General features: G+C 37.6%; 1 long non-coding RNA gene across 1 annotated transcript; it reads right to left on the reverse strand.

The window, feature by feature from the left end:
* Positions 1–28,104: 28,104 nt before the first annotated feature.
* LOC113987959 lies at positions 28,105–40,113 on the reverse strand. The gene is made up of 4 exons (XR_003540731.2): positions 39,615–40,113; positions 38,068–38,141; positions 29,142–29,207; positions 28,105–28,258 (listed from the first exon to the last, which is right to left on the reverse strand). It is a non-coding gene; the product is annotated as an uncharacterized LOC113987959 (long non-coding RNA).
* Positions 40,114–72,089: the final 31,976 nt, after the last annotated feature.

Here is a 72,089-nt window from a genome sequence, read left to right on the forward strand (position 1 = left end):
AAGCAGAAGTTGTCACTATTTGTGTTACGAGAAGTAGAAGAGAATCCCAGAGTGCCCATACAGATTCAGCTGTCCCTGGTAGCTGGTACCACTATTCCTTCTTTATAGACAGAAAATTCCATGTGCAAGAGCTAACTTCATTAGCAGCTGCAGAACAGGAACATGTTTCTGTCCACTGGGCTCCCATTACTACAATATCCAAGTACTTCATAAATAAGAAGAAACACATTTTCCAAAAAACTGTAAATCTGGGAAGTATTACCTTCTTTTTAAAAAAAAATAAAAAGCAGTCAACTGGAGTTCAAAGTGATTAAGCACCTGTATTTCTGAGGTATTGACTATTTTCCATTCACATCAGCTTCACCCTGAGTTTTTGTTCCTTTACAGTTCTTCAGGATAGATCCTATCACAAGTTATCGTAGATTCTTGTGAAGGTCTGTAGCAGAGTTTGAATGATAAGCCAGATTTACAGAGTTCTAGTTGAATGATTTCATAGAAGAGAATTTGTCACTATGCAGAGAATAAAAATATACTTTGACATTATTTGCAGGAAGAACCACATGTGTTACCTTGAAACACCACATCTAATGGCACATGGGTGAGTGAAAAGTTATATTGAAGTATGGGTAATTATTGTTCAAATTTTTGTCCTTCAGATTACTAAAAATAAAAAAATTAATTTGCTGACACTTACCATATTTTGGTTTACTTAGGGAAAAAAAAGAAGGGAGCTGAACTCTGCTTTCAGCCAAGTGCCTAAATCTCTATCAATTGCAGAAACTGTGTACCAGGGCCAGAGTTTAACTGTACGGCTATTTTCCTCTGTCAATGCAAATGTATCAACATCTATGAGATACTGGTTTTGTATTTCAGAGATTTTGATCATAAAAAATGGGAAACTCTCTGTTTTATTTCATATTCAGGTGATAATCTGCATCTAATTTTATTACATTTAAAATAAACTTAAGAAATTGTCCTTCAAAGCATAAGCTTGGATGAAAATTAAATGCAAATAAAGTCTGTATTGATTTATGGTGTGCGCAGTTTTCCTGGGGCTTTAGTAATATTTTTATTCAAGCAAGTATCCCATGTCATAGAGGAGTCTAGGTACTTTTAACACAGCTCAATCTCAAACAGAATGAAGTGACAGGAATTTTGCTACTGGTAGTTCTTTTAGCTCTGAACTTATGAGCAACCATAAGACCTTATCATTATGTACCTGATTTAATCAGGTACATACTGAATACATACTGAAAAGACTGAGTACTCACTTTTTCCCCTTAGTTTTTCCTTGATTTCCAAATAACACAGGTAAGAACTGTGAATCCTGAATCCTGAACTATAACTTTACAAAATTGCCACTTCTGGTTGTTTGTTCTGAAAAATTAGAGGTGTGGCCAACAGCGATGTGCTGCTGAGCAGTTGAAGGGGTTGTTAAATCGAATCAAAGGATATTGCTAATTTTAACTACAGGCCTTGCTGTAAGATGGTTAGAATTGCACTCGCTTCAGATGGCAGAAAATATAGGAAACTGTTTAAACAAATCCCTTTGGAAATGTGATAACAGGCTGAATGGTAGCAGAAAGAGCAGTGGGAAACACCTTGTACCAAATACTGTGTTCAAAACTCTAGGTTCTGATTGCTCTTAGATTGCCCTTTTCACACAGTGGGAAGTTATGTTACCAAGGGATATTATAATCTGTTTTTTCAGGAGTTCCTTGAAATTAAGTGAACAGTTTAAAGTTACCATTGAGCCTTCCTTTACAGTCTACTGAAAACACCGGCTTATCTGCCTGCCTTCAATACCCATTCTGGGATGGGTTGAATCACACTGTGGTTATGTCTCTCTGTCTGCTGATTAGAAAGTGAGCCTTGTAGAACTCTTGAAGTGAGAACCCTGACTTTTACTTAGCTAATTTTCAGTAAATTTAATCCCCTCTTGCTTTGATTATACTGATAGCTGCAGGGAAAATGGAAAGGAAAGGGAAAAGGTAGTTCTGATATAAGCAGGATCAAGTCTACTTCCTATAAAGTTAATACTCAGATGCAGCAAGGGCAAAAAAAGTTTATGGAGCACTGCAGCTGAATATGCTAACTGTATTTAGTCCTGGAAGTTTTAATCTTAATTTGTTAAAAGGGTGCTAAGATGATTACAATGGTCATGAAGCTGAGGCGCATGGGAGAATTTCCTTTTCAAGGAAAAGTTTTTTTTTACTACAATCCCATTCACTTCAGTTACATCAGAACATCTGGGGCTATCCGGTTTTCACCAGCTTCAAAATGAAGATAAAAAGTCAATGGGGGCATCACTCTCCAAGAAAATATCCATAAATAAAAAAGTGTAAGAATTGTTAGTGCTAACCTTAAGGAGACACCTCTGTTTCTTTCTTTTGCCTTCTAACATATACCTTTTCCTATAGATTGCAATAATATTTTTTTCCCTACAAACTGAACTATACCTTCCAACTCCAATAGATCCTTACATAAAGCCCACAAATCAACTGTACAACCGAGCATGAATTTGCTCTCTGGTGTTCTCTCCTTTGCTAGAACCTAATCTTTTCTTCCTATTGTATTTGCCCAACTTAAACTGTAGCCTTTTCGGGAGCAATGAGTGTCTTGTTATGCCTTTGCAAAGCATGTGGGGATTATACTAACTACACAATTCTGCATTCTGAGTTCAAAAACATGTTGATGAGTATGTGGTTTTTTAATGAAGCATGAAACATTAGTTCTAAGCAATGTCATTCAGGAAATTAAGACAAAATTGCCATTTAATTAATTTGGTACAAAGATCGAAGTCTCCACAAAAAAAAATATTACCTGCAGTTGTCTGTTAGAAGTGGAAATGGTTGGATTACAGAAGAGAAACACTGGACCCAAATATTTTCTTGTTCTCTTTCCAGCCTTCTGGGATTTTGGCAGTATGAGACTTCAAAGGGATAAGTGGCTTATATAATCAAAGATAAGTATACAAAGGAAGGACTGTGAAATGCCCAATGCTCTCCTTAAGAATGCATTATGATCAAGTGAAATCAAGGAACAAAATTAAAAGGAATAAATATGGCCAGCAAGAAACCTTAGATAAATAATAATAATGCAGTTAGGAGAGAAGAATTAGACATAATTGCTGTATTAATGCGTTGCTAATGAAGCTGGAATATAAGCAGGTGGGAGAGATCTATTTGTCGCCCATTGGCTCCTGCAAACTGGAGATAGTAATATGGGAAAACACTGAAGACGAGGAAAATTTAATGAAAGTAGACTGACCTGCCAAATCAGCAATAATATAATCTTTTTCATATAAGAAAGTGTAGGTAATGTGACATTACCCTGACATTAATAAAAGTATTACAGTAATCATCGTATAAGAGCACACCTGCATATTTAAGTGACGGTGCTTTTTTTTGGTTGATTGGTTGGTTGGTTGGTTTGGTTTGGTTGTTTGTTTTAGTTAAGAATGTTTTCCTGGATAAGGAGCTTGAGAAAAAATAATGGCAATCAGTACTCTGAGAATGACAGAATTATTATTTTGCTTCTGCAACATATTAAAAAAAATCAGTTCATGGATACATGTATAAACCTTCAGTAAGAGCTAAGAAATGGACCAAGGAATTTGACCAAAAATAGTGTGGGTAGACTGTTTTCTTTTTTGTTATGATTGAAACTAGCTTTTTCCCCTCTCTCCCTCTTTGTTTCCTTGTCCTCTTCTTTCTAAAAAAATCTTTTTCCCATGGCTGCTAAGCATGTGGTTAAAGAGGAGAAAAATCATATTCACTAACTGATTTTCATTTAGTGCACCGGGAGCCTTAAGCCACTTTGTGTGCAGATTTCCAGTTTCAATTAGAATGGGTTTGCAGACATCAGATGATGTGAAAAATTATCTCATTTGAATCACATGAAACCAAACCACTAAGACACTGCTGATGAGGAAAACAGTGGTCTCATCTTTCCTGTGGTGTGCCATCTCTATTAGACTTTGTAAACTGCGGCACTTTGAAATCTTTAACCAGCCATTACTAATAAGCATATGTTAATTGTAGCAGAGATCATAAGCAGGTCAATTAGGAGGCAAAGACTGGAACAGAATGAAACATTCAGCTGGAGGGAGAATTCAGGGCAGGTGTCGGCCAGCATGCGCTGCCCTGGCAGGAGCTCTAAGCATCTTGGGTAGAGCTCATTTAACGTTTTGATTTGCTGAATTTGCATTTCAGATTTCCATTCCTAATAGACAATATAGTCAGTCTTTGTTAATGAGGACTCTGATTACATGTGCCATTATAATTGGGAATTAGCAGGCCAGCCTTGTTTTGGAGATTAAATCCAAAGTAAATTGGATTAAAGACAATGCTATTGAAATCCCTTTCTTTTTTGTTTTCTCGAGCCAAAGGTGAGGAAGACTCCATTTGTTTTGTACATATGGCACTTACCTTGATTAGCGGATCTTGTGGTTTGCTTATACTTTTTGAACATAGCATCTATTAGTGGTTCCAATATTAAAAGCAAGTATGAAATTGCTATGATTACTTTAACAATCCTGACAAATGGCCTAGCTTTATTGTTGTGCGCTGATGAATAGAATGCCAGTAGAGAATTAAGAGCATTCTGAAGTATTATTTTCTTATTATAAAGTAGATGTCTCTCAATGTTCATCTAGCAAGGGTATTATTATTAGTACAAGGTATATCCTTGTACTAACCACCAACTAACTTTTTGTGCATGAGTTTATCCCACCTTCATTTACACCAGTTTGACTCCATTGTTTTCAGATGAGTTACTCCACTCTTAAAATGACGAGATTAATGTGTTATATAGTTCCATAAGTAGATATTTAGGTATGTTTTCAGTAAATTCAGAAACAGGCAAGCAGGGTAGATTATTTCTTTCTGTTTGATCTCAGGTATTAGCAAAGAGCCAGACAAGTTCTGTCATTGTCTAGATTTTAGGTATGATACCTTCTCAGTAGCTGCAGTCATATCCAGTTGTAGCTCATCTTTCATGAATATTATTCCGTGGCTCATTCATATAAGTAAAATACAGTTCAAATTCCTTCAAAATTCCCAAGTAATTAGTTTTATAAGCTAGTTATACTCCAGCGTTTTTCATTTATAAGTTTGCAGAGCAAACTTTTTCTTGCAAGTGAAAACGGACAGTAAGTTTGCCCTGCAATTGCAGGAAAAACAGTCCAACAATTAGAAGACAGCATATTTCTTGCCATTACATTTTGTGTCTGACAAGAAGAAGCAGCTCTTCATGTATAGGTCGTCAGAAGTAGAAAGCAAAAAGCAAAAAATACTACCATCAAAGTAAATCAAGCAAATCAGCAATGCTCATGCTCTTTCAGGAAACTAAAGAATGTCAATCCAATGGTTTTGGGGTTTCATATCTGCTGAACTCATAAATCCCTTAAAATATCTTTCTGTCTGTTATGTCCTTTGTACAAGCTCCTAATTGAGTTAATCAGGTGTTGTATTTGCCCTGGTAACTCAACAAGTATTTGGACATGCATGCATTAAATATCAACATTGTATTAGTCCATGATGAATTTTTGAGCATTCTCATTGCCTTTCTGATGCTTCTTAGTAATCAGACTATAAAACGAGCATATCAAAACAAAATATGAAGAACTAGCTACTTTTTTTTCCCTTGCCTATTTTTTTTTTTATAATTTACTTCTAAGTTTGCAGAAAATTGGGGTACATTAGTTATTCAAGGATTCAAGAAAACCAGATCTGCTGGAATCTGAGTATAGAAGGCATTTCCAGGCTGTGGCCTGTGAACTGTCCAGCATACATCTTTTGGCAGCCTAAGTTTCAGAGCAGAATAAAATACTGAAGTTTAAACATCTTCTGTCTTTTCTATGCATGAGTTATTTAGATGTGGCAAATCATAGTGATGCACAAATAATCAGCTTCTATACGTGTCATACACTCTGAACATACTTACTTAGCATTTACAGCACTTCACACATCACATAACTATTCTTCTTACAACCTTGTCTGATTTTTGAGTACCATGGATTTTATGGAAATACATTCTCCATCACTTCTGTTTGTCTGAAGGAGAGAGAGGAAAAGTGAAGCTGCACAAGAAAATTTGTCCAAGGAAATACCAGTCATAAAAGTGACCCTGTGATGGTTATGGTTGGTGCTGGCATCACGGTGTAACTACCCCTGCACTGCCAGTGTCAGTCACCCACACTGTGCTTCAACTGCTAAGTCCTTTTCTCTCAGTGCTACCATGAAGATAGACTTAGCCATTAAACTGATGACAAGTAAAAGACTGGAAAAATTAAAGCAGTTTGTTTATGTTTGGCCATACATATCATGAGCACATATTTATGTTTGAATATGACTATGTGTGCACGTTTTCATGTGTAAAGACAAAACATGCAATGAAAGAGTAGAGATTTTTAAAGAAAGGTTTAAAAATGAGCCTTGGAGACATGTAATTTTTGTAATACTTTGCTTGGAATTTATAAGACATGACTTGGAAGTCGAAATGTTGGCATTGTGGCAGAAGGAGCCTATAATATAGTCCTCCTTGAAAAGAGTGATTATGTAGGACAACTCTCTGGAAAACAAAGGAATTGTGACAGGACAAAAAAAGCCTCACATATGGTAGAAAGCCAAGACTGCAGCAAAACCTATAGCAAGAGCTAAGCACATATTAATTATTATTGCACAGCAACTTTAAAAAGACTTGTGTAATTATCCTCAAACTCTTCCTCAAACTCTTCCTGATTTTTTTTTTTCTCTAGGTAGGAGCTCTGTCAGGAAGTTCAGCAAATGGCAGATGATTCAACAACATTTCACAGTGGAAGAGCCTTTAAACCTTAACTATGAGAGACCTACTGTTAGAAGATAGCTATTATTTATCATCCCTATTGTCTTGTGTTTGCAAGGACCTTTTTAGCTAAATAGTCCTCAACAACATAGGGACACACAGGTTCCTATCCCAAATAATTTGCAAGTTAAGGTATGAATGTTGCTAAAAGTATGATACTCATCATTCTGCTGAGAAAAGCACCTGCATTACTGTCCTTATAGGTCCTAACTGAGCATGTGTATGTAAGCACTTGCTAGCATTTATAAAGGATACAACTTTCAAATGGAATCTCAATATTTAATTAGAGGCAAACAGTATGAACATAAGGTTTGCTTTTTTGCTATTGAACATACTGAGAAACACTCTGCTATTACATAAGCCAATTCTCTTCAAGAGCTTCTCCTTTTGTTCGCTGGGTTTCTTTATCTTTTGGGTTAGATGTGCATGGATGTGATAAGAGTATAAGTGTGACATGATCTGGTGGTGGGCTCCAAGGTCTAGAAGAAAAGAGAAAAAAATAAGTAAAGGCAAGATAATGGAAACAGGCCAAATGCAGAAGGGACACTAGGAGAAAGTTGCAAGAATATTGAGATCAAGGATATCCCTGAATGGCTGATATTGGTGTGTGCAGGGGGTACTTCTCCATAGTGATGTTACTGCCTGTACTGGTTTTGCCTGGGATAGAGTTAATCCTGCTATAGGATGTGAAGGTGGAGGAACAGGGAAAGAAATTGGGAAAGGCTGTTAGACCTCACAGTTCCCTGGGTTCTATATTGACACCAGAGACATCTAGGGCTGTCTGTGACCCAGTTCCTTTTAAAAAGTCAGAAATGTCAATACTGTTAAGACAATGCCCCACAGTGATTTGGTTCCTGCTTGAAGAGCGAGAGAGCTGCACTCAGAGTTTCTTCCTCTCGGGGCATTGCATTGACCCATGAAATCTGATTAGTAGGCCTTGATGAAGGCCTGATGAATATCTGGTAGTACTCAAGATACTTGAAAGCCCAAAAAATGGGAACATCTGCCTGTCTGCCTATCTCATAGTACTAATTAATAAGAAGGATCTTAGAATTCATATTTAGAAGAATAAAGCATTTGTGTTCTGGACAATCCATTGTGCACTGTATATTGCTGTACAATTTAAAGACATATATTTATTTTTAATATGTTTAATATTTGCCGTTTATTTCACAAAGTGCAAGTTTGGTCACAGTTACCAAGCTCTTCCTGAACAAAGTCCTGAAAGGAAATTGATATTCTGGAATTAGTGGGACTGATTCAGTCCTGACATGGGCAGTTCAGTACACCCACTGGTGTTAGTGGTGCTGCCTATAACCTCTCAGGGATGAAGACAGGCCAACAAAAGCATGAATATTACTGCATAAGATCTCCTTTTTTTCAGAGTACCCGAGGGTGTAGATAATTTGGAAAGAAGAGGAACAAAAGAATTAAAAAGGAGGTTATCAGTACAGAAAATTGAACCTCAGTCAGATTCAATCAACCAAGCAATAGGTTTCCTCACCTCTTTTGATATAGATTGGCTACCCCAACACATGAGTCTCTTGAGGCTTCACCATTTAAATTACTAGCCTAGTCTAGCAGGTAATGCACATGCAATGACAAGGTTTTCAGAAGGAAATTTGGATTTGCAGTCCCATCACTCTGGACAAGTTCTACCTGATTTCCAGAGTGTTCCTTGACACTTAGTCCCACTAAGGTGCCACTTCACTGAAAGTTGGCTCAACAGGTTTGACAGCTTCTTTACTTCTGTGGTGATAGCTTGGCAAAGCTCTTTATGGTTCCGGGAGACATGAGCAATAGGATGTATTTGTTGATAAGTGGATAATTGTTTGTATATTGTTTCACACAGGGAAAACATATGTTTCTGATCTCAGGGTATTATCTTGTATTTGTACAGTGTCCCAACCTCTATGTTTTTCCCAGACCAATTTGTCTAAATATAACTATCACTGTAAAGACACTTAGTTATTCGTACATCCTGTTTTTTTGTAAGCTAAGTCAAGTTTCCATAAATTGCAGTACTAGACCAACATGCTTTTTGCCATGCCTTATACATATATATACCTGAAGGTTTTGTCTTATATCCTTCTTTAGCAAGCCCCATCCTAGTTCATCAGTTTATGCTGGTGGTTAAGTATTATTCTTTTCCATAATATTGGATTTCATTCCTTTCACCACCTTAAATTATACAAATCTCAGTCCATGGTAGGTATTCATACAGAACAAATGATTTATCCAAATACACATCACATATATGACTATGTATTTGCATTGATATTCATATACCTCAAAGAAAAATCCTGGTATTTATGTTTACACTCAGAATATTGAAATATACATTTTAATGTTTCAGTATTCCCTTTTATCCTACTGTCACTCTCCTCAACAATAAAATAAAAGATTTCACAGCAAACACCTGCAGGCATGGACTGACAAGCAGCAGCACCAAAAGGCTTTCCAGAGCCAGCTCCTGTTACTATGAACCATTCGTGGAGTGAAAGGCTGAGTGCTAGTAACACTTGCTTTAGGTCTCCTTTGCTGCCCACTCCACTTGGTGCAGGAGAGCCCAGAAATTCCAGGCTGAAGCTCTGGGGACAGGTACAACCGAGGTTCTGTGTCAGGACCCAAATCTTCCCAGAGTCAGCAGATGTTGTATGTTATCTATCCTGATGACTCAGCTTGCTAGTCCTTTGCAAAGGCAATTCAGGCATGATCCTAATGATTCTGTAAGTTCGGGACCTATTGGACAAAGAAATAAAATAAGGAAAAGCTTGAAAACAAGCAGCATAGTGAGAACTGTGCCTATTGCACCTCACTCCCTGTTAAGTCTCCCATGGAAAGTGCATATATAGTTCTGCACTAAGCACACAATACACTGCACTATATTCAAAGCTGTTGCCAGGTTTCCTATTTAAGTATTTTAATCAAAGAATTTGAGGTGGCACTGGAATCAAAGGGATGAATGCATTCTTTTTATTCACATGAAAATAAAAGCATAGCTTTATCACAGGGGAGAAGTTGCAGAATGTGTGTGCACGTGAGTGTGTGTTTGTATATGTGTGTGTATGTGTGTGTGCAGGGGGTAGCAGAGGGTATGACATAGCATATGAAGTCAATAGTGTAGTTGTTATTATTTATACATGAGTAAAGATTACAAATGCAGGCAATAGCTCAGATCTCTCACCCCCTGGATCTGTGAAACCTGTCACTCAGTCTCCTGCGGTGTGTCTTCCTGTCTCCGAGCCATTGGACCACCTGCTGCCATGACTCTCATCTATTGCATCGCCCGAAGGCCTCGATGATAACAGCATTGATTCCAATGTACATCTAATTACTTCTCATAATCTATTCATTTCACAATAGTGTAGTGAAACATCTGTCACATCATAAACTCTTTAGTATCCTTATCAAACCACCAAAACATACTCTGCTGCCAATTGGCAGCTACCTTGCTTTCTCTTCTTATTAATATGATGCAAACATATCTATGGTTTTTTGGTTGCTTTAGATGAATTTCCCTGATGATCAGTGAAAAAGAATTGGGCAAACTGCAATTGTAACATCTACTCACAACTTAGTGAGGTACCATTATGGATGTCGTACAAATATCAGCAAAAATGGCTTTGTTTCTTCCAGACATAAAGGCTCTAAATAGGGTCTTTAACATTTATAGCACAGTAATAGATGGCTCCCTTCCTTGGCTCTGTGTCACTGATTCATTTACTAAAATAAGCATCTCAGGGATTATTACATTTGAGCAGTATAGTGCATGGAAAAGCCTTTTACCTTTATAGTTTTTACTTTACCTGTGGGTAAATAATGCCCACTCTTCCTCTTTCTTCATGTAAGAAGTCAAGAGCAAAGAAACCCATTAGTAACATATTTTTATTATCAAACTATAGAGAATCTATCTATCCCAATAGGATCATGAATATACAGTCACATCTAATAAAGAGGGCTTATTAGTCCACTGAAAGGAACCTTAGATATTCAAGCAATATCACAGAAAATAAGCTCTGCAGTGTGAGGTGTTGGTTTACCATTATATACTGAATTATGATGAACAAAAAACCCCAGGTGAAAGGAGTGATATATTAGCTGCCTATTCCCTTTCATGGTTGATGTTAGCACAAACTGGGGTTTGTTCCTGTTGTTTTAAATCTGCAACAGAAATTAATCTAGTGTTGATTTGATAGCTGTAGAAAGGGGACTCATTTGTGCATCTGCAGAATGGATGTAGCAGAAGAAGCCATTCTGGGAACTTTCTCACAATGTGCTTCAGACCAGCTATTGGAGGACCTACTTTCCATGGCCTTTCAGTAGCTGCTGGGGAAGCTAATTTGGGTTCTCTAACAAAGCTACAGTATGATGCCAATCACTGTAGTTACTTTTATTAACTGAACATCTGGCAGTAAGGAACCAGACTGCCATCATCAATTCAGGCCACATTTTGTTAGTTCCTGACCTTGCTGGGAATCACAAGGGTGACCTAAAGGTAAAGGAGTCCATATCTCATTAGGAAGCCCCAGGACAGCCAGTTCTCTTTTATCCATTTGTCAATATATAATGCAATCCAATATATGATGCAGACAGAATATTTATCTGCCTCTATGTTCATCAGTTGTGCATTTTCTGGTTTGGAATAGATAAAATTTGTATATATTTACTTAAAGTGCATGTTTTTACATCCAAAGTCACTACTCTGTCACGATAGGAAGCATATAGAGATTTTAATGTTCTTGACATACCTTGCAATATGCATATGTCCAATGCCTAAATCACTTAAAAGTGAATGTTTGACCTATTCAGTCCTTGATGCTGTCTTATAGGAGGGCCAGGACTTTTGCATTTGTGAGCATTCCTCTTCATTAGGGGGAAAGGAAAAAGCATCTAAAGAACATTTCAGAAAAGTTCAGTGCTCACAGACCATGACAATGCTAGGTCCAGGCTGATCTCCTGATACTCCATTCCAAGTACCAAAACTTCTTGTATTATGGCTATTGAAGAATTCTATTTACGCCTTTTTCTACCTCACTTATATGGAGCTACAGTACATGTACCAAAATGGTGCAGCCTTACCTGGACAGAGAGAGGATTATGTATTCATTCAGCAGTGTAGAGTACAGCCACTGAGACTAATGACGCCTTTGGATTAGGTTGTTCTGTGTGTCTCCTCCACTGGTCACATTTGCTGTTTATGGTTCTCCTGATGTGGTTTCACCATAGGCCAAAATTGCCATATGGACTGACTAGAGAACATGAGCCTGAAAAGAGAATGTTACCACTTTCTCAGTTATATTACATCTGTGTAAGGAAACTTCCTTGGCTTCTTAGGGACCTAGTCATTTATATGCCAGGTGGACAAAGAGCTAATATAAAAGAATTTAAATCTGAAAACAATAGTATAATGTTTTCCCAAAACCCATTATATTTGGAATATTCATGAATTCTTGGCAAGATAATGCTTGTTAGACCAAGAGAATAAAAAATTAAGAATAAAGTAAGACTGAACTATAGTTTTGAGATTTGAAAGAATAATTTTCAAAAGGTGGAGAGTTAATTTACTTTTAATTTTTGAGATTTTCTCCATAAGCCTTATTGCTACGGTTGAATTTTTTTCTTTTGAAATATAAACTGAATTGTCATGTTGTCATATGAATGTAGGACACTAGGATTTTTAAAGAGTTTCAGGAAAATAGCAGTTAAATCACTACTAAAAGACATAATATCAGGTTTATTGAAAATATTTTCCCCATTACATCATCTAAATTAGGGATTGCAGTTACTAGTCAAAGACTATAGCAATAGCATAGACCATTAACAAGAACTGGAAATTTGAAGTGGGAAGCTTGCAAATGAACTATTTCTCCCAAAAAGTTTAAAAAAATGAAATGTACAGGGAGTTAAAATTAGCATCTGTGGGATCATGGCAAGAATCTACAACCAGTGCTGCACTTGAGAACTAAGTGGATGAAAGATACTTTCGGTCAATATCTGTATTGGAAGGGGGGATTGGGGAAAAGCAAAGCAAAGCAAAGCAAACCATAACACATTGGATACAAGCAATATTTAATTTTCCAGTTGCAGATGGGAAAAAATTCATCAATTAATTTGGATTAAACTTAAAAATTTTGTTCAGCATAAACAAATGAGTCTTTTAGGATATACACTGGAACTGGAGAGGATATAAATATTTCCTTGTTTGTTTTAAATTGAAGGTGAATTTTTAAGTAAAATGAAAAATTTCAAAACAAAAAGATAAAATATTTGTTTTCAAAGTATCAAAATAACATTTTTAAAGATTATCAAAATGTAAGCCTTATTACTCATCTGAAACCATAAACTTGACCCAGATTTTTGAATATTTCAAGTTCTTCCCAAAGGGAATTTTTCAACAAATTCACTGTCCATCAAAAGCAAGTAGATAAGTAAATGAATAGAAATGGTTTGGTGTTATTTCAATATAAAAATTTGAATTAGGGAGATATAGAGGCTATGTATCAGAAAAGCTAGTTAGCAAATATGTCTTACCTCAAAATAGCATGGCGACTTAGTCTTGGATAAGGTTCAAATTCCCACCCAGCTGCTCACTCACTACCCGTAGCTCCCCAGAAGGGCAAAGTGAGAAAACAGGATGAAAAAGATTGTGGGTTCAGATAAATGCAGGTAGAACAGTTACCAACCACCATCATGGGCAAAACAGGCTTGATTTGGGGAAAACTAATCTACAGCCATTTAAAATAGATCTGGAGAGGGAGGAGCAAAGCCAAAATAATACACCTCTCTCCCACTTCCCTTTTTCTCATGCTCAATTTCACTTCTTTGTTTCCAGCTCCTCTACTCCTCTACGAGTGGTGCAAAGGGGTGGGGAATAGGGGCTGCAATCAGTCCATAACACCTCCTCCCTGCTGCTCCTTCCTCCATATACTTTTCCCCTGCTCCAGCATGGGTACTGTCCATGGGCTACAGTCCTTCCAGACCTGCTCCAGCATAGGCTCTCCATGGTCTGCATTCCTTCAGGATAAAGCTGATTCACTGTGTGGGTTATTCCACAGATCCTAGTTCCTTCAAGAAATATCCACCTGCTCTGGCATGGGGTTTTCCACTGCTCTGGGAGGGAAATAACTGCTCTGGTGTTGTCTCTTACATGGGCTGCAGGGAAATATTTGCTATGACATCTGAGGCACCTAATCCCCCTCCTTCTTCTCTAACCGAGGAAAAATCCCAGGTGCTTGCACTGCTGTTTCTCACTTATTTATCTCTTTCTCTGCCTGTGTGGCACATTTTTCCCTTTTTAAAAATAGATTTTCCCCAAGGTGCCCCTATCATCGCTGAGGGGGTCAGCTGTGCCGTGTAGTGGGTTGCCCTTGCCACCTACACTCAGTGCAAATCAGATGCAGCTTCTGAGTGCTGAACATTTTGCATTTTAGGTTCTTTTCTTCTAGCTGATACTTCACTGAGTATGACAGTGTTTACATGGCCACAGACAATGCCATAAGAATACATACTGCAACTAAAAAACCAAAATTTCCTACAGATTGTTATTTCTAAATCAGTGATGATGGACAGAAAAAGGGAACAATTTTGTAGTTTATTTCAAGGGTTTCCAACATAGACTAAGTGAACACAGACATTACATACCAATTTAAATCATCAGAGCTCTGTTGAAGCTACCTGAGCTATTCTGATCTACCATAGCTAAGGAGTGTAGGTACTCAGTGAAGAAAAAACACCCTACTCTTAAGTAACCTCATTGATATGATACCATGACACCATCAACATTGAAGTTCATACATGTACAGCTCTGGTAGCTACAGGGGGAGGAGGAAAGGAGGCAGGCAAGCAGTTAAAACAAGCACTTAATGGCTTCAAGTTGTTTGGGGTGTAACTGCTCAAAACGAGCTCTAGAAAGTTGGAGTTGCTCATGATCCTATGCCTCATTCTTCAGGGACTGCCACTTAGAGCTCAGCATCTTCCTAAGGAGCACAATTTACATACCTCAGATCTAGAATTAGCTTCTGATTCACTGCAATAGTGGGCCCAGTGCATAGTGTAAAGGACACTTTTGCTACTGCAAGGACCAGAGTGCACGAGTTTTTCATACGTTGGTTGAGTAGCACTTTAAGGATTTGCAAGGAAGAGACATTTGAATAGTGACAGCTCAGCAGCGTGGGTCCCCAGACACACAGTTGAATTGGGAGACTGAAGTTCTTCATAGTATGGGGGACACTGTCAGCTGGAGAAGGACCAGGAGAAAACAGAAAGGTACTCAATTTGAAGGTTGGGTTTTGGTCAAAGTAGGCTCACTTTCCTCTCATTGTTCACTAGACAACTAATCAAAAGGCTACCTTTCTAGAGCCATCTTTATTTAAAGAGTTTATTTTCAAAGACAGATGTTTAAAAAAATTTTAAAAAAGCATGGGAACTTTTTGTATCTATGTATCAGACAACCTGACAGAGGGTGGTGTTGAGAAGATTATCTATAATCTGAAAAAGCTTGCAGCTAACTTTTAAAAATTATAATTAAGAATATCATGGGGCAGGATAATTAACTACTGTTGTGTATTCCTGGTGTGCAAAAAGTACAATCAAACTTAATATTAACTCCAAATAACATTGTGTGCCTAACTGAGTTGACCAAGGTACACATAAAATCCATGGATAGACATAAGCATTCCCAGTGATCAAATCAACTTTTATATAACCACCCTGCAAAGTGGGATGTGAATTTTCCACCTCTGCCCCATTTCTGACAACTACACTGGGTGCCTAAGGCTACTTAGATCAAACTCATCACTTAGGCTCATAAATTTGCATGGGAAGAGTCTGTTCACAAGTGGATTTAATTCAAACATTCTTTTCTGTTGTTTTGTTTGTTTGTTTCCATTTGTTTGTCATGTGTTGAGCTCAGTTCTCCTTTTAAATTAAGAGGTTATTAATCTGAATCACACAAACTAAAATGCAGTAGCTCCGGACTAGACTGCAGTCCTAGTTGGACTTTAGTGTACATTTCTCTTGTGTCTAAGTCAATGGAATAAAAGTATGTAGAAAGCCCTCACAATTACAAAAACGTTGACATTGCTAATGTTTTCTTATGCACTTGAATGCAAGAAGGAAAGAGTCAATCATCTGCTAGTATGGCACCAAAAATGTTATCCGTTCAGTTTATTTAAAATGTCAGAAAATGGAGATTTTGTCAAAACTTGTGGTTTCCTCATCCTCTACAGTACAAAGAAAGGGTAAAAATGGATAAAATACTCTAATTTCACTGAATACATGTATGGTTTTATGTTGCTTCTTAGTCAGGTTTTTACAGTCCCATTTAAAATAGCAGATGGCAGGTTAATGTTGCGTTTAGGTATTTAGCTTCAGGTGTGTTTGACCTATATAATCATAATCAGATGCTCTGAAGGATCTTCTCGAAGAACCCAGTTCCTTCTGTTACCCAAGCAGAAAAGCTAGCTGTTAACTTAGAACACTAAACAAGATCTGTTGTGATGTCCTTAAGTCCTTCTTTTCTTAGTACTGCATAGATTCAATTTGTCTGTTGACAAATGAAGCATGTCTACATTTTTTGCAAATCTTTAGGTCTTTTCCAGCCCTTATAAATCTCTGCAGAGGGAACAGTCTTGCATAACTTGTATTCCAACTGACGTTTACCCTGATTGGGTATTAGACTTGTCAATGAATTGTTAATGAATTGTTAATAAATTGCATATGCTGTACAGTATTGAAACAGTCTTAACATGACTAGGAACTTATTCAACTGCAGTTAGATATTACAATCTGAATGCCCAAGTATTTTTAATCTATGTACACAAGCCAAATAATCTCCAAAATTCAACTAAGGTTCCCCCATCCCTCAGTACTCCTCCTGAGTATTCACTGCTCTCTCTCACAAGGGACAGTGCTCAGGTCCTGTATTGGGTATGCATGTACAGTTTTTTGAAAGCGTGTTTGAACTCAACCTTCTGTATGTTCAGGCTTATATTCCAGGCTCAAGGCATTGGGACCAGCAGTCATATATCCACTTTAGCATACTTCTGTGATCAAGCTAATAACACTGATCCTTTAGAAAGTGGTAGGAGTGCTGCCTTATTGGGGACTAAGCTTTGATTAGAAAATCTAGGACAAAACCAGTTTCATTCATCTCTTCCATTTCTATCTGCTTGGTTTCAATGGCAGTTGATATACTAAAATTAGATAAATAGATTAGCATAACATTTTTTAAGGAAACATATTCAACACTTTACTTTGGCTTGTGTAAAAGTTCATTTCCCCAGATATTCTGAATAGCACATACTGTGGTCAGATTTTCCCTGGGAATATCTTATTTTGCATGATTTCCATTATAAGTGTTAAACTCTATTGGCAATGAAAGGATAGAAAACAAACCTGGCATAGGACAAAAGTCACATAACTTCATACTCTTGAACATCCCTGTTGGATATCTCTCATAGCCCTTTTTGATGTCTTCTTTCTTTGCTCTACTTTAACAAACAAGAAATCTTCATGATTGTTCTTTTTTTCTGCTGTATGAGAATCTAAAGGAGGTAGTGCTGTGAAACAAGTGTGGATTCAGGGATACAGTCTTCTCTCTATTGCAACTCAGTGCAGAAAAGATCACAGAACCACAAAACTACAGAATCATTGAGGTCAGAAGGGAACTTTGAAGACCACCTAGTACACCCCCAACCTGCTCAAGGAAGGACAACCTGAGCAGGTTGCCCAGGAACATATTTTAGTTTTTGACAGCTTGAAGAATGGTAACCCCACAACCTCATTGGGCAATCTGATCCAGTGTTTGACCTCCTCTAAGGTTAAATGAAAACTCTTGTGTTTCACTTTGAGACCATTACCTCTTGTCACTAGGCACCACTGAAAAGAGTCTGGCTCCATCTTTACTCACTCTCACCAGACCCCCCTGAAGCCTTCTTTTCTCCAGGCTGAACAGTCCCAGCTCTCTCATTCTTTCCTAGCATGACAGATGCTTCAGTCCCTTAGTCACCTTCATGGACCACTGAACTCACTCCAATATGTCCATGCTTCCACTGTACTAGGATACCCAGAGCTAGATCAGCAGTCCAGATGTGTTTCACAACTGCTGAGCAGAGAAGGAGCACCTCCTGGCAATGCTGCTCCTAAAGTAGCCCAGGAGGCTGCTACACGTTTTTCCTGGAAGCACGTATTGTTTGTTCGTGGTCCACTTTGTGTCCACCAGAACATCTTTTTGCAGTCTTTCTCAGCAAAACTGCTGCCCAGCTGGCTGGTGCCCAGACTGTATTATTGCATGCTCATACTATTCATACTGGTCCCAAAAGCAGGCAGTGTCCATTACCTGTTTGCTGTCTGCTTATTGAGATGCACTTTCTCAACTGCTTCCTGAACTTTCAGACTTTTCAGTATTCATGCTCAAAAAACTATGACTCTGATGACTCCTAGGGTGTCCCTGGGAAGATGTTTGTGCAGTACATTAATTTAAGTTATAAAAGGTTTCAGTGTTTTATGTATACCTGCAACTGACTGCCACTTCATCCAAAGTTCTTGTATTAGCACACTCTTTTGAAACTATCAAATCTTTGCAAAGATTTTTAGACTGAAATGGTGTGACTTACTGTTTTGAAATGTGATTGAGAGCTTTGAGTTAAACAGGAAAATATCCCCTGTTGTTTAAAATATTTTTTCTCTTCAGCTATCCTTTTCTGCAATTGGCCAATTTCACTATGTAATGCAAAGTAGACTTGCAAAGGGTTAAGCAAGTTCAAGCCTAACAAATCTGTTAGAGTTGCTTTTCGTTCTCTAAAAGGTTACAAAGATATAAATTCAACATATGTATGTGTGCTTCTGACGCAGCATTCATATTTTGATAAGCATATTTGTATTAATTCAAGGTCATACATGCTTCAGTGTTGGCAACATGTATAGCACTTTGCAGATTCCTCTCCCCACTCCAACCCCCCCTGTGTTGTAATACATGCACTTTGTAATACCACAAAGGGGAATTACTGACTTGGTGCTAGCAATTCCTTTCAGAGAATTGCACTGTCTTGTGTGCCACAGTGGAAAATACATCAAGATAATTCCCTCATCACTGCCTACTCACCCACCCGCTCCCTGTAGTCTGAGATGAACTGTCTAGTCACATATTCTAATGCTGCTTCTGGTAAAATGTTTGATTATTTTTTTCCCCCTCTCAGAGAAAAGCTTTTCTAGAGCCTATATTTATTCTGACATTTCTTTTTTTGGTGCATGCACATCACCTGTGAGAAGTTCTTTGTATATTGTCATTACTGATATTGTGAGAAATTCCAGAAGGGAAGAGTATTTAAAGGGGATTTGTGTGTGAGGGATTTTGTAGGGGTCTTTTTTTCACAAGTTCCTAGTTGCTTTCTACTTAGTTCAGCATCATAATGATTTAAGAGAAATGTACTTACGTATAGAAACGTACTTATATTGTGGATAGGAACCAAGAAAAAAACTAACCAATGAATGAAAATCTTTTGTTCTTAATGACAGAATATAATGGAAACCTAATCTCCTACTGCATATTATCATCAGGCAAATTAGTTACACATATAATAAGGTTTTGCTGTATAAATTATAAATGAAATAAACAATTCTGTCACCATGGTGTGCAATGAATACACCACATGTTATATGTAAATATATTAGTCATTTGCCTTTTGTTTATGTGACACAGGAATCCATTTTCTTCATTGTGTAGTTCTTATTCCCTGTGGGTTCTTACTAAAGTCATCTCAAACCTTCCTGTACAAGCTTTTTAAAGCAGAATTACTTTCCTTTTTTTTTTTCTTTTCATTTTTCGGCCCAGTTTTAATAATGGCTGCTTTTGTGCCAGTTTCATTTAGTGCTTCAAACTGTAATTTTATCTGAGAGAGGAAGAAATAAGGAAAGCAGAAAAGGTCTACATGATATATCAGTACAATACAAAAAATATATTGAAACCATTTTTTTATTTTAAAGTTTTTTCCTCAAAAATTAAAATATGTCCCATAAAACAACTATGTATATTTTTTCCCTTACCAAAGCTTTCCTTCTTTAATGAGATACTCTGTTTTTAAGGAATGCATAGTTCAGTCTTTCTTTTCAAGGGGTGACATTTTTATTTTCCAGGCATTACAGTATATGCAAGAATAATGTAAATTTGGGCTTTTTCACTGGCCACCGCACAGCAGCCTGAAAGCCCTTTAAAACCAACACAAGACACAGATATTCTCAGTGAATGATGGCTTTAACATACACATTCCAATCAATAATCCAGAATTTTATATTTAATCACATTCAGTTCACACTCATCAAGGATTATCTTTTGTGCTCCCATAGGTTTTCCTGTCCTCCACAGGGAGACAGAGTTGAATTGAATATACCTCATTATATTTGGGATGGCTGTGGACCCTAATGGAAGAGGCAACACTTAGCACATAAGCAGACTAAACTTTCATGATTGAGATGAATTAAAAAGGATATTTGTCACTGCTATCTTCGTTTCTTACACAGCGTTAGCCAACACTTTCTGCAGGGTGAATGATTGTACCTCGACATTGTTTACAAGGCCAATTATATCTTTATTTTGAGAGCTATTCCGAAGGCTATTAGAAGATTTTTTTTTCAATTTTTTGTATTTTTATAAGGAGCAGAGGCAAGTAAGGATGCTGCTTTGCAGCTTACTTGCAGCTGTATCTCTGGGGAGGGCTTTTTTCTTTTTCTTAAACTGGAGCAGACAGTGGTTAGCAATGGAATACAAAAAAGCAATTCTACTGCCTCATAAGCCACAAAGTGGACTATGGAATTAACGTATGAGATGTTATTTCTAATTTATTTATCAGCTCTCTCTCTGTAGTACAAGTACTCTCGAAAGCACTTACGTATTTGAAGTCTCATAGAGAGACACCAGATAATGGGAAATGGTTTGCTGTGAGAAGTGATCTACTTGAGTGCATAGAAGAAGCCTCTTTCTATCAAATATTTCACCGGTAATGTTTTACTGTTTCTCCTAGATGGCATGCCATAGAGTGTAATAAATTTCAGTTTTGTTTATATTCTGTGTCTGTATTTGCACTTTGGTGATTATATTTGAATTCATGAAAGATCCTTGTTTTTTTAAAAAAACTTTAGCATAAGCTTCTCATTAATCCTATCCTGTTTGTCTGTTATTAATAGGCCACTGTACAATGTATTCTGCTGCAAAACTCCACCAGGCATGACTAATTCAGATAATTAATTTGCTAGAACATTAACACCATCAAATGAGCCTGCTAAACCGGTAAATTTAAAGTAAATTAAACTTAATTTGCAGGTTATTGCAATTAAGTCTGCCTTGTCTTTCTGAGGGATTTCAACATCCTCAGTATTTAAGAGGCAATCATAATGCATGCAAGTGGGCGGGCTTTTTCACTAATTAACACGAGTCTAATCTGCTTTTCAATTAGGGTGGATGTTTATAATGTGCTGGTGACAGTGTTGCAATTCAGTACAGCATAACAGGAGTGCATGGCATAATTATAGCTGAAAAGAAAAGCTCATGCAGGGCCTGTTTAGGGGTTAATGAGACATTGGCAGCTTCCAGCTGAGGAGATTGAGCCAGTTTAGTGCAGCTTCAAGAGGAAACCACCCATAGGGGTTTCCTTTGAAGTGTCAAAAGGTCCCCTTGTTCTGGGTGGCTTATGTTTCATTTGTCTGAGTGGCATATCAAAAATTGATGAGCTGCCAGCAGCAGTCCTCATGACATTAATTCACCAATTGTGTTTCTAATAGTTTTATCTTTAAATACATTTGGATGATGATAATACTAGGAAAAATCAAGGTTCTGAAAACAATGAGAAGGTTTGTGCAGTTCCAAGAAGTGTATACAGACTACATAAATGCATCAGCTGCAAATGTTAATGATGCAGATGACCTACACTACTCATTACGAGCAGGAAGAAGACAAAGATGTATTGTACATCCATCCTCTGAACAGCGCTAGAGCTGTGACGGAGATGTGACATTTATTGTTAGTTAGGTTCTTGAAAAGCATAAAATGGGTCAAATTCGTCCCTGAAGTAACTTCACTGCCTTCAGAGCAGCTATGCCAGCAATGGATTTGGTCTCTTATAGCAATAGAAAAGGAAAGAAAGTAAAAAGGAGAGCTATAAGAAAGTAAAAAGGAAAGCTAAAAAGGAGAGTCGGCATCTCTAATACAGATAGTGGTTTCATCAGACCACTTAGGCTATGAAGGTCCCAGTCTGTGCACTGTGGTCCCATAATGAGGTACCAGTGGTTCTCAAACTTTTGTAGAAAAATGAATGTTCCTGTTCAAAGCAGAGGCAATGGTGATATCAGGGAATGTTAATTACAGGGACAGGTAAAAGCTGCTACTGTACAGGAGTTGGACTTGACGATCCTAATGGGTCCTTTCCTACTCAGTGTATTCTATGATTCTATGATTTAAATACATTTAAAATCCTAAAACAAAGAAGAGGCCATCAGTGTAAATCTGGCTAGCTACACCAGCCATAGAATTCCTGATTTACAGGTTTTTCCTACAGAACTACAGTCACAGCATGCATATTAGAGAGGGTGCTTTAGTTGCTGCATGAGAGTTAATTTTCAATATATAGTGTGAGCCAAGTACTATGCTGTTTTCCTTTCTAAGCCTGGGAGCTGTACAATGTAGGACTTGGCTTTTTTCATGTGTTAAACAGCAAAAAGCCCCATCCTGCTCTTACCATTTCCAGAAGTATTACTTGAACTCATTGTAACTTTCTGAAAGTTTTGCATGGAGATTGATGCTCACAAGGAATATTCAGTCCATCTCACTGGAATTTATTAGACCTGCATCCACCCTATTTAATTTCAGGCTATGTGAGATAGCCAGGTTGGAAGCACAGTTGCCCCATACTCCCACAGAGCAGATGTCATTCAATTCACACACACACAAAAATTGTTATCTGAAATCTCTGCCTCTCTTGCCCATTTAAAAAAAAAAAGTTTAGGCTGATTTGGCATCTAACTTAAGTACTTGCATTTAATCAGGCAGAATAAAGGTCGTTATCTGTGCACCATTCTTTATAAAAGTTAGATGATCTCTTTTTGGGATGTCTTCTGCTTGCGAAAGACCAAGACTTACAGATGTTATGTAAATGTCTTACGGTGCAAATGTTTCTGTCTTATGCTGAAATAAAATAACTGAAAAAATATGGATTATATTATTCGGACAGTATTGGAAACCAAAACATAGCATGGTATTCAGTTTAAAGTTATTAGTTACTAGTATTTTACCAGCTGTAATAACAAAAAGATTATTTGCCAAGTAGCTATGGTACATAAATAAGTATAGCTTCATATACTTGCATTCAGGAGTAAGGTTAATTTTTATTCATTTGTCCAGACATCAAGGGATTTTCAACCATTTGTAAACAGAGGTCATAAGAAATATGAGCGTAAAACCAAAAAGAAGGCACACAAGCTAAATCAGTTGTTGAAGACAGATAATTCCATTGAGATTAACTGACAAAGACCATACCAAAAGTGTATGATCTTTTTTTCTTCTCTTATCAGAGATATGAAAAACTGGAACGTCACAATTCTGTAGAATATATGGTCTATAATACCTGTGGTCTACAGATTACTCAGCTCTGAAAAAGAAGGAACTACCCTTAGAAACACCACACTATCTGCCACTTCTACTGAGGTCAGTACACTTAGAAACACAATGTCCCTTCAGAATCTTTAAAGGCCAAGTTAGTGACTTCACTGGGTGCAGTTTTGATACAAGCACACTCTCAGTGGACATTACTGCAATAGCTGCCAGTTAACTGACACTGGTGAAATCTTCAACCTCCTTTTAACAGCATACTAATGGAATTTAAGGGGCTATTAGGTAACCCAAGTTTTAAATAGTGTATGGGGTATAATGTAGCACATTCATAGAAGAAGAGGTTCATTAGGAAGATTAAAGAAGGCTTTCCTCTCCCAGATTTCTACCTGCCTCTTCTCTGGGATCATAGCAACATAGTGGTGCCAGGTCTAGTGTTGATTTTCAGTCTGTTCTCTGTGGGAGTCTTCAGCACTCCTGTTTTATAATCTAGGCAAAGGAGTAGAAACTCTGAGAAAATTCTTTTTTGTACAGGTCTGTAGTATTAGTTCAAAACATGATGGGTCATTATTTTTTAGCTGGCTGAGTTTTTCAGAGAGTTTGGCTCTTGAAAAAGATCAGTTGTACAAGGATTAACACTTTAAAATTACCGCTGTGGAAGACAGGATAAATGGTCTTGTTACACTTGATGTGAATATATGCACTTGATGTGCATATATTAACCAACTTACTTTACACTAGCTGGTTTCAAAAGTTTATTAGCTCTTCCACTTGCTTTTGGGGTATGGAGAAGTTTGATCAAGCTTTGATATGAACATACAATTACTAAGAAGCAATATATAAAAAACCAAACACTATTATTTGTTAGGTGTAATAAATGTGCTTGAAAGTAGCAGCATACATAAAACTGCAGTGCAATATATCAGTTCTGCAATGTCTTGGACCTTCAGAGATGATACTGTTGTGCATGAATTCCTTTCATGTAGTGAGGTAACATAAAATTGAAGGATTATCTGAAGTTAAAGATGATTGATAGAAGCCTAAAGTGGCCCTAAAGGAGAATTTGCAGGCAAGAGTGCTCCTCTTTGACTTCCACAGTTGATTTAGTCTGAATGAGGAAGGGAGTGACCAGGATAAAACTAAATAATAAGAAAAATGAAGTTGATAAACTGGTGGGCAGTCAGAGGATGGGGGCAATGGCCATGGTCGGATATTCACAGTTTTTCATGCGGGTTTAATCCAAAGTCTCAGTGGACACCTTTATAGCAGAGGATTTATATAAATATTTCAATAAATTCACTAAAAGGGAAAATTAATTTATTAGAATGGGTCTTTCTTCATGGTACCATGGTGTTCATAAAGAATAACAAAGATCTGATTAAATGCTGGAGTATATTGTTGTGAAACTAAGGAGCATTCTAGTAAAGTTACAGCCATAATAGAATATTGGCTGTAGCTGGGCAGGAAAACAAATGATTATGCCTTTGAAAATGCAAGATGAACCTTCACAGAGCTTTGTGGTTATGCGCTGATATGGAGAGAAAACAGTTCTGCAAGTAGATCCATGGTTTCTGCTCTCTTTCCCCTATAACTGGTTTTTAAGGTGCTATAGAAAGTGTAATATTACATGATTTAATGGGTGAATATCTTCACAAACATGTGGTGAAAGAAGCTCCATCAAAATATATCTGATGGTCTATATATTGTTTCAGTCAATTTTTTTAATCTAAATATCAGTGCTTTGTAGGGTGAAATTATAATTATACAAACCTTAAGTACTAAAGATATACATAGATATAGAGAAATGACTGAGATTGTTCTCTTAACACATTGAAATAATATTTGAAGAGAAGAAATGAAGAGTAACTATAAATATCTTGGTGTCATATGTGCCAGGAAGGGAAAGCATTAGTAAGAAGAGTAAAAGTGTATTTCACTCCAGTAAAATCCAGTAGCTGGCCCAGAGTTCTTTGAAAATGCTTTTACTGGAAACACCATCTAGAGTTTTTGTGGATGGCGTTTATTACATTCTTAAAACTACACAGCTCCACAACTGCTGAGAGGCAAGCTGCTGAGGCTAACAGCTACAAATGTAATTTATGAAACACATGGCATTGTAATTTGACCAAGAGTTTAATTCAGAACCAAAATTTGAGATCACAGTTACTGTAAAAATTAAAGAACAACCTCATGCAGCAAGTAGAGATGTATCTATCCAATAAGTTAAGGAAATATGGGGAAATCAAAATGCATCACTGGTTTCTTGCTCAGCGGGAATTGTTAAAGACCACTTAGCATTGTTAAGGGAGAAATGTGTTGTTTTCACAGCAAGAGTTATTACTGGTTTTCACTCTGAAATTAGTTTTAGATTACTTATATTTTTGTTTTCCTATAATCAGTTTCCAGCCTTCTGCCCAAGGAGATGTGTTTTATCCTACATCTGAAAGAGCAACACGGAAAAAAAAGGAAAAAAACCTAAACCAAACTAAACCAAACCAAAACAAATAACCCCCCCCTAAATATTATTCTGATTTTAAAGAGACCTGAATAATTAATTAATATATTAATTTAAGGTTATTAGATCCTAAATTTGTGTATGCTGTTTATTATTCATTTTATTGTAGAGATACATTGATGCAGCTGAATCGGTTGGAAGTTTGTGACATAGAAAATTCATTGTATTCTATATCATGTATATGGAGGATATGCTGCTACTAATTCGTGGTCTAAGTGTGATTTGAATGAAATTAGCTCAGCCTAGAACTTCAGACATGCCTTTTTATACTTTACTTCTTTATAATGTATGCTTTCACAGATTCACTTAAATTTCATGAGTTTTCTCAAAAGCAGAGCTAAAGAAATTCCAAAAAGTAATAAAAATATCAAAACCATTTCTACTGACAGCTAATAGGCACAGAAGAGGAAACATCAAAACTCAAGAACAGAAGACTCATCTAGATCTTGGTCCATTTTTTATATCCAAAGGAAGACCACACATATGAGAATTCTTAAAACTAGTTAATTAGGCTAAAAGTCATGTATAGTCTTGAGGTTGTGTGACTGAGAATTATGTACTAATATGTACATATGCAACATGGCATTCTAAAAACCAACATAGGATCCTAAACTTGCTGTTTATGCTAATAAATCAGTACGAAATAGGAAATAGAGCTTGACACACCAAAACTTAGACCCTCTGACTCATCATTGCACTTTCTCGTTTTTAAAGTTTTCTAGAGAACAAGGTTTTCACTATGAAGCTCTGTGAACCTCTGCTGGTCTTTCTAATCTTCTTTCTTCCATCATTGCTCAGAGTAAAGTCCATTAAAACCCTTGTGTTTTTTCCACATTTTATGTCTAGTAGACCTCACAGACTGAGCAGTCTTCCATCTGTGTTTCTTAAGACACCCTATCTAGAAAGTATTTAAAGAGTGTGCCTGCTGGGTTATATTTTACAGGAGATGTAAGTGGAAATAAAAGAAGCAAATGCTATTTATCCACTAACCCAGTTTTTACAGTTGCTAGAGTATGGAATAATTGCAAGGCTGCCTTAAAAGTTAAACTTCTCTATGCTTAGCGTATCTGTTTCTGTCTCCATTGGCAAACTTAGATCTGGCTGTTTTATTGATGCAAAAATATATAAGCTCAATCATCTCCAGTAGTTTAGGAATCAATATATGGATTCATTAAAGGTAAAGGAGGAGTAACAAATGGCAATATGAACTAGGCAGGTAAGAGTTCCTGATTGCCTCAGCAGTTATCAAAGAATTGACTAGTAAAAAATGAGGAAGACATCTACCCTGCAGATCCAAATCAGCTCAGTTCATTTTTTAGAATGAGTTATTCCTCGTGTATTTCATGTAATTTGAAAGAGATTAACTGTGTAACTCCTGCGACTGAAGAAGCTTGAGTTGATAATACTGATAATACTAAGCACTATCAATGAAACCTTCTCCTGAGGTTATATAGCATTTTTATAGCATAATAATTTCAGAAATAATCCCCTGTTCTCACAGAAAGACTAGGTGGTATGCACCAGATTGATTTATCTTACCCTGATTTCATAGACACAATACAAACCATTATAAATGTAAGAGCCTGATACAATCATTAAATTATTTGATAATTCTCACTTAACTTTTTCACTATTATTGTTATTTGTATTCCAGCCCTGCTTAGTTCACAGTCGGAATAAAAACCAGTTGTGCCAGTTAGTGTACAGGGTTATAATATGCAAAGCCTCTTCCTCCTCCCCATCCACTGAATTTGAAGGGTGCTATTGTAGCCCAGTTTAAGGTGGTTAAAATACTGTCAGTTATTTCAACAGGTGCCAGATTCCCTTCTAATATCAAGAGTTTATAAAGCATCTAGACCCAGACATGGATATAGGCAGGCCCAAGATATCTAAGTGCAAAACTGTGATTGCAATCCCCTTCCAGCATACATTAACTGCTGTTTACACTAGAAGTGTCCTATATGCACTGAGCTCTGAGTATATGCTCAAGTTGTTATGTTAAAACATACCTCTCAACTAGAAATGTCTAGAAAGGGACATTATCCCTGTTAAAGATGTGACAAATCCAGGAGGAACACTTCATCCTTTTAAGGGAGAGTGGTGCCATTGCTTTAAAGGAATGTTCGAAAACTTCCCTCTTTGTGGTTGCTGTTTATTATTCTTTCTGAGAGTCAGGGAAAAGGAGATGGCAAGATAGAAGAGCATCAAGAGCTGTAATCACCACCACAGCACATCTTCACCTGGTATGGGTCCACTTCTGACTTTTATGTGTGTGGGAGCCTCAAGTTCCCAATAAGCTGTAAGGCACAAAGACAGAGAGGTTGTCAGTTCATTCTCATTTATTCCAAGTACTATCTGTGTTAGTGTTGATACCTCCAAAGAACTAATTTTGTCATTGTAAGAGGAAGACTGTAGATGACCTAATGCATATTCTTAAATTGTAGTTATTTTTACTCAAAATTATATAAATCAGTCCTTCCCAAATCTTCGTTCGTGAAGCCTAGCCATGATGTGACTATATAAATCAGGAAAAAAACCATCATGACAACAGAACTATATGTTAGATACAAAAGCACCACCATCACTTTCCATGTAAATTAAACCACCTCAGAGTTATAACTTTTTTATACAAAGTTAACAGTGTATCAGGGAAATGTCCAGATAATCTGATTAACTGGCTTTCAATTTCCTATACCAATACCTTTCACCACAAACACTTTTTTTTTTAACTTACTTTTAATTTTTTAAATATTTATTAAGAGATATTTCTTTTTTTTCAAGAAAAGGAGATAAAATATTACTCTTCAGGAAAGAGAGAATTTGGCAGTAAGGAGCAACTACAGGATAGGTGTTTGTGTACAAATCACATTCATGCAGCTTTTTTCTTGCAGATAACTGATGAGGAATGATATTCTTGTTGAATAAGAATGTGCACAGATTCAAGCCCTCAGTTACCTGATTAAGCTAATTGTAGGCTGAAGAGGGGAATTTTGTAATTCTCCCATTGGAGTTCTGTATGAAACAATTTGCTTAAAAAGCAATTGATGTCGTCTGGAAAACTTTGAAAAATGTTCTAGTTAAAAACACTTTGTCTGGGTGTCATGTATCTTTTGGGTTTTCTTCTATCATTTTTATCATTAGGGACATGACAATATTACTGTTGCATGAGAGTATACTTACTTCTTAAGAATTCATCTGCCTTTCACCCTAAATTATTTTCATCGTAGTAATTCCCATAGCAATCACCTGTGATGTAACAAGTAGAAGATTTGACTTTTAGAGGAAAGATTGAAGATGGCATATGCTAATGCATAAAATTAAACAAATTTCTTTCTGTTAGCATATCGGGAAGGTGATGTAAAGAGTCACTTGGGTTAACAACACAAGTTCAGTGCCCTGCGTTATTTATTCTTCCAGAAGTGAAGCATTTCTTCTTTGTACAATGAGTATAATAATATATTTTCTCACACAAAATTTGTTGAGGGAATAAGTCGTTAAATACTGAGGTAAATTTCTTTACTATGTTTGATAATGCTGACTATGCAAGGTATAATCAGAACTATTTGTGAAAATTAAAACAACCCTGTGCAAGTCACAAGGTGGTCTCTCAATATGGAGTATTTAGAAATATATGAGAATGTATCATACAAGTATTCTGCAGCCTCATTAACCTCAGCATCTGTATTTTGAATATAAAATACCTGCACATTTTATGTAGATTTATGGGATATTAAAGAGGCCATTTATTGAAACCTGAAGTGAAGCAGTAAAATTAAAAACATGACCATTCTTTACTCCTCGTAATTGACAGGTTTTTCAAGTGGTGATGAGGCAAGCTGCAGTTATAGTTCCTTCACTACTGACTACAAATGAACTCTGGGGTGACTATTTGCCTTTGACACCTCAAGTAATCACTTTTCAACAGAATGAATTTGTGTCTGAGTGTCTTTGCATAAGGATGCTCATGTGCTGCGTGGGCTTGGAATGAAATTCAGCTAAAACAGTAAGCTTTCAGTTTGGTCCTACATTCTGTGGATTATTTCATGCTTTATTTGAGCTAGTTGTTATCCTGATCTTTTATGAGTTATATGTTCTTATCCAGATACAGTTAGACTCAGGTACCCTTAAGGTGAATTCCAAGACCTTCTTTAGTTGCAGTGAGAACTAAAATATACATATATGAATATAGATAATGTACATAGGTAAAGTATATAGATAAAAGAGAAATCCAGTGATGTTTGTACCCTCCTGTGTGCTAATGTAATATGAAGTGTGTGCACAGGCTATAATATCTAAAAATATCTCTTGGAATTTGTAATGATTATTGGCTTAGGAACTAATTCATTCTGTTGATACTAATTGCCTCTTTGAAATTACATATGAATGTATCCCAGACCAGGCTTTTAAATGAAAAATGTATCCTGCAAAATACAGTCTAACTATGCAGACATCTTAATACAATGCACAATATTATAGATTTTAATTTTGAACACATTTTCTCCATATAAGGACTTTTTAATGATATATGAGTCATTTATCCCTCCCCATTCCCTAAAGCTAAGAGAGAGATAGACAAAAAGTAATAGGTCTCTTTTGCATGATCAGCTGTCAGTTTTCTTTCACATCTTTAACATTTGTTGCCACTACTTGACTTGCTCAGTCTTTTACATTTAGAGGAGAAGAGTGAAATATGTAGATAAACTCGCAGATTTAAATAAAATTTTAGCCTGGAAAGGAAGAGGCATCTAGTCCAGTCTCTTACTCAAAGCAGAACTATTGATCAGGTGCTCTGGTTGTAGTGAACTATTATGTATTTGTCCTAGAATATTTAGGAGTTTGGTTTTGGTTTTGAATGCCAAAATGGCCCACTAAAATCTTCCAAAACTCATGAGATCAATGGGCCATGATTTCATTCAAACCCTTCTGGATTTAAGGATTGATTAAAAAAACACCTTTCTCTAAATATATTTTAAAGATCACCTCCCTATGTAGTTTTTTTCTTTTGATTTCATTAGCCAACAAAACCCAATTTTTTTTGTACTTAGCACTGTACAGTTAAAACCATTGAAATCTCCTATTTCAAGTGCAGAAAAACCAACCTGTTCAGCCACTTTGCAAGCAAACTGGAAAATTTGCACAAATATTGGAAAGCTATAGATTAAACTGAGACAAAAATGGGACTAAAATAATCCAAAAAATAATTTCAGTAAGAGTGGAATCAAAACAAACCATTTTTTTAATCAAAGTCCATTTTCAAAAATAGAAGGTATCCATAGAACTCTCTCATCAGTCAAGCTATTTTACTAATATCAGCCTTCATCAGCAGAGAAGGTTAGTTCTGCTATTCAGTTATGATCTAGCAGTTACAGTAATTTTGTTTGCTTCTGACAAGTAGGATAAATGAAGAAAGAAAAAGATCAGATGCATTGCATCAGGAAATAGAGCTTTCAGTTTGTATTTTAAGGCTGCAAGGCAGTTGGGTAATTACAGGTATATGGGGCTGGAGACTGGCCATAGCAGCTCTTGTTCTGAAGTATGGCACTCTTGGTGAAGGGACTGGAGCACAGGCCCTATGAAGAGCAGCTGAGGGAGCTGGGGCTGTTTAGCCTGGAGAAGAGGAGGCTCAGGAGAGACCTCATCACTCTCCACAACTTCCTGAAAGGAGGTCATATCAAGGTGAGAGATCTCTTCTCCCAGGCAACCAGCAGTAGGACAAGAGGACACGATCTTAAGCTGTGCCAGGGGAGGTTTAGGTTAGACATTAGAAAGATATTCTTTACAGAGAGAGTGATCAGACATTGGAATGGGCTGCCCAGGAAGGTGGTGGAGTCACCATCCCTGGAGGTATTTAAGAAGAGACTGGATGAGACACTTAATGCCATAGTCTAGTTGACAGGGTGGTGTTGGGTCATGGGTTGGACTTGATGATCTCAGAGGTCTTTTCCAACTAGGTTGATTCTGTGATTCTGTGACTGAACTTTTTTCATCATGTTGACTGCTTTACAGACTGGATATCCAACACACTCTATTTATTTCAGCCATCTCCAGCCCTGTTATTAAAAACAATTTTTAGGCTGCATTGGCAGAATTTTTCATATGCACTAACCTTTTGAAAATTCTCTTTACTAATAAATATTCATTGCTATATACATTCTAATAAATAGTCATTGCTGTAGGGGAGTAGTCAGACTTGGTCCTCAAAGTTTCAAGTTCCTTTTGCTTCAAATGTTCCTGCAATCAGGGCTCTTATCTTTCTCTCTTCTTCTTGCCCTTCCTATTCTCCTTGAGCCATGAACCCAGTAGCATGTTCCTGACCTTTTCTCCCCTTTGCTTCCTCAGTGCTTCATTGTGACCATATGCCTCTCCCAGAACCCTCAAAAGCTTATTGCTGCTGCTTCCAAGACAGCCCTGATATGTCCCCACCTGTGGCTCACTGGATCCTGTGATCACCATAACTTCTAGCTCTCTGAGCTCCTCTCCTCCTGCCTGACTAATGAGTATGTCTGCACTGCTGAATAAGAACAGACTAGGTACTGATCTTTGGGTCACATTGGGACACAGTGATTTCAGATTGGCTATGTTCTTAACCCTGAGGACTAAGAGACTGGGAGAAAACTAAAACTAAGCAGTGGCAGGGGTCCTGGTCTTGAGGTTGCCCATGTGCCCTCCCTCTTCTCTTTAACAGCACAGATGCAACTCCTGTATTCCAGTGTCTACATCTGACATGCAGGTTCCACATCACACAAGGTCCCAGACAAGGAGGTGTATTGGAGACCACAGTGGCTCCTCCTGCAGCAACTGAGGCATAGAGGGCAAGGAGAAGGAGAGGAGTGTATGCCTCAATATTACCCTGACATATGGTCAGGGCTCAGCACAAATGAACACCAGCTGGGAGCTGGAGAGCACTCAGGGCATGGTGATGTCAGATCCACATGCCAGTCTGAATCAGTGATACGTCTCAGTCTACATACCCATAAACACATGCATGCACTGGGGGAGATGGGGTGTGCATACATATTTTTATATAAAAACATATATATACATAACAGGTTACCTTGGTTGGCCACAAGCATCTAGAGAGATAAACAGCAAAATGTCAACAGACTACACTCAAGTTCTCTCATCTGAAAGTTATTATGTTTTCACAAAGCATGAATTTGCAGGTAATATTCGTGCAGTATATATTCCCAAAGGTGACCTAGATGCATTCAGGTCCCTCAGACAGGTTACCCTTTGTGGATGCTAATTGGTCCTTTTAAAAAAACATGGAACTGTTCTAAACTTTTATCTTTATGCAATTTAACCCAATTGCAACACTTTAATAAGTTCCTGATCAATGCAAAGTTTCTAGAAAGCAAGTTTTCAGTAGGGGTTTTTTGCAGGGTGTTGGTTAAATAAAATAAAATTAATAAAAATATATTAAGATTGCCTTTGAAAACTCAAGATAAACTGGGGGAAACAAAGACAAGAAACAGGTTGGATGAAAATTACATTCCTGCTATAGAGAAAACTTGCAGAATAAGGGAAATCTTATATCTAATTAAGAAACAGACAAATTTTTTTTCACTGAAACCTTACAACCAAAATGCATTTCAACTGAGACCAGAAAATTGCTATATCTGTACATAAAAGAAGCAGAACAATTTAAAACTGAAACACAATAATTACAAATTCTGAATGTCTTCCATAACTCTGTTATGAAGAAGGCTTCATATCTGCTAAAAACCCTTGAGTAGTAATATCTGTTAGCTTTTCTTGCTGTTAGCAAATTCTGTTTTAATGGTTTAAATAAATATTACATAAATTACAGAGGCATTTTTCTGCCTTCGATATTCATAATTTGAAATTAACACAGGCTGTAAAAAATTATTTTATACATGAATGTTTAGAAGGTAAAAATGTGTGGACTCAGAAAGCTGCAGAATTTGAAGCACTCATCTGATAACTGGGGACTTAATTCCTCAATGAATTAAAACCTGTGCCCAGCTTAATGTCTGTTGCTTGTTCCACTGTCCCCAGCTGGTATGGCCACATGTTTAAATTCATGAATTTATGGGGGAACCAGAGCCCAGGAGGCATGTCAAACATGAGCCCCGTTCTTGTATTGGATAAACTGGGCAGCAAAAGCCTTCCAAGTGTTTTCATGAATCTCTACAGCATGTGTCTGTTTTCTGAACACTTATGTTTAAAGCAACAAACATCAAAATCCAAGCTAAAGGAAAGAGTGAGGAATGTGTGGCATGTGTTTATATTAGCCAGAACTCGACTACTGCAACACAATGCACAGATTTTTTTGTAGGCCAAATAAATATGTCCTCAGGCATATAATCTGTCCACTTAATAATTCAGTTACTGTACATATGGAGTCCCATTTTCTGTAACGAATTGGAACAAGTTTCTGTTAAAATGAATACTCTTTTCCAGCCCTTCAAATTAGCACACTGACTCTGCAGTCTCTATTCTGGAAACATCTCCACTCACAAAACTAGGAATTGGGACTGAGAAGTACCCACCATATACTGTTTAAGAGATTTTAACAGGTGGGCTAGGGGAGTGGTATTTTAAGGTAACCATCTATCTCAAATAGACAAAACCTCATTCAAAGAAGGACTGGAGGTCAAATATATGGTCCAAAAATCCCAAATGCCAACTGGCTTTCCAGATTCCTTACTTTTTTACTGACTATTTTTCCTGTCTTCAGGAGTCCCTCTTCTGACTACTACCATGCTATTTAAAATGAAAAATCACATTTCATCTCATGTATGACCCAAATCAGGAGCCAGATAACTAAATCCAGTGGCCATGTCCAGAGTATGTACACAGGAGACCTGAACAATCATAGAATCACAGAACATCCCAGTTTCTAAGGGACCTAGAAAGATAATCTGGTCCAAATTTTCACGGGAAAGGGAGCCTAGATGATGTTGTCTAGCAACCTATCCCATTACATCTTGAAAACCTCCGGCGATGAAGACTCCATCACATCCCTGCAGAGATTATTCCAGTGACTGACTGGTCTCACTGTAAACGTTTCTTTCTTATGTGAAGATGAAACCTTTACTGGTGCAAGTTGTATCCACCGCTACTTATCTTCTCCATGTGGCTCCTTGTGAAGAGACACCGTCCTCTTTGTAACCATCCTTTAAGTACTGGTGTACTGTGATTAAGTTCCTCCCAGAGCCTTCTCTTTTTCTTTTCCATGGAGAAAAGATGGATCCTTTCTCTCTCTCTCTCTCTCTCTCTCTCTCTCTCAACTTTTCTTATAACTGACAGATTATAATGCTAGTGAAGGAAGCTAATTCAGAGATTGGCAGTTCCCAGAACTGCCAAAACATATTTGAACTCACAGCTTTTCTTTCTCTGATTATGTCCTGTATCCTCCCCTCCCAGTTATCTTGTCTTGGAATTTACCATCTGACTCAGGGCTGCATCAATCACTTCTATGACATTTCCAGATCTTAAGGAAAGATATTTGGAAAAGGAGGAGGAAATGGTGGCCTGCCTAACCAGAGAGACTGGAGGTTTGAGCAGCGCTGATGCTGCAGTCCAGAGGAGAGGGCAATTTTTGGACATATATTGTAGCCTGGCAGGAGTGGTTTTCTAGGCATTTGGAGCAATGAATGGAAACCCCATCAAAGTGAGCAATATCTGGAGATCAGGACTTTGCTTTCTGAGTAACTGTCATAGTAATAATGTTGTCATAGGGAGATCATTGTTTTTACCTCTCACTCGTCTTTTGACTGAGCTTTCAATTAAAGTGTTCCTGAAGTGAGCTTGGAGGTAAATTAAATGTGACCAGTAGGTTTTCTGAGTCATCAGAGACCATCTGAATTGTTCACATCCTAAGGAAATGGCAGGGCTTCTGCTCAGCAAAACAGGAAAAAGGATCAAGTCACACACCTCAACCAAACTGATGGTATCTCTGACAGATAAGCAGGCAAAGATAATATTCTTACATACATTGAATTCCCATGTTGGATCAATTCACCTGAGTAGAAAAGTTAGGCATTGCTGTTCAGGTACTTTTTACACTGAAGTACTTAAGATTTGCTTATGGAACGTTAGCAGTATTTCTGATCCAGTTCCAAAACTTGGCAATCCCTGGGTAGTTTTGCCTGAGCTCTGGCAAGTCAGCACATGGAAGAGCACCTAGGAGGTGGATTAAACCAGCAAGAATCAAAGTTCTGAGGCAGCAAGAGGAAGTTCCTCAAGCAAGAGGAAGTGGCTGTTGAAACCTTGTCAACATTACATAGAATCATAGAATCAGCTGGGTTGGAAGGAACCTCCGAGATCATCAAGTCCAACCCTTTGAACCATTCATAGCTTGCTCATATTTAGTTTGTATGCAATTGTACTACTATTGTAGTATTGACTGAACTTTTGCGTGAGACAAATTAATGCAGGTGCTTTAAACATTTCACATTTTTTCTAAGTCATCAGAATTATGGAAATATTCACATGTTGAAGATAAAACACAAAACCTAAGGGTCAAACCTTTGATCTTATTTCCACAGACATGTTTGAGTCTATTAGAAGTGTACCCTCTCACCTAGTGCGGATCTGCTGCAGATCTGTAAAAGGCATCACTCTGTGGGAAAACTTCCTATTTTTATGTCTGAGATGTGTGGGATTGGTCACAGCATGAGTTCAGATTATCTCAAATCTCCTGTTACAATCTGGGTCTTTTAGTCTTTTACACTTTCTTCTATTCTTGTTGTGTGATCCTTTCTTGCTCCCACTGCAGTGTCCTGTGGACTTCTACTAAAAGTCTGCTCCCTCATTCCAGATTGGGACAATTCTGTGTTTCCTGCTCTTTTGTCTACATATGTTTAATTAAAATTCAAAAAATATTCAATAGATCTTAAAATTATCCTTTATTATTTCTACTGGCTGCGCAAGTGATTGAACATTACGGTACATTACAAACACATGGGGAAAGAGGTTTGAGACCCTTTAGAGGGCACTTTGCTTTTTATTCTGCCTGCAAGGTACACCTGTGCATCTTTGGTTAGAAGTGTTAAAAAGAAAAAGCAGATGAAAGCAACAGACTTTTTTGTCAAGCTGTGACAGAAATCAAATGCAAATAGAGCTCAGTTCAAGACTGTTTGTTAAGTGTCACGTCAGTGAGTATTAAATGCAGCACATGTCGTTTTACAATGAGCATACTGTATATGAATTTTATTGATTTTTTTCAAAGAGGATACATTGAATAATGCGCTCTTCCTTACCAGTGCCAGTTTACAAGTACTTGTGTATGCACATTCGTTAGGCTCCTAAATGCTGCTGCCTTACTTAGCACATCTTGTTTTGTGGAGGCTGGGATTCAAGCTGTAGAAAGACCTACACAAATGATTCTCTCCCTCTGAGAAAAGTGGGACAGAGTAATTTAGACTTCCCAGCATGAAGCTGTCAATGAGCAGCTTCTCAAAATGATTCACAATTAGTGCACCAGACTTACACTAGGAACAGGTTCTCAACTGATTTCCTTTCCACAAAGGAGTGAGTCTGGGGCTTCCTTTTGCTATTAGCAATGTTACAGATGTATAAAAAAAATTGTCAGAGCTGGTTAACTCTGCTGCGCGTATGTCTGAAATCTTTGTACTATACTACGTATAGTACAAATCTGATTTCTCCATATTCATTCAAACTACGTATTTTTCCAATTAATACTTAGCAAAACCAGTGTTAGCATTAAATTACATGTGAAAGGTAACAACAGCAGTGTCAGACTCATCTCCACTAGGACAGAGACACTAATGATTCAGCAATGGGGACACCGCTCCATGGGAGATGCTATGTATGTCCAGTGCATTCATCTATGTGCAGGTGCATCAGTATTTGAGCTGGGTTTGCTTTTGTGTGTGCACTGCCTTTCCATTGCTTGGTGTGAGAGCTCTGATTCTGCAGCCATCTCCTTACAGCACTCAAATCATCAAAGTGCTTAGAAAAGTATGTTAAAATCTGTGGCAGGTAGACAACTTGACAATATTATACATATTGGACCATAATGGTTAGGCTTAGATGTTTAACTGCCAGGCTAAAGCATGTTAAAATTGGCCATATAGCTGTCATTTAATGCATTTACTGGTGATTTTAAGTGTCTTACCTGCAGGCTCAGTGGAGGCTGCAATATTCACAGCACATTTGTAGTTCAGGCTCTTGTCTCCTGACATGCTTCACCTGCAGGGGCACAGTGTTGTTACACATGAGCCAAAACAGAGGCCAGGAATTTGGATAATACTCTGAAATGTTGGCTAACAAAAGGCTCATGCTGAGAAAACTCTTACTCACATGTATTATTACTCAATGCACTCCAAAGGTCTAGATTTCTGCTGGCAATTTGCCACTTCTGCCCTCGTCCCACACACAGATATGGCTTCCTCTTAATCCATTTAATTACTGTTTATGATCTTAAAGAACGGAGGCAGAAATAGTTTTATACACAGTTTTTCTACATCCATGTAATCTTAAAGTTGTCAAGCTTTACATAGCTTTCTTTTAAGAAAAAGTAGCTTACTTAAGCATTATCTAGTGATATCTAAATGAACAAGATTTGTTGGTATTCTCAAAGCAAAAATAGTGCTAGGTTAACCAAACTGTGGTCTGAAAAAGATGCAGAAGTTAGAGATTTAACTCCTGGAGTCACGTGATGGTGTCAAGTTATCTATTTATCCATTCACTATACATCCCTCCCATCTATATTTTAGAGAAAATTGATAAATCATCAGACAGCAGTTCCTTCCGCCTTGTAGATATTTTCTCCGTTCCAAAAAAGAAGGCGAAGAGCATTTCCTTCTATAATATAATAGAAAACATATGGTGTGGCAGCCATTTAAAGGTCACTATTTCTGTGAGCTAGGAAGTAACAGGCTGCATAACCCATAACTTTTGTATGAAAAAGATTTAAAAAAAAAAAAAAATAAAAAAATGTTAACCCTGTGAAAGTTGTTTCCATTTAAGTGAGTTCTGAGTAAACATATGTTAATTAAACTTACTGTGCTGTTTCTTACCGGCACTTTTATTGGGGTTTTAACTATAATTTTTAAATAGTTATTTGATTGGGAGGAAACAAATTAAATGATAATGTCTAGGATGCTGACCCAACAAAAAGTTTTTTGGGTATGAAAATGTCATGGTTTGAGCTCCCCAAAAATCCAATTTCCAAGCTTCCCCACAATTTGCTTCAGTGTGAGAGGGTTTTCAGACATAACACAATTGCTAGCACAGGGAAATTATAGTAAAATTTATTACTAACGCAATAAATACTATAGAAACTAAAAAGCAAATAAATACACGGTATTAATACAATCTCTACCACCCCTGAGGCTCTCCCACATCAAACCAGAAGAAGAAAAACCATCAGGGCGATAGCTAAAGTGTCTCTCTCATTGGGGTATCAAGGAAGGGGTCTTTTGCACCCCCAGCAGCTCCTTGGCCTCTGCTGAGGTCTCCTCCTGGACTGCAAGGGAACACTTGCTGCACCAGGTCTTCATCACGAGCTACAGGAAGTCAGCTTTTGAGTCCTTTCACCCTAGTTCATGAAGGTTCCTCCCAGGGAGTAAGATGTTCACTCTTCCTCTCCAGGTTGCAGGGTTTCTGGGTTTTGCTCAGTCTTTTATTATACCCCAAATAGTTTCCAACAAAAGTCCTTACCCAGAAAAAGTCTGCTTGGTTTGGCTTCTCTCTGTTTCACCTGCAGCTTCAGCTCGACTTCCACATGTCAGAGGAGGCATTCCTCCCCCACATTCCTCTTTTGGTTTTCGGCTGCCCCCGCCCAAATCACCTCCGAGCCCCTCGGCCTGCCTCTGCGTCGCTCAGTCTCAACTCAGGGTCTCCTCCTCCCCTGCCGATGGTGGGGGGGGGAGTGGAAAGTGGCAGTGAGACTGCTTCAAGTCTTTCTCTCATCCTCTGCCTGGAATTCTTCCAGCTCTGCACGATCTCCACTGCTTCTGCAGCTCCCGGGCCACCCGTCGGCCCATCTATGGCTCGGCTCCGATGCCCTGCCTGCCTGCTGGGGGAAGGGGGCTGGCTCCAACCCCCGGCTGGCCTCTCAAGCCCTGTGCCACTGCCTCTTCAGGGCAGTGGGGTGAAACAGCAAAGAAACCACCCCGGCCCTGGCCAAACCAAGGCCGTGGAGGCCCAGGGGCCCCCTGGGTTCAGGGGCCCCTGGCCACCCCTTGTGGCTCCGATTCACTCTCTCTCACTGCCAACAACTTCCTTCCGGCTGTTGTAAATCCTAATTTCACAGGGGCGAAACACAGCTCTGATTGGCCCCTGATCAGAAACTCACCTGGGAACAATCACTTCCAGCCCCCCCCGGGGGGGAGGGGGGGGGGGGGCAGCTGAAAGCACGACAGAAAAACATTAACCAACTCTATTTACTCAAATAAGATCAGTGTCTCGTATAAAGCCATTTTTTCTTCCTCCTCCTCTTCTCTACCGATACTCCTGTCAGAGGATTTTTTTCATCCCTTCATCATTATCTCTGTCTTTTGCAGTCATACCTCTTCACTGTTTCTGTTTACATTTTCTCCAAAACCATTTTTTCCCAATTTGCCTCCTTTAGGCATTTCTATTATTTTGCTTCTTTTTCACCTCTTCTGTAATTTTCTTCCAGAGCCTTCTTTACTCATCCCAAAGTTTAATTCTTGCAATCTCAAATCTTCTTTGCACTGTTTACCTTACCTCCTCTTGTAGTTCTTCCCTATAGACCAAGCTCATTCTTATATGTTCTTAGTAATGTGGCCTGACCACAAAGAAAAGCAGTGCTTTGGCAGCTAAGTTAAGAAAACACAGGTACTGTATCATAACCAGATTTATTTTTTAAGCAACTGCAGGTCAAAAGCAGCATTTAGGATTGTTAGAGATCAGAAGGCCCGTGCTCAGCAGTGTCTGCAACACATTTAAGAAGACTGAGCTGAAGCATTGAGGAGGCTTGTTTTTATTTCTGAGTAAGGGCAAGGGCTCTGCATGTGTTTTTTTTCTTTGTATCCAGGTATTTTAGTGGCTTCACACAGATATTTGCTCAAAAGTAGTCTTCAAGCCTAAAATTAAAAGTTAACATTTTATTCATTCACAAACTACCAGCAGGCATGGTAACTTACATTGATTTTCTAATTTAATATAATTCAGGAAATGTAAGGAAAATACATTTTTGTCAGTGTTTTTGTCTTCAGTTGTTGGTAAGAACTACATTATATCAGAGAATCATTAATCCTGACTTTTGCTAGTGTGCATCTTAAAGACATTTGACTCTCCAGATAATTTACAGGAAATAATATGGTTACTCTAAAAGTCTCATTTAAAAGAAGAAAATTATTCTAATGGCACATTGCAGTTTTCCTCAGAGAATGACTTGACAATATTTCCATTGTGCATATAGGACTGCATCAACAGTCCAAATGTACAGCCACAAAAATTGACAGTGAATCTTGGCTAACAAGTATTCTAGCACTGGAGGAAATGAACTTTGCAGCATACCACAGCTGACATTACAGGTCTGGAGTATGTCCCAATAAAAGTATATTCCATATCCCAGACTTAATTATGCTATCAGTGATGTCCATGACTTCTACATGAAACTAGCAGGTGTGATACAAGACCTATTTGAGACCATTGATCTTCTGTAACCCCACATCAATTCCAAACTGTTGAAGATAAACCAACAGTGAGACTTGGGTCAGGATTCAGGAATCTAAATTTAGATCTTCATGTAGCTCTCAGCACACAAGTTACGTTTCACCCCACTGTAGTCACTAATGATCTCAGATTAGATGCAGTTGTCTCCCTTCACAAGCAAATAGTGCCATTTAAATTGCCATAGGCTGTCTCAGTTGATCTTCAGCTGCCACTCAAGGAAGGTAAGGATCTATGATAGGTCCTTTCTGACAGCTGTCAGACCAACAAAGCATCTAGAACTCCTTAGTGTGTCTCCAGTGGCACTAGATGGAGTCCATGTAGTCTGGAGAGTTGTTAAGACGCTTACCTTCAGTCTCTCCAGAAACTACTGTATCTAGTATTCTTCTGAGCACATGAACACAAATCAAAAATAGTTTGTGCTCTAAAGAAAGGATATCTAAGCAAACATAGCAAGAAAAACTAGAAGAACAGAAGAAATAGTTGTTCTATTCTCAGCAGAGGAAGAGTAGAAGGGAATTAGCAGACAGCAGAGTGATGTGGTTTGTCAAGTTTCACAGAGGCATTGCTTGGCAGAGGGAATGTACTACAGAGACTTTTCTGCCAGATCTTATCTAGTTCTCCTTCTGTGGATGAAGGCATTAGGCAAAATTGATAGGAATTTGATGTGAAGCAGCCAGAAGGGCCACAACCTTTTTTCTTTCCAAGCACTACTTCTGTTGAACACCATAGGAGTTTTACCATTGCTCTCCATTGCTTTGAGCAGGTTCTAGGACATTCCCCAAGAATTTCCACAGGTATTTAGAAAAATTTCTTTGCTTAGATAAAGAAAATAATGGTCTGACCTCCTTCTTGCAGTCAGAAACCCTTGAATAGAGGCAGAGGAGCATCTGTCAATGTACATGACCTGTGCAAACCCTCTGGATGTCCCACTGGATTTATGGACTTCCCATGACTGGAGCTCTTGTGCACGATGTAATGAACAATATGCTGCTCAGAGCTAGTCTCCTGTTTGCTTACTTCAGATTAGAGATAGTCTTGGTCAGATATGGGAAGGATTGGCCTGTCTTGCCAGAATTTGACAAACTGATGGTCGCTCTAACTGTGGCAGACAATTGAGATGCTGTTGGTAAATCTTGGGAAAGCTCTTGAGTGCGTTCCTAGAAATAGCAGAGGACCACAAACGTATTAAGGTGAAATTCTGTTTTCTGGCTACATGCCATCTGAGGTCTCTTTTCTATTTCTACCTATAAAAACTCCATGTCACAGATAGCTTTCAAAAGGACTTTGTTGAACAGTACAATGTGGCTTTTCAGGGTGAGTGTGACTAAAATACGACTACTTTTATAGGCATTAGAAGAGTGTGTTCAGACTAAAAGCCAGGGTGAGCCTTCTAGGAATTAGAGGGAGAGTACACAAATAATGATCTTTTGGGACTTTTTCTGTTCCTGAAATTGAAATCAACCCCCATATCAGTGCACAATGGTCAGGCAGTGATCATCATTAAATTCCCATTGGCTGTCTAAATGAGCATTAGATACAGACATTTTCAATAAGCTCTGAACTGAGGTGAAGTGAAAACTTAGAGCTGAATTGTGTCACCACATCTTTGATCCATCCCATCCTGGATGATGTAGCATGTTGAGTAAGCATTCTTTTATGCTTTAAACATCTAAAGGTTATAAATCTAAGAATTCAGATTTACAGTGACAATAATCATCCAAGGTCCTGTGAGGTTAAGGACTTTCTAAATATGGGGTCAGTGAAGACATGAGACATCAATGAGACATCACCTCAAAGCAGAAGTGGGGAGAGAGCAGCAGAGCCTCTTTATATTCTTATTGAAGTTGTGCATGGGCAGTGATCTTGTGTTCAATACAGCCTTCATGAAAGTAAAGCCTGACACAGTTGTGGCTATTTACTACAAAATCATAATTCATGGTTACTATAGTACATATCCTATAAGACCTACATAGAATTGTATTCATGCAACATACCTTGCTTGCAGGAAAATAATTACATATATGTATAAATATATATATATATAAAAATATAATACAGCACTGGTATGGCAACAATTAAGGAGAGAAACAGCTTCAGTGAAGGCATGACATTCAAAAAAAAATGTGCCTAGGAAAGGAAAATAATAATTTGCTCTCCTTCATGTATTAATGGCAGAAGTCTTAAACACAGCAGATGTTCAATGTGCAACTATGAATGCAATTAACAGTTTTTATAGCTAATATCGAGTCACTTCATGCTATTGTACTCATAACCAGTCAAAACTAAGCTTATCAAATAAATTGATTAACTATCTACAAATAAAGGGTTATCAGCTGCAAATGAAGTTCAGAGAATTCAGGCCTACTGCTTTTGTCTCACTTTTAAAAACATTTTCTTTATACCAGTGTTTTATGGTTTCAAAGACAAATAGAAGCCTGCGTGTTTGGAGCAAAAAAGATCTTCAACACACATAGAGGCTCTTGCTCATAGAGTTGGAGGGATACTTAAAACTGCAGCTGGAAATCATCTAGGGCTCAAACTATAGAAACAGGTCTTATGGAGTATATTTACGGTCAAGACAGCTGACAGTCTATGAAGCAAAAAATACTTTGGCTTCTTAAAATAACTACATAATATTTAAATAACTTTGATAGTTGAAGATCTGGTTTGTACGTTACTGTAGAGAGTAGCAGTTCTTTTTTATGAGGTGCTGAAACTAGAATATGTTTTTTATTGGATCACACTGCAAGAAAGAGTTATGCCAGTTGTATGAGACGAAAGGGCACCAGCCTGCATTCAAAGCCTCTTTTGGGTGTAGAACCTTCCTGTCAACAGTAAGGCTGGCAAGATCTATCTTTCAAGTGAATGAGTCACTGATGTTTGCCATCAATGGTAATCAGCAGAAACAGTGTGACATGAAGATGCCATTTTCTGCAGTGAAACAACTTTCTCAGATGTGTTTTTTTGCAGAGCTGTACAGAACTTCACTTTGACAAAGGATATAGTTTTCACTGTTGACATAAAATGTCCTTCCTTTCATTTTGTAGTCTTAAAAATAAATATTAAATGAAAATTGAACCACATTTAGGCCTGTATTTTTAAAAGAGATCCCCAAAATCTTTCTTTCAGAACAATACAAATAATAAGAATTTCTGACTACTGAATATATACCACTTTTCCACTGACCTGCCTGCCTAGAAAAGAATTGTTACTGTTGTTTTAATTTTAAGATTAGTATAGAAAGAAGGTTGTTCCCCATTAGAAAACACTACCTTTTAGGCTGGAGCAGATTCCTCCATCTTGATTAACTTTTATTAGTCTCTCTGTAAATTGTCGTATTTACCTGGCTATGATCACACAGTGTGAATAAGACATCAAAAAAACCCCAAACAACATTACAATGATGAACTTAGGTTTAAGAAGCAGGGTTCATTTTTATTAATACTTTTATTTACATATCAGCAAGTTCTTTTAAAATACTGGCATTCTACCTATCAATTAATTAATTTTAAAAAAAACTCCACAGCCACATTCACATACTCATAATAATTCAAATGCTCACAAAATAATCTATGAAATTTAGTACTCAGTTTTTATACTCCTCATCCAAGAAATGACACTCTGAAGAAGGGTCACTTTTCTAAGGACTTTCGTCACCCAGATATGTTTCAGTAATGTACATGGAAAAATATTTTCTGAGAAATCATATAACCTTAGAGCTAAAACTAATAAAGCTATTAGAATTAGGACCAACTAAGATTTATGCAAGTGGCATTGGGATTCTAGCCTGGTATTATTAAATAAATCAACCAATTAGGATAGGGGTTTTTTTCCAATATGAGCTGTTTGAAATTCTATATTGTCAAAATCAACCAGGATAATGGAAATATGATGTATTATGCTATCTCAAATGTATTTTGGCTCTTGCCTGAAAATAATGACCAGATAAATACATTCCCGGAAATTGAGTAGGGTACTGCAATTTCTACTTTGGCAGCTTAAAATACATGTAAGATTCTTTAAAATTCCTAAATTTTGTAGATTGTCCTCAGGAATTCTAATCCATAAAGACAAGTTAAAAATAGAAGATTACTTAGACTGCAAATATCATGGTAGTTTTTAAAAATATTCTGTATTTAAAATTTGATCTAAAAAGAAATCATCATTATAGAAAAAAGATGACAAATATGGACTTACTAGTTCTGTTAGTCACTATAGTCACATGATTCTTTCTTTTTTGACTGAAATAGCTTTAAACTATATTGCTTGTTTCTAAGGCATATTTTTTCCCTGTATTACATTATCTACATATGAAAAAGTCAATTTGTAAATGTGTGTTCTTATAAAAAGACCAGCAAAAATAAAATTGTTATGATTGATCTGAAATAATTGATTACAATATGACAGCTTTCTCTTTTTTAATTATAAAATACAATTACATTTTTGTACTTTCATACCTGAACATTACAAGAGCTGAGAGAACTATTTCTGTTCTACTTCTGATTAGATCAGCAGTGCCACTTCTTCAGGTCTTATCAGATTGGTTTTGATAATAATTACTTGGGAAGTGTTTGATCTCAATGATGAATACTTGATTAGTTTTTCATGAAATCATTCAACCACACCACTCAACACTACTCATGTGAGACCTTGTTGATTTAGCTGTTTGAAAGAATACATTCTTTTTCACTACAGTTATGGGATCTCAGTCTTTGGGGAAAAGAGGGTGGAAAAAGGGCAAGTTTATGGGTAATGATATTGCAGCAGCAGATATTTAAGGTTTGCTAATTCTCTTCTCAATTATGTTCATTCTCTGCCTCGTCACACTGCCTGCTACATGGTGACAGAATCAATCTTAGCAGTGGAATAAATTTTTCCTTTTTCAAAAAAAGGTTTCATGACACCATTGTCATCTTTGAAACCCTTGGAGGGTTTTGCCCTGATGAATAATATTTCATATGTGGAATGTTTATGTGATTTTTCACGGAGCGATAACCCTGCTACCACCTAACTTTGATGCATTGAGATTGCTGCTTTTCCCTCCTAAAGTGCTTTTACACACCACCTCCTACAAATTGACTTCAGAGTTAGAAATAGAAGATTCAACAAAACTTCAACTCTCCATGGAAAAAAAGGGTCTTGTAGGGAAATTCATACGTTGGACACAATCTGTTTTAATTATTTAAACAGGAGCTTTTGCTGAATAAGAGTTGTAGGCATTTTTCCCTTATCATTTTTCTTTTACTTTATGCAGTTAGAATCAGTTATCCAAAGCTGACCATATATCCATATTTTAAAATTGCTATTTTTTAACCAAACTGTTTCTAAGGATTAGTCTCCAGACCCATACTTATTGAAGTCAATACTATTGTCTGCATAAGTTAAAATTGCTCATATAATGAGATGTTCAATGGGTTAGTCTACAAGTTATAGGGAAAAAAATTCTATAGCTCAGGTACTTATGCTTAATGAAGACATTTTCAGAACAATGTCCTTAATCGTCAGTCATCAAATAGCAAGGAAAACCCTTTTATCAAAAGAGGAGTTCATGCCACAGTAATTAAGAGAAGGGAAGAAAATTTCCAAAGAGGTAATATTTTCTCTAATGATTTTCTTTTTAAAGTTGCTAATGGAATTATGACAGTTTTAACAATCAGAAAGTGCAATGAATTCCAAATGTTTCCTTTGTTAATTATAAAATCTCTGGAAATTGCCTAGATCTTTAAAAGTTAATATTTCACTGATAAGCTTAGATTCCTTTAGGTTGTTGTTTTTTCAGTTTTACAATTTTTGTTTTTAATATCAACTCTTATATTGGTGGCAATAAATTTCTCTTTGAAGATGCAATTTAAGAAGGCTCTTCTGTAGGAGACTCAGACTGCTTAAAAAGAAAATAATGTTCCAGGACTATAATTATTTTGATTATCATGTCATCGTGTTAGTGTTGCACTGGAAGAACTGTTCATCTGAATGTTTAATTGTTTTGAGTTAAATTTAAAAAGAAAATGAGAGCAGTCAGCCTGCCGGGTGGTAAAACAGAACATCTCTCTTTAAATGGTGAAGAAAAATTTGAATGTAGTTACCTCCAAATATAACAGGAATTCAGCAATTTTTATTTAACTGTTGTGAACTGTCAAAGTATCTGTCATCCTAAGATATCATCCTTATATAGTAGTTGTTGGCCAGCATTTCCAAAGAACTCAGCTTCCAGTTAGAAGGTGAAACGAACGGAAAGATTTTCGCAGAGGCTTATTACTCTGCAGCTCCATTGAAAACAAAGGAAGCTACTAAGGGCCAGCTCCTTTGTCAAGTCTATCTTCCTTGTTATTCTTTTCAGGGGGAACTGCTGCTGAGGTTTTCAAAGGAACCTAAAGGATATAGGTTCCCATTTCCCTTGCAGAGGCTATAGAAGGGGAAGACCTAACCCAGCACCTTTGAGAAGCCCAACTCAGGACTTTTAAAATTCATAACATGCTAAATCAGAGCAAATATCCACAATTGAGAAAAGGCCCAAGCCTGAGGGATGTCAGAACTAAGAAATAACTCATGAATCTTGTACCGCAAATAAAACAGGCCATCCAAGAGCAAAGGAAAAAGAACAAAAAGGCAATTACTCCTCACATTTTCACTGAAATCAATTAATTTCACCACCAGTTACCCACAAAAGCTACCAATGCTCCTTTTGTCTTCAAATTAGTATGCATATCAAAAATGAGAAAAATGAGGAAAGATCCTGCAATAGCAAGGGATTCCTACCACTTTGCTCCCCTTACCGGTAAAATCCTTATTGACCGCTCATTTAATTTTTCTCTCATTATCCCCTTCAAAAGGAAGCATGCATTCTGGACAACAATAAAAAAAATCTATAGTGTACTACCATTTCTGTCATTTTAATGAATGCTTTTTAGTATTTACTAGCAACTGGTCTAATAATGACAATGGCTACACTGATTTAGAGCAATAAATCCAAAGATTTAGCAGGTCTCTATGAGTATAATAAGCTCAAACAGTCACTCAGAAAGATTAAGACAATGGGCAGAAGATTCTTGAATATTAGAGATTCTCATGTTTCTTTGCTTTTGGTAACACCATCTGGCTGAAAAAAACACTATTTTGCAGTGTTTAATATGTAAATTTAAGTGACAGCTAAGGTAACAGGATTTTTTTCTTTCCCAGTATCTAAGACAGTGGGTCAATTACAACGAATATTATTACTGCAAGGCTGTGAGAGCCCACAACTAACAGCATCTATTAGGAAAGGTTTGGGCGGGTTAAATGCCTGTGTTCAACATCTACCTCGGACAATAGCTATTACCAATGGTTCCAGATATTATCAGAATAGTATGTTTCATACTCCTCGTGACAAACAGACCTCTCACTGTTTTATCCCTAGATGAAAAGCTTAAAAGACTTCAGATAAACAACAGTAGTATGCTTGTCTTTATCAGTGATATAGGAATAAAGATAATTCATCGGGCATTCCTCATCTGGTTTATATACATTTATTTTTCTCATTCTGGGAGGATATATTAGTTATTATTTGTTTTCATCATTATTTGTATTTGAAATAAATAAAACAATAATTACATAGGGTTCATCAAATCACTGTGCAGATACTGTTTAAAAAAAATGTAAATAAAGTAAGAAGTAATCTTGCTGGATAACGTGAAACAAACAAGCCAGTCAGCAAAATTATCAGAGAAATCTGTCCAGTTTGTACTTTAGTCCAATCTGTAAATTCTCCTTGGAAGCAATGTTGCTAACTAGCCTTAGGTGGGATCCCCCTTGTACATCTGCAGCATATTCCCTTTTTTTGGTCATCTGAGGTCTTGTATCAAGCTGCAGAAAAAACTTTCCCACCAAAGGGAAGACAAAAGCACTGTCAGGCTGTGTAGACAGTAAGAGCTACAGTGGTCCTGGCACATAAGATCCAGCAGACAGGGCAAAGGGACTGGTTACACCTTTCCCTACAGTCCTAGAATCACAGAATTGTTTGGGTTGGAAGGGACCTTAAAGTTCAGTGTCCCTGTCATGCTCAGGGACACCTTCCACAACACCAAGTAAATGTCACACGATTCAAGGAGCATCCAGTATTAACCTGTGACAAACTACATGGATGAAATAGCTTCTGATGAAGCTATTGGCCAGCTTTTCTGTCTTCATTGCTGGTTTTTTTTTGTATAACTTGCATTTACAACTGAGTTTTGGCAAACAGAGGTTTGTTTAGAGCTGCATGGAAGGGACAAAGGCTTGCAGCTCAGGCACTGAAGCTTCTAAGTGGCAGATGCTTCCACAAAATATTTTTCCGAAAGTATTGTAGGTAGCAGCTGTAGACCATAACTGTATGAATTGCAGGGAAATGTGGCTAATGCCAGAGTTCCCATGACAGTTTGCATACAAATATGTGGCTGGAGGTGGATTCATTAATAAAGTCAATACAGAGTTTATGTCAGCTTCACTAAGGCAGATAGCCATAGGAGAATCTGTCTAACTTAATGCTTCATCTGATGTATTTAATTTGCTGATTTATTTAGTAATAATGGATGGATTTATTGTGTTTGAAAATGGAAAGTGCTCTCCACTGTGAAACATTGTGCTAGTAGAGATCTGGAAGCGTATAGCAAGGATGATGACAATGATAGAGATGCATCAGGAAGTTCATAGGTCACCATATAAGAGAAATAAAAGTAAAGAGCTTTTATTACCTCTTACTATTTTATTATTATTTCTGTGATCTTGCTGCTGTGCTTGGTCCTGCAGAGGTGCTTATTACAGTCAGTATAGCAAATTTCAATCCCATTGGGTCCTAAATATGATCAGCAGCTCAGTCAGGAGGGAGGACAGAGTTGGGGGTACAGGTTTTATGATTTCCTCTCCCCACACGCTCCTCGCTGCAGCAAAACTCCCTCACTGGAGATTTATTTCAGCAAAATATCAAGCGTTATTTTTTGAGTGGATGTTTATGGTCTGAGGTAATAATAAAGAGAGAAATATTAAATGTACAGTATTTAAATTCCTCTAATACCATTGTAAATTGCAAAATGGTGTAAGAAAAGCCAAGTAGGGGTTCAGTCCACCTACAGCAAATAGTAAAACAAATGGGAGCTTGATGTCCTTAGGGTCCATTACACAGATGCATCTCACCCTAAGTCCCCAGCAGAAATGGATGAGATAAAACAGTAACACTCCTGCACATCTCAAGTGGTGACTAGCAAAACAAGCTCCATGTTCAGAACAATAGCTTTGTGTGCATGGCTTAAGTTCCAGGGTTGGGTTATAGTCTTTTAATACTGCGTATTAGAAGGCACCTAAGTGGAGCTTGTATTTCCAAGACAAATTCAGTGTGAAGCTGGAAATTATTTCAGCCAGAAGTTTTACTGACACAGTGCCAGAGGGTTGCAGATGGTACAGCGTTACTTTGTCTTGAGTGGGGAAATCAAGGAAGCTTGAAACAAAAACCTTGAACAGGGGAAGTTGTTTCTGTGACACACTTGCAATTGCAAATACAGATGATTCAAGTATAAGAGACATCAGGATTCACACATCTGGTCTTCACAAGAAGACAGTAACTTTAGAAAGACAGGTACACTGAAGCTAAAAATGAATCAGAAACAGAAGCTTTATGATTCATAGCTCCATTTCCAGATCCAAAGAAATTTTTAGCATTTTGATCACAGTCTGTGCCCACAAAAAAAAAAAAAAAGGCAGTCTAATTTACTGTTCTTTCTTAGGATGAAAATAAAAATACAATCAGTTAAAGTGGAAAAAGAAAATCTCATTAAAAAAAAAAAGAAAAAGAAGAATTGTTGAGTCTTGACAAAGAATTATGTGGAGGCACACACCAGACTGAAGGCTAAACAAGTGACCCATTTGAATTTAAAGAAATGCTTGTCATGTTTGGAAAAATTGTGTGTTTATCAGACTAAACCTTGATTCATAGGGTACAAAAAAAGACACTTCTGAATTTATTCTGGCATATGCTCACTGCATTTCTTGGAGGAAAAGGTGACTTATATGCTGCCTGAGACAAGGGAAGTCATCCTATTTCTGTTGATCAAAGCCTTTCTTAGAAGTGGGGCTGCAAATTTTCTTCAACCACACAAAAGAAGTTTTTGAAAAGAAGGATGTTGCAAAGAAGGAACAAATTCCTGAAGTAAATGAGTTAATGCCCACCTGGACATAATGTTTTATACTTCGCAAGAAACATAGAGGAGAGTCAGTAAGCAGATTGCATAGGCAGACGCTATTGCAAGCACACATGCCCAGTGCAGAAGTAGCTGTACCAAAGATAACTAAAGAGCTGTGGAACTACAGATAATAAGCACTCATGCAAACAGGAATGTATATTACAGATACAGCTGCATGCATTGTTTTTTTAAAACATAGACTGCATCATAGGACAGGAAAATCCTTTGAAGCTGTAACTCTGGAAAGAGGTTGAGATATCAAAGAAAGGGAATCTATGTTCAATGAAAGGGCAACTGTTGTTGTTTGTATAAAGAGATCTATCTCAAGTAGCAGTTGGGGAGATTAAACGACTTTTGCTTGCACTAACTTGGAAGTATTTTTATTGCTATTGAAATTCTGTATATATTTGTCTCGAAAAGGATTTTAGGGAAATTAAGAGGGCTTAGAAAAGAGCATAAAGAATGCTGTACAGCAGCTGCTGTAAGGAAAGAATTACGAAGCTAAAGCTGTTTTTAAAAATGCCTGATCTACTGTGATCTTAGCCAATAAGAACCTATATGGAAGACAGGACTTCGGTAATGAAGGTTCTTCTGACTTTTAACAAAGAAACAAAAAAAACCTGTGGAAAAAAATCATACACAGAATACACTGATCTTTAATACAGAGCAAACTAACTGCTGAACCAACTTCTGGAGACTGGTAGTAATATTTTTTTTCATTGCTAGCAATTTTTAAGTAGTATTGTTGGTTTTGTTTTTCTTTTCCCCTGAGATTTTTCTCAACTGCAAAGTGGAATATTTTAAAGGAAACTTACTGTGCATGCTAAACACAAGATTGGATGGGATAATTACAATGACCATTTCTTGCATATGCATCCACATATTTATGAAGTGAGTGAAGAGTGGAACAAATTATGAGCTAACCGTACTGTGAAGATCAGTTTTGGGGCAATACAATGCTTCTGAGGATGGGCGTGCAGCTTGGAGCTTTGTGGATATGGCACTTCCACAGCCTGGCTGAGTCCAGTCTGAGGCCACACAACAAAGTCAAAGAAATGGCAATCAGCCATATAGATGGAAGGTTACCAAGGACAGTAAATTCAATAATAGTAGCAAAATGTTGTGCTTACCAGTAGTCTGTACAACAGTTTAAGAGATGTCAGGCTTTTAGGCTTTAAGCCTTGCACAAAAATTTAAACACAGTAGAAGACAGAATTTGTCAATATAGAAAACAGTATAAAAGAGAATAAATGATTCTAGAAACCAAGTAATTTATCAAACACTATTAAGAAGACTTTTCTTTTTTAAGACCTTACCTGCATCTGTTAATGTCAGCCCTGTGATAGCTAGAGGTTAATTCCTTCTCAAGAAGAGCCTTTGGTAGTATCCTCCCAAATTTATGAAGCTCTGTTATTCATCATACCCAGAAGATGAACAGTTGTTTGTGTTTCTCTATTGTAACCCTGAGGTTCACAAGCATCATCAGAAAATCAATAGGCATCATCAGAAAATCGATCAACATTGCTACTCTGGTGGAATAAGACACATATGTTGATGTGACACCTATTCCTTCCTGGAACTCTGGAGATGCTACTGAGAAGCAGCACAGCCCATCTTACATGTACACCCAGAGCTGCAGTACATAATGTGTTTGTCCTCCCTCTGTGACAACTATTTCTTTCTTTATTTACAGTGGTGTGCCTGTCATGGCAATTATGTCATAACCCTTTCCTGAAGTACATCTTAACAAATTCCCCACATAATAATTAGATAGCAGTCAACAATAAGAGTTGTTTTGTTGTTTTCTAGGCTGTTAGGCCATAAACAAAGAATAGCGTTAAGTGATTTTCAGTAGATTACCACAAGGACAATAAGTGGCATGGAATTCATCACAACATCTGATGTTTTCATTTTGAACAGTTGTCACATCTGTGACTTGGCATTTAACTGTTAACTTCATTTAAGGTTTGAAAAAAATGAAGATATTTTGAATACTGCTGAAGACAAGAATTTAACACCTATAACACTTACTACAAGGACTTACAATAAGACTGTATTTGTACAGAACTTCTGGTAGAGTCCTTCATTTGTCTTCCATTTAAGACCAGCTTTTCTTGTAGTTTCTGGGTTGAGCCTGTCAGATGCTGAGTTTTGAGAGCTTTTATCCATTCTGATACCCAGGCAGGGCTGGGTAGCTACACTAACAGTCAGTCATATTCTGAGAAGGGACTGTCTGGTGTGCCAAACTGTGTAGGTGCTCCTGGGAACTGGGCAAGGATGCACCAAAGTATTTTCATTTGTAACCTGAGTTAAAGTTAGATATCAGTGCTAAAAAACAACTGCACTGAATTGTGGTACACTCAGTTCTATTAAATATTAATCTTCTCCCAGCATCTCTAACTAATAGTTACTTGGAGGGATCATCTTTTTGTTTCAACTAGCATGTTTGAATTTTTTTGTTAGTAGAACTTCAGTCTTTTATTCTATCCTCCAGTAGCCAGAAAAATGGACTTCGTCATTTGTTGTTCATTTCTGTTTTCAGATTTCCCTGTAGTCTGTTACCTGATCAATAGCATGCATTGGGCTTTGTTGTCTTTCTTCTCCTTTAAAAAGATGCAGGGAAAAAGTTTTCTTATAAGCTGAAGTAATCTAGGGCCATGTTAAAAAAATGCATAGTCACCTCTTCCTGGGTTATCACGTTTGGTGGCTCTCAGTGGTGACATCTATGGAGAATATAAATTTGCAGATTGATGTATATTGACGAATTTGATGCTTCTTGAGAATTTCAGACTTCCGTCACTAAGGTTTGTTTCACTCAATAAGTGTGTTTTTTGTTTAGTTTTGGGATTAGGTTTATTTTGATGCTGCCATGAGTTATCCATTTCACAGGCAGTGAGTGCATGAATCCTAAAGTAGGTATGATGGAGAACAAAGGAGGAATAGAGCTGTATCAAGGACAGAGTAAAATATAGAGAAGACATGATCTAATGTATGGGCTGGACTGAGCTACATAGGTTCTTCTGGAAGCCTTCTGAGCCCTCACACTCTTGACTCCTATATCCAGGAGCTGCAAATACTGCTGAGTGAAGCCCAGACCCACACATCTCCCTTCCCATCATGTGGTGGGGCAGATAGGCATGTCCTATCCCACCCCCCAGCCAGCATTCTTGTCAGGCAATAATATTTTGGACATATAAAGGTGCAGCAAGGGGAATTTCAGGGTCTCCAGTAAAATGGAGGCTTGGTTCAGGACAGCTATATGAATTCGGGAGATAGACTACTCCAAGTGACTGTATGTTGGGCTTCCTAAACCACTGGTTAGAGATGAGAAATCAATACCCTATCTGTCTCTGTCACATGCCTGGACTATGGAATTGGGTATGTCATTTTGCCAGTTTGTATCTATGTTCCCGCCCTCTTACTTTTACAAACTGCAAATTCTTTGAGATGGTCTCTTTCTCCAGTTTTTCATAGTGCTTTGTTTTTGAGCAGGAGCCTCTGGGATTACTGCAATACAAATAAATAACATAATGCCTATAACAGAAGTATTATGTGAAATGAGCTATGATTTTGTATATGAGCCATTAGATGTGTGGGATAAGATGAATTCATTAAATTTGAAAACATAAACATATAAAGTGTGGGTACTCTCTTATTCTATTATATCATACTGAGCATATATAGACTTATAGACTTACCTATATTGTATATGTTTAGCCTGTTGTATAAAGTGGCTCTAAAATGCATTATATTAAATAAAGTGTGTTCTCTAGTAGCATGCACGTTATAGCCACTCAGTAAATAATAAATACAATTGAAATAACATAAAAATTAAAATGGACTATATTCATCACTTCCTAACCACAATATTTAATGACACTAGCAAAAAAAATAAGGGGCAAGTATGTCAGCCTGGCATCCCTGAGGTACACATGAGTCATATCTGAAAAGATCTGAAGCCCTTGAACAGCAGTTGTACCAGCACCGCCTTGAGTTCAGGCTGCAAAAGCCTTTCGCCGATCCCAATTCCAGGTGAATGCCCAGAAGCTGAGTCACTTATCACCTCAGCTATAATATTACTGGTTTAACAAACCGTTTAAACAAGTTTATTTAAATCTAGTGTACATGTGTCTGTTTGCAATGCAGCTGGGCCTCTGGATTATTGTGTAAACAAGGTGCAAAATATCATCCTCGATGTTTGTTATCACAAAAGGAATATTCAGTCTTTTGACTTTGTGGAATACTGCAGTGCTACATCTATGGCTTGGTTTGCTACCTCTGCAGTTTGCATTTCATGAGCAAAGTAAACTAGAAAAGATTTTGGTCAAGTGAGCTACACAGAACCTTTTATTTTGACTTGCATCTTTTGATTTGGTACCAGTATTGTCCCTGCCTTGGAGAATTTGTCCGCTTTTGCCTCCCTACCAGCCATGACAACAGGATTCACAATGAAAATCTGTGTTTACAAATCTTGCATGCAAATGATTACGGAACAGCCATGATATGCAGCAATTTAAATTTGTTGACAGAGTTGCTAGGAAACAAACCTTTTGATTCTGTGAAACCCTTTTTGATACAGCTCCACACTCTGACAGTTGAAGTTATTGAACAAGAGTGAGGACTCTTTAAAAGAGAAATTTCTGACATTTGCTATGTTTTCAGAGGCTGTAACATAACACTGAATATTCCTTCAGTGTCAGTTTTATTCAATAGCAGTGTCTGATTCCATATGTATTTAAACTCTCCTATATTTCAAAAATTGGCTTCAGCACTTCAGTACAACCTTCTCCTACTCTCATGCTCAATCGTTTTGCAAAGAATTTTGTGATCTTTACATGCTCCGGTGCCAAATACCTTGTAAGTTTCTATATTTTTTCCAGTCTGTTCCTTAAACATCCTTTCTCCAGGGCATTTTCACAAAGGACCCCATAGAATTTTACTCAGATATCAACAGTAAAATACACCATTATTTTGACATTCCAGTATTATGGAGACAGCTAAGGTTTTAAGAATATATATTCACACTGTAGGTACCAAACCATTAAATAGTGTAGCAAAGCTTGGGAAAAAAAAGGGCCCAGATTCATCCCAAGTCAGATTACCCGTATCATTTAGCTGATAAAATTAGAAGCGCTGTCAAGTAAAGCCTTGTCAGTAAAAGAAGATGATTTAGCCCTTAGGTTGGATGAAACATATTTGGGAGGCATCTAACCTTCATTTTATTACTAAGGCAGCCTAGAGCAATTACAGTCCTAATTTAAACACCTCAGTTAGGTGTTTAAAGTTAGGCAGAATTAATCCTAGCCTAATTGATCATAACCTTATTTTTCATAGCAGGCTTAGGAGTTGTAATTGCAACCTGCCTACACCTATACTATATTTTGTGCATGGCTTTCACATTGTTGAATTCAATATCCAAAAATGAAAAGGCAGCAAAGAGCAAAAAATTCAGCTTTTTAGGGGGATGGGACATAAGCAAAGACAATTATGAGACAGAAGCAGAAATGAGAAGTTAAAGGAAAGAACAGGCGGTGCCTTCCCCCTCTGAAGACATATATTGCTTTCCAGGATCAAGGTATTACTTTTATGGACATTTTGAGTTTTTCTGGTGTGAAACACAGGAACCTAATGTCACGTACCTGCCAAAGCGCTATTTTTAATCAAATAAAATTATTGCAAACTGAAACTGCAAAGGCAGAAGGATGACTCTGTGAGGAGAGATCGATCTATGCTAGTCAAAAAACCACAAGAAAGTGGGTGAGGTAAGAAAGAATCAGTCAATTTCAGATTTACTCAGTAGCACTGAAGACTATCTCTGCCTACCATTTTCTCTTCACATTTTGTTCATAAGGACCACTTTTTTCCTTATGAAAAAACACATCTCCTGAAATTGTGCAAAAGTGTTTTGAAAACAATTTTTAAAAATGTGAAATAAATGTAAAAATAATGAGTCATACTCCATAATGGCTATTGCAGTGTGCATTAGAAGGCAACCAGAGCACTCTCAGCATGCACTAATAGCTTGCTAATGCACAGCCTTTGGTGCCTTATTGCTATAGTTGACATTTACCACAACGAATACTTTGCAGCAAGAAATATTTTGGGATCCATTATACTTTCACAACCTTGTGCTGTGCTGGGAAGGGCTGGAAATAGAGTGCTGTGAGCTATGAGGGCTGAAGGCCTGGAGAAGTCACTCACAGTTTTGCCATTTGTTGGAAGATAGATGGAAAAGACCCATACAGGCTGTCTTCCTGTGATGGAAAACACCACTGGGGAGAAGGAGAGACATTTCATAGAATCCTACAATCATTTAGGCTAGAAAAGTCCTCTAAGATCATCAAGTCCAACTGCTAACCTGGCATTGCTGTGTTCACCACTAAACCATGTCCCTAAGTGCAGTATCCACATACCTTTAGAACACTCCAGGGATGGTGATTCCACTGGTGATTCCCTGGTCATCCTGTTCCAGTGCTTGATAACCCTTTCTGTGAAAAAATCTTACCTAAAATTCAATCTAAACCTCCTATGGGGCGACTTGAGTCCATTTCCTCTCATCCTGTCACTTGTCACTTCTCTGGGACAAGAGACCGACTCACCTTGCTAGAACCTCCTCTCAATAGTTGTAGAGAGTAAATAAGGTCTCCCCCAAGCCTCCTCTTCTCTAGTCTAAACAAGCCCGGTTCCCACAGCTGCTCCTCATAAGACTTGTGCTCCAGACCCTACACCGGCTTCACTGCCCTTCTCTGGACATACTCCAGTCCCTCAGTGTCTTTCTGGGAGCAAGGGGTCCAAAAGTGTGCACAGGATTCGAGGTGTGGCCTCACCAGTGCTGAGTGCAAGGGGGTGATCACTGTCCTAGTCCTGCTGGCCACACTATTTCTGATACAAGCCAGGATGCCACTGGCCTTCTTGGCCACCTGGGCACACTGATGGTTCATGTTCAGCTGGCTGTCAACCAGCACTCTCAGGTCTTTTTCCGCTAGGCAGCTTCTCAGCCACATGCACCAAGCCTGCAGTGCTGCACTGGATTGTTGTGACTCAACTGGCTCATCTTGAAGGCCCATCTTGTAACAGGGCCTTGTCTCGAATACCTCAGAGGGTTTTCATCCTGGAACCACTGCAAGGTTTTTGTGTCTGGACACCACAAATCATGTTTTGCTTGCTTGCGTTTCAAGGCTCCGTCTCATCCCCAGTTTTGTAAGAGCAACCTGTTTCTCCTTTCTCTCTGTTCTTTGCCCTGTGTGTGTGTTTGTCCATGAATGTGTCTGCCAGGAATCGCACACCTGTTACTGTAGCTACCAAAAGTTCTTTAACAGGGCTTTTGCTGTTCTGTACCTGGCCAGGAACAGCTCGTGTTATGAGCATGGTTTGGATTGATTAATTTTGCTTCTCTGGTTTTTTGTTTGTTTGGTTTTTGGTGGGGTTTTTTTTGGGGGGTGGGTGGGTTTTTTGGGTTTTCTTTGTTGCTCTTGTTTGGTTTCTGTTCTTGTCAGGTAAATTATTTCCTAGTCACTAGAACAAGCATGAGGTACCCCCAGTCCCTGCTCTGATGGGGGCTGCCCTGGCCCCAGAACAGTGCCTGTGCCAATGCATACACATGTGAAAGCTCTGTGGCAGGACTGACAGTTCATACACCTGTGGTTGGGGTGCTCCTTGGGAAGGGAGACTAATATTGTAATCCTTTTGGGCAGAGAAAGGGGCTGAGCCCTAATCCCAGACTGTCTGGGTGATACCTTGGGAAGGTCTTTCATCAGTGCTGGAAGGGAAGAAGGTTTTTTTTTTTTTTTCTTTTTTGTTGTTTTTTCCTGATATAAAGTACAGGCAGCTCCTTGGAAGCAAGAAATGTTGCAAGTACGAGAGAAGGCTATTCAAGTATAAAGTATAATTTATAAGATCTCAGAGTGAGCACTCATTTCACTAATTGGCTCAAAAATACCTAAGAATGTGTAATGTGAGATATTATTCAGCAAAAACATTCATCTTTTTTTTGTTCCATTTCCAGTGTTCTCATACACCCTTAGCAATCGCAACTCTTGTTACCTCCAGTGAGTCCCACAGTCCACCATCATAACATCATCCTGCTGTGCCCTGGGGTTTAGATTGCAAACTACAGAAGAAGAGACAAACTGTGGACTTTATTATAACAATGCCCAGAGATATTATTACCAAAATGCATCATTTCTGTTGGCCTAAACCCTTGGCTTGTAAATTCTTCATGTGAGCAGTCCATAAAAATAAGCCTCCATCCTCCCTTGAGCTTTGAGAGAAACCAACCCCAACTCACAAGGGATAGAGCAGAAATCCACATTCATATGACATCCCAGTGGACTGGAACTGTTTGAAAGTACATTGTTCATTCAAGTAAAGGTGTGGAGGATCATTTCCTTCCCTGAAAACATTTTTAGTGAGAAGAAAGCTAATTTCCATGAAAAGACAAAATGAATTAAAATGGATCTCTCAATTTTCTCAGTTGCGGGGGTTTTTGTTGTTGTCTTTTTTCTTTCATAGAACAGCAATTTATTTTGTTTTATATGTGATCTGGATAAACTCTTCCTATCAAACAAGGCAATGCAATGAATTGCATTGAGAAATTGTATTGAGCTGTGTAAATCCTAGCAGTCAGAAAACCAATATGTTTCATGGTTGGCTATGCTTTGTTTTCCTCTAATGCAGACAATTTAATGTTAGTGATTGAATCAGTGAATTTTCCAGCAAAAATGACGAGGCAGTCAACTTGAACTGTAGCATTATTAGCCATCATCTGTTCTAGTTTTGTGTGCACGTTGAGTGATCTGGGATGAAAAACTAACAAGCACCTGTCAAATCTGAGACATCAGGTTTTTTGACAGAGGGTCCACTGGACATTCCTATCAAGAGAGCCTTTATGAGTAAACCGTGGAAATCTCTCTCAGACAAAAAGGAAACAGAGCTCATCAGATTCTGCAGACCCTTGACTTGGAGGGCATGCTGTCTCCAATGAAAGGCTTTTGATCACAATGCTTTTTTATTCAGATTTGACTTCACATTATGGCTAATCAATACCTTGCAACAGTCTAAGTCCCCAGTTAGATTCGCATCTCGCAGTCAGGCAATGAGACCTACTAATTGAGAAAAAGTCAGAGACCCAGGTACCGTTGCCCTCGGGCCATAGTCTTGCCTCAGCTCTATCTTTTTCCTCTCTCTGCCCCTCTTATCACGGTACCCTAGAAATGGTGGAAATAAAATTTAGAGACATGACAGGCACAGAAAAGCAGGATCAATTCCTGTCACTTGCCACCAGTGTTTACTACCTTCCCAGGTCTTCAGAGGGTGTTTTTCTTTTATAGCTTAGGGGAACTTAACCTTTTATAAATAGGAAGATGGTACCTTCATGAATTTTAAATTGTTTGATTTTTCTAGGCCCAATATTATCTTGACTTTCCGAAAATTACTCTCTCTTTAAAATCTCATTTGTTTATATAGGGTCAGAAACAGAAACTGGAAAGTTTTTGTCATATATTCAATTTTTGCCATGTGCCCGCTTCAAAAATTACCTTTCTCTCCTTTCTGCATAATTTTTCACCAGTTAGGCTTTTTAGGTGAACAATATGAACTCCTGTAGAAAAAATAAAGCATGTTAACTTCAAAATTAGGACATGAGACATGCAAGGCAACAGCAAGAGATTTTGGCAGCAGCAGAAGGATGTCAGGTTGGCCTGTCTCTTACAGTATCTGACTGAGGGGCTTTGTTCAGTGGAGCATCACAAGAGCGGTGCTCATTTCTGGTCCTCTGTGACAACAGATATCAAAAATGAAGGGGTTTGCTTCTATTTGTCCCCTGCCTCCACTCATCATTTTCTTGGCAGCATTGTTTGCCTAGCCTCTGCCATAGCCAGTTTCATGGAAAAAAAACGTTTGTAAATCTGGTTTTGTAAACTATGGTAGACCAGCCACTGGAGGGAGTCACAGATTAGGGAGCTGCTGGAACTACCAACTGCTGGAAAAGTGCATTTTACTTCGGGAACCACATTATATGCCAGTCCTGTGTGAAAGGAGTTTTCTAAGGCATCTCTCTGTAAGCACTTTTACATGGACACTTTTGTGGGCTGAACTGGCCTTCCACATACAGTTCCTTTAGCAGGAAGAGAGCTACTATCCACGTTTTCCTCTTTTCCATTACCTCTAGCAAAGTCGTGGCTCTAGACAGATATTTCAGTGGCAATATATTAAGTGTTGGAGAGAGAAAGAAAGATTAGGTGTAGGTTAAGAACAGGAAGCAGTGCTGAGAGAAGGCTAAAAAAGGAAAAAACTAGGGAAAAGATAAGGAAGAAAAACAAAAAATGAGGTGAAGAAGAAAAAGACTGAAACAAAGAATGTACATGAAAGATAAATATTCTATTCATCATTTTTCCCCAGAATCCCTATCAGGAGCTTCTATTCATTGCATCCTATTCTTTGTGACATTCTCAATAGCTCTTCTTCCCAGAACAAACATCTTAGAAGGTCAGATTGGACAGCTGCTTGCCTTGAAAATCAAACAGTTTTAAAAAGTATATACTCCACTAACTAATAAGTAATCTGCCATATATGTATTTACTTGAAAGTTCAGTCCAGCAATTAATAACAATTTCTTAGAAATATACATACATATTTGTAAATCTTTGAAATAACCTTGTTTTGATAAAACCCTTTTATTTGCTTGAGTTCACATTCTCATTTCCTTTTTAGAGTTAAAATATTTCTTTCTTGGTTTTTAATCATTTTTGAGGATGGGGGAAAGCAATTTGCTTTATTTTGTGAGAATAAAGAATATTTTAAATTATTTTTTAAAAATATAAAAGGTATTTAGAAATAGATGAAAATGAAAAAAGTTCTAAGGGGAAAGAAAATATCTACTGCTTTCAAAAATGAATATTACACTGAACATTTTATGTACAGTGAAGATTTTTTTATATATTTATCTTTTCAAATGGCTCAGACCGTAAACCTTAGTAACACAAATTGAAGATGTTTTGTGTTTCCAATGCAGCATTCAGAGTTTGGGGTCATAAATTCAACAACAAATGTCATACTTAGGGTTCCATGTCCTAGTCACAGACTAAATCCTGAGAGAGTCCTTGGAATCACTTCAGGCTTAAAACAGGGTTTTCCAAACAACAGTATTTGTAGAAAGACCTTTCTAGAAAAAAGACAAAGTGAAGAATATATAAGAAAACATAGAAGGTGTCTGCTTCCACAGAAAGATTTAAGTGCATAACTACTCATCCACATCTGAAAATGTTTGTTTGTGTGGTTTACCAAAGGCCAAAGTGGGATGAGTTTGTGAGGCAATGTTAGTCTCTAATTTAGTTACCTAGATAGGGTTGCCTTTTGTGCTGCCAAGTTGGTGTCTCCTGCCCCTTACTCACCAGCATTTATGCCAGCTCCTATGCAGAAGCAATAGCGCTGGCCCAGCACAGACAGTGAGGACTGATGGGGACAGTGATCACAGCCATCACCAAACTGATTTGCAGTCCTCTTCCCCTTCCCCCCCCCTCAAAAAAAGAAAGAAAGTCTATCTATAGAATGGAGAGTCTTTATACAAAAGGGTTTGTGTGGCAAGAAGAAGGTGAAACTGAAGCAGGCTGGGGAAAACCAGCAATCTTAGGAAAAGCTTCTAAGGAATTCTTCCTACTCAGGGATTTGTTAAGTCCCTGTGCCTTCTCTGTCACCTGCACAAAGAATAGACTCTAGAAAAGTACTTAAAAATATATTCTTTTGTATTTTGAATTTTCAGTTTAGTCCAGGCTTGCCAGAGACTCTATCAGCAAGAGGAATCAAAATAATAAAATATATAATATAATATAATTAATATCATATATAATGACAACAAATGTAATGTTTCTGTAGGACTAGGATACTTTTAGCTACAAACCACCTATATTCCCTCAAATAAGGAAAACGTGGGTAGCCTATATACAAAGAACAGCAGCAGAATGCATTTTCTCTAATTCTCTCCATTATTTCACTGTTATCTGGGGAAAACTGTTTGGCAGGATGTTAAGTATCTGAAAGTAGGGTAGAAAAATTGTTTTACTGGCTGAAATCTGGCCAAAGAGTCCTTTTCTGTCCACTGCTCCCACTTTTTGTTGACTGCCTCATGCATGCTATTTTATACCTGTATCTTCTCTGTATGATCACATTAATTACATTCCATCCATTCCACTTTGATATCTCATTAAAATCTTATAAATGATCATGCAGTGACCTTGAAGGACATGCATAATACATGAAAGTAAACCTGCAGTAAAATGTATTCTTTCACTCCTGACTGGCTACATCCCACATTTCTTTTTCCTATCCCCAATGACCCCAATATGGGGAGTTATGCTAGCTGAGCCAAGGTATGCAGTAGTGTGCAAATTCACTAACTCCATTAGCTTTCCCTACTGATGACAGCTGCAATATGTTAATGGCTTATGTTTGGATGTGATGGCCCTGCTACTACTTAGGGCACTATGCTAATTACCATAAGATGGTGACAACAGGTGCAAGTGTCACTTCACATTAACATCATGTGTATGAGAAAAATAGCTAGCAGCACCAAAAGCAACTCAAGAAAACGTAAACTTTAGTCAGCAGCCTGTGATTCTCTGAAGAACTATTCTTTAATGCTTATGATTAAAGGATTTACAGATGGATATTGTTGCTTTTTCTGCAAGTACAGTAATTTTGAATTCATAGAGATGTCTTCATAAGCTATTTAAAGTTATATTTCAACAACATGCACTTGTGTGGTAGTTCAAGTAAAATGCAGAAGCCCTGTATTTATGAAGGTTTCCTTACAGAATAAAAGTTTTACGAAGCCACATTTGCTGCAGTGAATACATATTGGAACAGACATGATTTCCAGCTGAATGATATCACTGTGTTTCAATGGCCTTGTGCTCACAGCATAGCTCTGTTCTATCATCATATATGTATACTTTTCTTCCTCTCTTTGTCAGAGTTTAGTATGTCCTATTTTTTGTTAGACACTAATTTACTTAAGCACTATGGTGGCCGTCCAGTAGGCTGAACCAGCAAGATGGTTGTTATTTTATCCTTAACATAGTCTTACTATTATAAGAGAAATGTGATGGAATTCACATGGACACACCTTAATCCTTTGTTAGAAACAAAAATACCTTAGGAGACTGCTTTATACAAAGTAGTGAACTCCTATTTTATTCTGCTATTACTGGAGTGAAAATGTTTTTCTCAAAAATTTTTTTACTATTGTTACAAACATTTGTCATTATATTAACCCACTAGAAACTAAAATAAAACCAGAAAACAGAGCTACTTTTGGATTTCCCAATAAAATGAGTTGGTCCTGAGATACTATATTAACCACTCCCACAGTTCTCAGATGTAACAATGATGGTCATGTTGAAGAAAAAACTTTTATTCCAAAGGCTAAAGTGTGCAAATGTAAAACAAAAATGTAAGTTGTGTTTTAAAATAAAATGCAAACCTGCATATTTGCAGAAAATTTCAATTTACACAGAAGGAAAGAAAGGAACATGACTAATTTCTAAGCTGAAGAACAGCACATTTTTTGCCCAACTTGAGAACTTCTGTTTACATATGCTACTTCATGAAACCAGTGCTCAGGTGCTTCACAGCCCTCATTCTTTTCATAGTTGAGGCTCACTGTATGGACTCATAATACCTTATCCTTCCACTATCCCCCCTCCACAAATGAAGTTGAGCACAAAAGGAAAACAGTAATTTGTCCAGGGATCCCAGTAGATCAAATTAAAGGGGAACAACTACAGACTTTGTGAGGTCTTCTTTTCAACAGAACTAACAAAATTGTCAGCCTAAATACTACACTCTTATAAAGAGAATAACATTCTCCACTGTTGCCTTGCCTTCCTACAAGAGTTCGTCTTTGTGTAGTTTTAGGGTTTTTTTCAAGCACCAGAGAAAGTAGCGTCATATCTGATCTGAGAGGTTTATTTTCTCATGCCCAGAATACAACAATGCCATGTTGTGATCAACCTTGCGCTAACAGATAAAAATACTGCTGGATAAAACAGACAAAGGAAAAGGTCAATGATGAGTCTCAATTCTGAAATGAAAAGTGGTGAGAATGCTTGAAAATTTGACCCTTAATGGTACTCCATGCTCCTTACTGATTTTAAGGCTTTGGCAGGAATGTCATGTCAGTGATGATGACTGATTTTTTGTATAACCACAGCCACAGAATACATGAGTATTTTGAATTAATCCAAATGATCAATTTGCTGTATTTCAGCTAAAATGCTTTTGTGTCTTTTTTTTATTATTTAGCAATACTGATAGATAAGTAAAGATTAGAGAGAGAATAATAAAGAGCAACTAATTACATATGAATTTCCAAAGATAGTCTGTAAGAATGGAGAAGTAAATGAAAAAGCAAGAGATTTATCATTTTACAATTTCATGCTTTTACATATAGCTGTATCTGCCTGATATTACAAAAATTTTTGGGGCATGAAGAAGTTCTGCTAAATGCAAGTGCCTCTTGACCGATATTATAAATTCTCAGTGCTCTATAAACAAGGAGGAACAGAATTCAGTTCACTTGTACACATAAAATCTAGCCTGTGTCATACAGAGCTGTAAATGTTGCTTTATCCAACCTGCTCTTGTGTTCTCCTTCCTTGTCTCCTTCCTTCCGTCTTTTACATTACAGCTTTACATTCTTGGCACACTGGAGTGCTTTTAACAGCATTATTTGTCCTTGTTGTCCCAGTCTCTCATTTGGGAATGCAGATGTAAACTTGATATCTCATACTAAAGAGTCCTATCTTTGGTCTGTATATACATGGAATAAGAGGTATATGTATTGAGATGTAATGTTCCTAAACAGACATGTATGACTAAACAGACTAAATGACTAGTATTTCAGGCCAAGCTCAACTTATTCTATAGGTAATGATACCCTAGTAGGAGAATTATAAGGAATTTTCAGTGGAAAATTAAGGATTTTCTAATTTTTTACTTACACCTAAATTGTCAGAAACTATGAAGTGATTTACATCCCTAATACATGGATCTGCAGCTAAAATAGAGACCAAAACCACCAGAGTTGAAGAGTGAATATATAAATGAAGGACTGCCTCCTGAAAAACCCCATGATACTGTGTGTAACCCAAAGGTCTGATTTCTACATATTCAAAGTTTTATCGAGTGGTTTATCTTAATGTAGATAAGATATGTAATGCAAAGCCTTAATTCTTCCATGACAGTGAAGGTGTATGGACAAATTCCATGCTCTCCAGAAATACGTTGTAAAAGTATGAACTTTTACCATGAAGTTAAAGAAGCTACAGACTCTCTTCAGAATCATGACCTGCTCCCGTATCATGTCAAGCTTCAGTGACTGCGCTGTTATGAAGCTCCTTTCCCATATTCCTTCACCCAAGTAATTATAGGTACAATGGCAAATCCTAAAGACCAGCCCTCACTTAGCTTAAACACACAAGCAGCAACATTGAAATCAATGACAAACTTGCTAAATCAACCAAGACCCAGAAATTCATCTTAAGACAACTATTCCCCATACTCCATCCAAGAAAGAAGGTAACAGTAGAAGGAGTGTACTGTTTCCTGATACATCACATTAACTCCTCATGCCCGATAATCTCAATTACTACTTTTTAGTGACTGTTTCCATTTTATTTGCTGTCTACTGCAAATATACCATATGTGAAAAAGTCCTTTGTTCATACTTGGAATACTATGTGCAACCTGCTAGTCAACATCTACTCTTGATCTTGTAATTATCTTTTAGTTTTTGCAATTTTTTTAAAATGTAAGTATAAATCTCTCCCCTTCCCAAAGCAGACATATAAAAAATGTTGTTATTGTCACTCTGTTGAAGCACCTTGTTTGAGTTACATTCCCCCTGTTGAGACTTAGCCTGAATGAATTGTAACTGCAGCATGTCCAACTGTTTCTTAAATAATTCCCATTTTTTTTCTGCTCCAGGTTTCCTACACAGCCATGAGATCTGGCATCATTTCCATCAAGAGCATTCAGTTGTTTATGTTACCACAAGCTATTCCTTCTACTTGAATAGAAGATATAATTTATATTGTGGTGTATAATGAAAACCTGTTTATCTTCCAGAAAAACATCCCTAATTTATGTAGTTAGCTGCATCAACACGCCTTATAGTATTACAAGTTTTGCAAAACTTCCACTGAGCCAAAACTAATTGTGTTGCACCTTCTTTTCTTTTCTTTATTGTGAATTTGTGATTCCATAAATCAGCCCTGCTCTATTTATCAAGATGGGCTAATTTTCTAGCACTGGGTGTCAAGAGCCTCTGATCATGAAGTTCAGTCAATAAACTGACTTCAGTAAGTAAGCAATTATGCATTGCCTCTGGAAACATGCTTCCCACCTTACAGGTTTTGCATACTTGTTATCCCAGTAAGTATCTGTGAAATTAAAATCCCCCATGATCAAAGTTTCAGGGTTTTTTATAAGTATCTCTTAGCTGTAAACATGTTGTTTGTTGCAGTTATTCTAAAACACAATTTACAAGGTAAAATGTCTACAGTCACCACTGTAAGTTGTTTCTTTTAATCAAGCAGCTATGTACCAGAAAAGTGAAACACTATTTTGCATATACACAGTTAAAATATACAAGCCATAAACAATAACACTTCCTCTGAGCTCGTGGTTTATTAAATGCAACAAAATTAAAATGACACAAATTTTGCTCTAACCTATGAACAGTCAAGAAAGACCAAGCATATCTCCTTCATGTCTTTTACTTAAACACCGACAAAATTACCATCTCCAAAGCCTTTATGTTAGGGGTAGGTTAAGAACTGTGCAAGGGTTTTAGAGTAACAAAACTAATTTGGAGTAATGTAATTGAATATCCAATTCTAATATAAAAAAAGCTGAGCAAGACTTAACTAAATACCTGTGTATTTGAAGACTGAAAAAAAGAGATTTAAAAAAAAGAGGTAGCAATTTTGCATCCCTGCCTGTATATCAATAAGATACTTTAATTTCCCAAATACCAACACATTAAAACAAAAAGTATAACTTTTTGTTGGAGTGATTCCTTCTTTTTTCCTTTTTTACCTAGAACACAAAATTAGGACACTGAATTTGCAGAAAGTTATTTATAGTGGAGAAATACATACCAGAATATTTGAAATTTCTACCTGAATAAGTGTTGGCGGGTTGCTTATTTTGAATGTTTGTCACCTACCAAATGCCACACTGAGGCTTCAGGAAGCTACAAAGTAGGCCTAGATGTTAATTGAATAGACAGGCAAAATGATTATTTGCATTTTTCTCTAATCTTTCTTCTCCCACATCTTCCCTGCTACTTTCTTACTTGATTGCTGTGGAAAACACCATCATCCTACTTACTGTTCAAACCCATAAACAAGTTTTCAGCTTGGATCTCTGCCGAGGTACTGTCATCTAAACTAATATAATTGAGATTTTATTTTTAAATAGCAGAGGATAAGGCCTCTCCTGTCCACTTACACAGTGAAGCCTTTTATCACTTTATTTCTAGATTGTTCCTACTTTTTAATCAATGTGCTTGACAAACATAATGTTTCTCCACTAATATACTCGCTGCAGGTAGCATACCTACCTGGCATTTTGACCACCTTTGGCTCACTCTATAGGAACATTTTGCCAGTCACATCAGTTTCAAAGCCTCCTCTTTTCACCAAAAAGATCCCTCGCATGGAGTACCAGATGCTGAGGTAAATTCTCAGGTTAACAGCTTCACAAGATTTCCATGTTACTGCTTAGAAGATCCCCCACTCTTGGAAAACTGAGTCTCCAACCTCCTTTAAACCTCACCTTAAAGTTCTCTCTGGCTACAAATGTCTCATGAGAATGATGCAATTATTAGATCAAGGCTTCACTTACCTTCTCTTTTTCTCCACGTACCCTCTGTAGACCCTGTGCATCCCTGTTGTTGTGCCTTGCTTGAGCTCTCTCTGCTGTTTGGACAAAGGATCATGCTTTTTTGTTTATATTCACCCAGCCACAAAGTGCCAGTCACTTTGTGCCACTAGTAGGGAACAGTCCAGCAAAAAAGCATCAGGGAAGGGATTCAGTTCAACAAAACTTACGTGTAAGTGTCTATGTGTGAGATTCATCTATACATCTTTTCTGCTCAATAAAACCTGGTCCATATCATCAGAGTAAATTCAGTTGTTTAAATCTAGGTTTCTAGCCTCATTTGAGATACTCTGTTGTATCTTGGACTTCCTCAACAGGCTGGCAGATATGGTACAGGACCTATGAAAAAACGGTGCTGCTTGGACACAGCAGGGTGGGCAGGGTACTCTGGAAAGTCTCATGTGTCAGTATACATTCATTTTTAGGCAACTCTACTGAACCCACAGTGAACATAATAGCAGTTGAAACACTTAGATGACATGCAGACAACTACATTTAAGTGTTTTCTGGTTTAAGAGAATCTGGAACTGAATTTCACCTTTGTTGACTACTGCTGTTTAAACAGTATAATGGTCTATCCTCTTCCCATGACATTTTCTTGCAAAAAAAAGAGCTGGAGCCACCTCTTCATCTTTTCTGCTGATCAAAACCCAGCAGCCTTTCCTCGGGCTTGGTTTTGCTCTGAATTTAGACATCCAGTTTACTCTGAGTACCTCCACTGCCTATGCAACAGTCATTCTTTCCATGGTGGAAGTCGCCAAAGGTAGCAGTTTATCAACCCTCTATTTAGCTGCTGGAGAAGGATCTGTGACAGGTGACTCATGGGGGCAGAAAACTGCCAGTTTCTCTACCCAATTTCCTCTGCTGTTCCTAGTAGAAGATGGTTTTTTCAGACAACTTGCCTAGCTGTTCACAAAGCTGCATCATCACTACTGCTGAAATGATCAAAAAGACTTTGCTCTTGTGTCACTGCAGTTATTTTTGGGAAAATTAGAAACAAAGACAAAAGGAGATGAAAGCTCCTGTGTAAATATCTTTGAAAAGCATTTAACTTAAATAAACCTGTCCATTTTTCTTGCCAAAGATAAAAAACAGAAATCCCTTTAAAGGCAGAACCTTTGAACCACGGTCTCTGAAAAGCATTCAGGTAAAGCTGTTGAAGTTTTGGTGCAGTAGGAGAGAAACTCAAAAGAAGGTTGATTTTGCCCTCCTAGAAAGGATGTGTTTGTGGCCAAGTAGTTTTCCTTGCACCAATCTCCTAATTTGATATCTTATACAAGACCTAGTTTGTTAAGACTTTTTTGTTGGACATTTCTTCGTTGAACAACTAGAGATAATGATGACAAAACTGATAGATTTGCAGATGGAGGAGATGAGGGAAAGGCAAATAGTCTGGAGAGTTTAGTCCAATAAGGACTGAAAGGAACTAGAGAGGTTTTGGTGCTAGCAAGGAGGGCTAAGCAGATGACAAGGAATGGGATGTAACCAACTATTAACAATTGCTGCAACAAAGCAAATGTCCATTCTGCTCCTAGGGAAATCAAGTACAACAAATGGAAGAGAAAAAAGGATGAGATCAAGACAAGAACTCAAAGTCCCTACTGAGGTTTCAGTGTGAGGACTAGCTTCAGAAAATGAAAAATCTCTGAGACTTTGCTCTGGAAGTAGTCTGGTAGCTAGCTAGATTTATAAGGGGCCATTCCTTTTCTTCCTGCATTTAGAAAAAAAAAAAAGCAAGGAGAGGGGACAAAAGAGATTATTTCATCTTCTTCCAGAATCTGTTCTCTCTGGAGAGCCAGGCAACATGCTTACAATATCTGCTGGTCAGTTTTCGCATCGTGGTAAGTTTGAAAACCCTTTGGCACATTCAGAATACACTAGGTGTTATACTAAAAGAAGAATGCATCTGCTGCGTTATGTAGCTAGTTGCTATCCTGGAGCAACCAGCAGAGATACTATTAAGCAGCAGTGATTAATCTCTTCACAGCAAGATTCCCCACAGTGAGAGGTAAGCTAGAGGCTGAAGAAATATGGAGATTTTTTTTCCTCATTACTTTGCTGTGCACCACAATAAGGTTTCTTTTCAAGTCTTTTGGATCCCATTAAACATGTTTCTTGGGCCTTCGAAAAGCTTGAATAAATCAAGTCTATTTTGTGAATATTTTAACCTTCCATCAACCTTCCAGTTCCTATTTCTTCATTTAACTTAACTTCAGAAATTTTTTTGAGGGAGAAAATATTAAAAATATGCCATTTGCATCTTCTTTTTCAAATCCACCCTCCTATCTGATTTAACATAAAGGGATCTTAGTAAAATTAATTTAGTGTCTTGGCTCTTGTATACAGTGCTTATCTTATGTGG

Source organism: Pipra filicauda, unplaced genomic scaffold (assembly GCF_003945595.2).
Source record: "Pipra filicauda isolate LSUMZ 115617 unplaced genomic scaffold, ASM394559v2 scaffold97_size2427393_pilon, whole genome shotgun sequence".
Classification (NCBI taxonomy): domain Eukaryota; kingdom Metazoa; phylum Chordata; class Aves; order Passeriformes; family Pipridae; genus Pipra; species Pipra filicauda.